Here is a 72,089-nt window from a genome sequence, read left to right as displayed (position 1 = left end):
ACTTTTTAAAGGCATACACAGAAATTTCTGAGAGCATTACCACATACACAATGGCCCAGGAGACAATACTTAAATTATAGTCCTTCATCACTTGCTTTGGATTGGGAATTAAAATTCCAATTTTGGTCAAAAAGAAAATGAACTCCTGAAAATGATGTAGAAATGGGTGTGGAGGATTATGGTCTTTCATTTTTGGTGGCTACAGCCTTCTACCACTCAAAAGAAGAGATCTGGGGTAAGGATATGCATTCCTCTGGAAATAGAGAATGAGCTAAGGAAGAATTGGTGGTTCAGGTGAGAGGGAATACCAACATTTAGCAGTAGTGTCTGGTTTTAATGATATACCTGGATATATATATAGAGGACAGAAAGTCTTTTGTACCTTACATATAAAAATTTCCCCCAATAAATGAAATAAGGTTTCAGAAGAGTTTAGAGGACCACACTCTCTCTGATTTGAGTTGGATCATAGTGTCTCAGGCCTCTCTAGCCACTGAATTACTTGCACAATGGAAAGGTGGTTAGAAGAACCAAGGAAAATATTGAAAACACTCAGAAATATGTACTCAATTATTTAGTCACAAAATCTATAATGTTATAAAGAAGCTTGTATTTAATAGTTCTGATGGTTGAAAACCTGTAAATGCAATATAAATGAGAATGATGATGATTGTTATTATAGAAAAATAGCGCTGATAATTCAGAAGTTATCTGAAATCATCAATAGGCAATATTTTTTCTATTATTTAATTAGAGAATTTCTAGATTGTACTAGTTGGCAAGACTGCTAGCACCAAACAGAACAAAGTATATTTTTTTCTCCAAATACCAGCAATATTATGTCTTAAATCCAAGGCCCTTTATACTTGTCTTATACTTCATGTTCAGATTATTAGATTTTCATTTTTCCTCAGAACAGTGGTTGCCTAATTATGTTTTCTTCATCTTAGTTCATTAAATTTAGATTTTTAACCCAAAAGTCAAGCCCAAAAGTAATGCCTGTTTTCTTTTTCTTTTAATTTTTTTCAAAATATATTTATTTATCTAATATTTTCCTCTATTTACATTCAAAACTTTAAAAATTTATTTTAAAGGAAAGGAAGAAAAGAAAATTGGAAGGCAAATAAAATGAATGTTTATTTATTTTTTTTTAATTATATATATATATATATTTTATAATATTATCCCTTGTATTCATTTTTCCAAATTACCCCCCCTCCCTTATTCCCTCCCCCCGACGACAGGCAATACCATACATTTTACATGTGTTACAATATAGTCTAAGTACAATACATGTGTGTGAATATCATTTTCTTGTTGCACAATAAACATTAGAATCCGAAGGTACATGCAACCTGGGCAGACAGATATTAGTGCTAACAATTTACATTCCCCTCCCAGTGTTTCTTCTCTGGGTGCAGCTACCTCTGTCCATCATTGATCAACTGGAAGTGAGTTGGATCTTCTTTATGTTGAAGATTTCCACTTCCATCAGAATACATCCTCATACAGTATCGTTGTTAAAGTATACAGTGATCTTCTGGTTCTGCTCATTTCACTCAGCATCAGTTGATTTAAGTCTCTCCAACCCTCTCTTTATTCCTCCTGCTGGTCATTTCTTACTGAGCAATAATATTCCATAACTTTCATATACCACAATTTACCCAACCATTCTCCAACTGATGGACATCCATTCATCTTCCAGTTTCTAGCTACAACAAAAAGAGCTGCCACAAACATTTTGGCACATATATGTCTCTTTCCGCTCTTTAGTATTTCTTTGGGATATAATCCCAGTAGTAGCGCTGCTGGGTCAAAGGGTATGCACAGTTTGATAACTTTTTGGGCATAATTCCAGATTGCTCTCCAGAATGGCTGGATTCTTTCACAACTCCACCAGCAATGTATTAGTGTCCCAATTTCCCCACATCCCCTCCAACATTTGTCATTATTTGTTCCTGTCATCTTAGCCAATCTGACAGGTGTGTAGTGGTATCTCAGAGTGGTCTTAATTTGCATTTCTCTGATCAGTAGTGATTTGGAACACTCTTTCATGTGAGTGGATATAGTTTCAATTTCTTCCTCTGAGAATTGTCTGTTCATATCCTTTGCCCATTTATCAATTGGAGAATGGTTTGGTTTCTTATAAATTATGGTCAGTTCTCTATATATTTTGGAAATGAGACCTTTGTCAGAACCTTTGTTTTTAAAAATATTTTCCCAATTTGTTACTTCCCTTCTAATCTTGTTTGCATTAGTATTATTTGTACAGAAACTTTTTAGTTTGATGTAATCAAAATCTTCTATTTTGTGATCAATAATGATCTCTAGTTCTCCTCTGGTCATAAATTCCTTCCTCCTCCACAAGTCTGAGAGGTAGATTATCCTCTGTTCCTCTAATCTATTTATTATCTCCCTCTTTATGCCTAAATCATGGACCCATTTTGATCTTATCTTGGTATATGGTGTTAAGTGTGGATCCATATCTAATTTCTGCCATACTAATTTCCAGTTTTCCCAACAGTTTTTTCCGAATAATGAATTTTTATCCCTAATGTTGGAATCTTTGGGTTTGTCAAAGATTAGATTGCTATAGATGTACCCTTTTTTGTCCTTTGTATCTAATCTGTTCCACTGATCTACCGGTCTATTTCGTAGCCAATACCAAATGGTTTTGGTGACTGCTGCTATATAATATAGCTTTAGATCAGGTACACTTAGACCACCTTCCTCTGAGTTTTTTTTCATTAGTTCCCTTGCAATTCTTGACCTTTTATTCTTCCATATGAATTTTGTTGTTATTTTTTCTAGGTCATTAAAATAGTTGCTTGGGAGTCTGATTGGTATAGCACTAAATAAATAGATTAGTTTGGGGAGTATTGTCATCTTTATTATATTCGCTCGGCCTATCCAAGAGCACTGAATGTCTTTCCAATTATTTAAATCTGATTTTATTTTTGTGGCAAGTGTTTTGTAATTTTTCTCATATAATTCCTGACTTTTCTTTGGTAGATGGATTCCCAAATATTTTATACTCTCAACATTTGTTTGGAATGGAATTTCTCTTTGTATCTCTTGCTGTTGCATTTTGTTAGTGATATATAAAAATGCCGAGGATTTATGTGGATTTATTTTGTATCCTGCCACTTTGCTGAAATTTTGAATTATTTCTAGTAGCTTTTTAGCAGAGTCTTTGGGGTTCTCTAAGTATACCATCATGTCATCTGCAAAAAGTGATAGTTTAATTTCCTCATTTCCTACTCTAATTCCTTGAATCTCTTTCTCGGCTCTTATTGCCGAGGCTAGCGTTTCTAGTACTATATTGAATAGTAATGGTGATAGTGGGCAACCTTGTTTCACTCCTGATCTTACTGGGAAAGGTTGCAGTTTATTTCTATTGCATATTATGCTTACTGACGGTCTTAAATATATACTCCTGATTATTCTAAGGAATAATCCATTTATTCCTATACTCTCAAGAGTTTTTAGTAGGAATGGATGTTGGATTTTGTCAAATGCTTTTTCTGCATCTATTGAGATGATCATATGGTTCTTATTAATTTGATTATTAATATGGTCAATTATATTAATAGTTTTCCTAATATTAAACCAGCCCTGCATTCCTGGAATAAATCCTACTTGATCATAGTGTATTATCTTGGAGATGATTTTCTGAAGTCTTTTTGCTAATATCTTATTTAAGATTTTAGCATCAATATTCATTAAGGAGATTGGTCTATAATTTTCTTTCTCAGTTTTCGATCTACCAGGTTTAGGTATCAGTACCATGTCTGTGTCATAAAAGGAATTTGGTAGGACTCCTTCATCCCCTATTTTTTCAAATAATTTATATAACATTGGGGATAATTGTTCTTTAAATGTTTGGTAGAATTCACATGTGAATCCATCTGGCCCTGGGGATTTTTTCCTGGGGAGTTGATTAATAGCTTGTTCTATTTCTTTTTCTGAAATGGGACTATTTAAGCAATTTATCTCCTCCTCTGTTAATCTAGGGAGCCTATATTTTTGGAGGAAGTCATCCATTTCACTTAAGTTATCAAATTTATTGGCATAAAGTTGGGCAAAGTAACTCCTTATTATTTCTCTAATTTCCTCTTCATTGGTGGAAAGATCCCCCTTTTCATTTGTAAGACTATCAATTTGATTTTCCTCTTTCTTTTTTTTGATCAAATTTACCAAAGGTTTATCTATTTTATTGGCTTTTTCATAAAACCAACTCTTGGTTTTATTTATTAATTCAATAGTTTTTTTACTTTCAATTTTATTGATTTCTCCTTTTAATTTTTGTATTTCGAGTTTAATTTTTGGTTGGGGGTTTATAATTTGGTCTTTTTCTAGCCTTTTAAGTTGTAAGCCCAATTCGTTAATCTTCTCTTTCTCAATTTTCTTCAAATAAGCCTCTAAAGATATAAAATTTCCCCTTATTACCGCTTTAGCTGCATCCCAAAGATTTTGATATGATGTCTCATCATTATCATTATCTTGGGTGAAATTGTTAATTGTTTCTATAATTTGCTGTTTCACCCAGTCATTCTTTAAGATGAGATTATTCAGTTTCCAATTACTTTTTGGTCTATTTACCCCTAACTTTTTACTGAATGTAGCTTTTATTGCATTGTGATCTGAGAAGAAGGCATTTATTATTTCTGCCTTCCTACATTTAATTTTGAGATCTTTATGTCCTAGTATATGGTCAATTTTTGTATAGGATCCATGAACTGCTGAGAAGAAAGTATATTCCTTCCTATTGCCATTCAGTTTTCTCCAAAGGTCTATCATACCTAGTTTTTCTAATGTTCTATTTACTTTTTTAATTTCTTTCTTGTTTGTTTTGTGGTTTGATTTGTCTAAATCTGAGAGTTCAAGGTTGAGATCTCCCACTATTATAGTTTTACTGTCTATTTCTTCTTGCAGTTCTCTTAACTTTTCCTTTAGAAAGTTAGATGCTATACCACTTGGTGCATATATGTTTAGTATTGATATGGCTTCATTATTTATGCTAACTTTCAGCAGGATATAGTTTCCTTCCTTGTCTTTTTTAACGAGATCTACTTCTGCTTTTGCTTGATCTGAGATAAGGATAGCTACCCCTGCTTTTTTGGCTTTACCTGAAGCATAATAGGCTCTGTTCCAACCTTTTACCTTTACTCTGTATGTATCTCCCTGCTTTAAGTGTGTTTCCTGTAGGCAACATATTGTAGGGTTCTGCTTTTTGATCCAATCTACTATCCGTCTCCGTTTGATGGGATCGTTCATCCCATTTACATTTACAGTTAAAATTACTAATTCTGTATTTCCTGCCATCGTATTATCCCCAGATTATGCTTTTTTCCCTTGACCCCCCTGATCCCCCTCCCCGATATTTAATTTACAGACCCCCCCTTGTGACGCGCAACCCTCCCTCTTTTTTTTTTTTTTTTTTTTTTTTTTTTTTAGGATCCCTCCCCCCTCCCTCCAAGTCCCTTCACTTATTCCCCTTTTCCTTTTCCCTTTTCCTCTCCCCCCTTTTAATGAGGTGAGAGAAAATTCTCTGAAAAACAAATATGTTAATTATTTACTCTTTGAGCCTCTTCTGATGAGAGTAAGATTCACACAATGATTCTCCCCCTCACTAAGTTCCCTCAGATATGGTGTATTTTCTATGTCTCTTCCTGGGATGTAGTTTCCCTCTTTTTATCACTTCTTCCCCTTTTTCTGAACCGACCTCCTTCCCTTTACTACACCCCCCTTTTTTTCTTTTATATCAGTAAAATCAAATTATCCTTGAGTATTTTTTATATACCCACAACAGAGTTACTGTTCTCAAGGGTTCTGTGTACCTTTTTCTGTTTCTCTTCAGTCTTGTGGATGTAGATCAAATTTTTTGTTTAAGTCTGGTTTTTTTCTTAGAAACATATAGAATTCCTCTGTTTCATTGAATGACCATCTTCTTCCGTGGAAAAAGATGCTAAACTTAGCTGGGTAGTTCATTCTTGGTTGCAGTCCTTGATCTTTTGCCTTACGGAATATCAGGTTCCAGGCCCTTCTATCTTTTAATGTGGAGGCAGCCAGATCTTGGGTGACCCTTATTGTGGCACCTTGGTATTTAAATTGTTTTTTTCTAGCTGCTTGCAGGATTTTCTCCTTTGTGTGGTAATTCTGCAGCTTAGCCACAATATTCCGTGGTGTTCTTTTTTTAGGGTCTATTTCAGAAGGAGTTCGATGAATTCTTTCCACATCTACTTTCCCTTCTGTTTCTATTATTTCTGGACAGTTCTCTTTGATAATTTCCTGTAAAATAGAATCTAGGCTCTTTTTTTGGTCATAGTTTTCTGGAAGTCCAATAATCCGCAGATTATCTCTCCTAGATCTATTTTCCAGGTCTATAGATTTTCCCAGTAAGTATTTGACGTTGTTCTCCAGCTTCTCATTTTTTTTGTTTTGTTTGACTGATTCTTGGGTTCTCTGTGAATCATTCATTTCTATTTGTTCCATCCTGACTTTTAAGGAGTTATTTTCTTCTTTCACAGTTTTTAGTTCTTTTTGTAAATGCCCAATTTCGTTTTTAAATGAATTATTTTGCTCTATTGAATTTTTTTCCATTTCCCTAATTTTTTTTTTTGAGAATTATTTTCTTTTTCCAATTCAGAAATTCTATTTTCTTGAGACTTTTTTATCTTTTCCAATTCAGAAATCCTACTTTCCTGTGTTTTTTTAACCTTTTCTAATTCACTAATTTTGTTTCCCTGCATCTCCTGTGAATTCTTTATTTTTTCCAACTCCAATTTCAGGACGTTGTTATTCTCTATCATAACTTCCCTTTCTTTTCCCCATTTTTCTTCGATCTCCCTCAATTTCTTAAGAGCTTCTTCTAGGAGAGAGTTATGTGATGGGGGGCAGGAATCGTTCCCCTTTAGGTTGTTATCTGATTCTCTGCTGTCAACTTCCTCGGGGTTGGACACCCGCTCTTTCTCTGTATAGAAGGAATCTATAGTTTTTCTAGCTTTTTTGCTCATACTTAAAAAATGTTTTGGGGTCTGTCCCTGGGGTAGGAAATTATTTACTTCTTTACCAGCTTCCTCCCAGACCGGATGGATGCAGCGGCCCCTGCGCCCGCGCTAAGAGAGAGCTCTGGGAGAGAGTTCCCCACCCCCTTCCTGGCAGTGTCTCAGAGGTAATTAGCACTACTGTGCTTCGAGGGTGTAGAATAGTGAAGACAGCAAGAAGCCCAGGCTATGTGTCCGGGTGGGGAGTGAATGTTTGCAGCAGGTGACGTGAGAAGCCCCTGCGCTCAAACTGGAAGTGTCTGCCAGAAACCGCGGTCCCTAGTTCAAAGGTTCCGCTTCTCTGGGACTTCCTGGAGCTGAGTTCCACTCCCTCCAGCTAAGCTAGGCAGTGTGTGTTGCCTTGGGCCGTATCCACCCACTTGTCAGTCTCTTAACTATTCTCAGGAGGTAGCTGAGGCCACACCCCCTGGTGCCTTCTGCCGAGTCACCCCCAGGGTGGGGGGGGGGGGAAATCTAATCTGAGTTTTAAAATATTTTGGCTTTCTCTTCTGAACTGCTAAATAATTAGCAGAGAAGAGCTAACAGCCTGTGCCAGATTCCTTTACCTCAGTGGCTTCTCTGATCCCAGAGCCCCTCCCAGCGCAATGGGCGCAGTGTGCCCCTACCCCACCGTCTGTGCTGGTCTTTCTTATTCCTCCCCTGAGAACTGACCTTTCCTGTTGAAACTCCAGATTCTCTTCAGCTGGTAAGTCATGCTTCCAGTCCTTGTGGTATCTATCAGTCCTGAGCTAATTTTGAGACTTAATTTATCTAATTGGTTGTGAGGGAGTGAGGACGTTCACTGAGTCATGTGTTTCTTCTCCGCCATCTTGGCCATGAATGTTTATTTAAAAAGTTGAAAATACAAAAAAATTTAAGCCAGTAAAAAATTTCAAATAAATGTATAGTGGGTTCACAACATTTATAATAAGAGCAATATATTGCTAAATAAACACCAAAATAAGTATAATTTCCCAACTTTTTCATAAATGGAACAATGCCCAAAATGTTTATAAATTTGTATTTTACTTTTTAATGCATATTTTATTCATTTTCTTTCATTATTAAACTTCAAATCTTGCTTAAGTCTTCAAATTGGATCATAAAGAGGAATTATATAAAAATGAGTAAAGTGATATATCTGATTGTAAAATCTGAGAAAATTCTTTCCCTGCTATTGTATATTAATGATATACAAACCACCATTCCTTTTCTGTGCTATCTCCAAAATTAAAATGTTTCAACAAACAGTAGATTTTTAAAAAGAATCATGAGTTAAACTACTCATTCAAAGGAGACTTCAAAAAGAAGACTGAATGTTTATTTAGGGTATAGTAATAGGGAATGAGGCAACCCAGTCAGTGTTGAATTATATCATCAAATTAATATGTACGATGGGAGTGAAAGATTCTAGTTATTCCAAGTGCTATTGTGAAAAATAAATTGGCCATCCAAATATAATTTCTTTTCATAATAAAATACAAGCCCAATGCAATAAGCAAACTGGAGTTAATATACAAATCATCTTTGACCAACTAGAAGGTAAAGGTCAATATGCAGACACATTAGCACAGATTCATTACCCTTTGATAGCATATGAACAAATTGCTGCTGCTGCTATAAAAAGCTTGGGTCACCCTCCCAGGGAAATATTGAGAGGAAACCTTCACAAAAATAGAGCAAGGTCCCAATGAACCCTTTGCGGATTTTATGGGATGTTTGCAAACAACAGTCACACAAGAACCATTGGAGAAAATGCAGCTCCAAGAATTATTATCAGAGAACTGGCTAAGGAAAATGCTAATGGGGTTTACAGAATTATATGGAGACTACACAAAGATCCTCCTTTAGAGGAGATCATAAGATGCTGTGCTACTATGGGCACAAGTGCTTATTATACCAGATTATGCTCAAAATACAGGAAGAGAGGGTCCCTCCTGGCAAGAGGCTTCTAGAGAGACTCGTCAATGCTTTCAGTTTGGAAAAAGAGGGCATTTGAAAACCCAATATAGTCTTAGAGATAGAGTGAGAAGACAAGGTGAGAAAAGACCTAAAGCCCTATGTCCAAAATGCAACTGAGATTTCCACTGGGCCTCAGAATGTAGATGGATTCAGGGAAAGAAAGAAGAGAAGACTTCAAACAAAAAACAGGTGGGGCATGATGGCAGCTGAGGTTACACCCAGAGAGTAGTTAGAAGTTCAGGACTCTGATATGATAAATCAGCAGAAAAGCAATCTGATAGAAGAAAGGGATTACATGATCAATCAAACAAAAAGCAATCAGATGGGAAAAATGGATTACAATTGGAGAGTATACAGGCGTTTTAACCCAACAGAAGGGCAGTGTTCAATGCAAGCAGCTCTAATGTAATTGTCAGGTGATATGGAGACATCTAGAAAGTGGTGAATGGAAGGGACCAGATAGGTTAACTGCCTGGGAGAGAGGATTTGCTTGTATCTCTACAAATGGAGAAGGAATCAGATGGGTGCCAATGAGCTGCATTCACCTTGTCCATCAAAGAAATTCAGAAAAAAGAGAAAAACCTCAAAACAAAGGAGAAGACATAAAAAACATGATACTGAAAGAACATGGCTGATAATAAGACTGTTACAGAACTTCAAAGCCAGCAAGAATCATTGGATTTCCTAAGATGAAAAATTATTGATAAGACTGTTACAGAACTTCAAAATCTGCAGGAATCATTGTATTCTCTGACACATGATGAGACTATTGCAGGACTTCAAAACTTGCAGGAATCATTGGATTCCCCACACACATGAAGTAATGGACAATAGATTCCTTTTAGACTATTTCCAGGACTTATGGACATGTATAATTCCTCATGTTGATTCATGTTATTTGTCACTTCACTACTAGCCTGTATTATATTGCTATGTGTATGTAATTTATGTAATTATGTGTAATACCTCCCATGTTGATGGATTTATGTATACCTTTTCAAATAAGACCCTTCAGAAATCTGCTAATCTAATTTGATTCTCCATTTCCTTTGGTATTTTCATCTCCCTTCCTGAGATGTCAGGGAGGGCATTATCACTTCCTTTTATGGTGTTTTCACTTATTTTTTGAGAGTCGGGGAAGGTGTAATCAACTCCTTTTGGGGGTTCTCACCTCCTTGAGAAGTCAGGGAGGGCATGACCACCTATGTTCTAAAACAAAAGAAAGTGGGAGATGTTATGGGCCATATTCTTACAATGTAGTAACTAAGTGGAATCGATGAGATGATGGTTATCTAGTTTAGCATGCTGCTTAGTAATTATCTAAATTCTAAGTAATTGTACAACAAATAATGGTTTCCTAGTAATATAATGATTGGTTTATACTCAGTGTGGAGCATGTAAGCAGGGACTGAGAGCCACAGAAGCAAGCACACTAGAAGCTCTTGGAGCCAAGGAGATAGAAATTTATTTCATCTTCTGTCAGGAAGTAGCTGGCCTGGACTCCTGCACTTTTTCCACTGAAATCAAGACTCCTGAAGGCCTTTAAGAAAGCTGCCCAACCCCAGGCAAGGAGAATAAAGGATCTGGACTTTTAACACCTGGATGTTCTATTGGTGATTACTGAACCAAAAGGAAGGCTGCTCCCAGAAACCCACCAAGAACATTACATGATTCTAAAAAAAAAATTTAAAAAAAAAACTATCATACTAGTGCTTATATTTTTATTTTTAATACTTTATTTTAAAATAGTACGACCCTGCTATTATATTCCTTCTTCTATTTTGTTATTATTAAATATTTTCTCATTCTCTTCTTATTAAGGTTCTTTTTGCATTATTCAATTTTCACAAAGTTTATCAGTGGAAATCTCATTACCAAGTCCAATGCGCCTTAAGGTTCTCATCCTCTTTTATTCCTTGTAGCTCCTGTTTCCCACTTACCACCACCTTGAATTCCTTTTTGTAGAGGGCCACAGATAGTGGGGGAGCTCTGAGTGAGGTATAAGACCCTTCATCCCAAAGAAAACCTGCTAACAATGTCTGGTTGGCTCCCCATCTCCCCTAAGGGCTTTCAGGCTTCCTGAGAAGTCAGGAGATGTGACAACCTGTGTTGTAATTGAAGCAGAGTGATATCAAATGACAAAGATTAATTTACATACAATAGCAAGTTGTTTATGTGGTCCAGCATGCACAGTATCTACTTAGTCTATGTGCAGTGTTGCTTTGATTATATAAGGGTATTAGGGTATATAAGGGTGAGAGAATATGGAATAAAATGAAAAATGACTCTATCTTTGACCATCCTTTGTGGGCCTCTGCCTCATTACTGCTCCATTAAGACCAAGGACTCAGGCTGGTTCCAAAATCCTCCAGAAAACTAGTCCAGACAGTATATTTTAGCAACCCAGCATGGAGGCCCTAGAAAGCACAGTAAATTTTGGCATCCCAAATTGGGGGCTCTAGAAAGTACACAACACCTTTTATAATTTAATTCTGCACACACACCTTATTCCTGACTTTTTGGAGTTTTTTGGAACTTCCTGGGAAGTCATGCCTTTCAGCTTCCCAATCCTGAAATTTCCCTCAAGTCCTGAGAATTCCTTTCTCTATAACATCCAACTGACCCTATTACTGATTCACTTTGGATTAAGCATTACCATGGTCTCTCTTATACTTTGATTGGGGAAATTCTATATAGGCCTCAATTTTGAGGAGGGATCCAGGCTGACCAGCTGTTCATGGCAATCCTGAAACCATTCCTGATACTGGGAACTTCCAATCACAAAAATCCCTTAAATTTTGAGGTAGTGACCCTTGATCCCTGGAACAGATCCCAACTCTAACATTAAATTAGAAGTCAAGACAAAAAATTGGAAAAGGAGCAAACATTAAGAAAGAACCTGACAATAGAAAGCAACCTCCTTTAACAAGATAATGATTGCCACAATCACTGCTTTCTTTTTTATTTTTTGATAATTTAAGTGCAAACAATGAATATTTACAAAAAATATAAATTATCCTGATTAAATACAATACTTAATTAACCCTATCTTAGGAAAAAAATTAATAAGACATCAATGAGCCCCATTAAGTCTACCAATATTAAAAAAATTTATTTCAATACTATAGGAAGTATTTGGAAAATTAAATTAAAAGAGACCTTTCAAAATTTTTATGACACAAATATCATTCTGAGACCTAACCCAAGGAGAGCAAAAACAGAGAAAGTGAGTTATTTAATGAATATTAAGTTATAGAGTGAGTTATTTAATGAATATTAATTCAAAATTTTAACTAAAATACTAACAAGAAGATCACATAAATATATTTTATACTATGACCAGGTAGGCTTTATACTGGGAATGCAGGGAATTTACTAATTTTCTATATTAATAAAAATACCAGCACAATTGATGATATTAATAAAAAAAACTTGCAAAAATTATCTTACTAGATGCAGAAAAGGTTTTTTTGACAATAATGATACACTTGTTCATGTTAAAAACAAAATATAGGAATAAATGAAGTTTTTAAAAATCATAAGTAGTATCTATCTAAAAATGATCAAAATTATTTGTAATGGAGATAACTTTGAAGCTTTCCAATAAGATCAGGGGTGAAACAAGAATGCCCCTTATCACTACTATTCTTCAGTTGTTAGGATCACAAGGTGAGAACTCAGGTTGTCTGGACAGTGACAAGGTGAGAACTTCAGGTTGTCTGGACAATTACAAGATGAGAACTCAGGTTGACTTGACAGTTCTCTGGCTCAGACCTTTTGTTTGGGCCTTTAAAGGGAGTTTACACCTTAGGAATTCTAAGAGGAGCAAGTTCATTGGTGGAAGTATTTCCCCATGCCCCACTGAGTTCTCACATGCCTATTCTCTGGGAGGATAAAAGAGGGGCAGCATTGGGTCTGAGAGAATCTACGCTGGGATAGAGTTGTGATGCCAGGCAGGCTGAAAGAGACCAGTCTGATTTGGGCAAGGACAAGACCTGGAGGAAATTCAGAGCTCCCAAGAAACCTGTGCACAGAGGAAAAGATTTTACAAATCTCCCAGAGAAGGATTATAATTGAGCAGACGACTAGACCCTCACGATTCAAGAACATTACATATTGGTGTCCACAACATGGGGCAAGGACTTTTGCTTATCCTGACAAGGACTTATTCTGAGCCCTTCAGAGGATCTAGACCAGACCTTTGCATTCAGTATTCTACTAGAAATGCTTACTGTAGTAATAAGAGAATAAAAATAATTTTGGAACTCAAAATTTTAAAAAGAGTTATGTTAAATTTGTTTTAATATGTAATTGAAAAATATTATTCAAAAACTGAAAGGATGATATAATTTTGCATAGCCCATAAAACTTTAGTTTCTTTCATTTATCATTACTCCATAATATTTTCTGAAGTATTTAATATATGCATGAGTGTGGGTATGTGTATGTGTAAGACAGTGCAAGTATATATATAGTATATGTGTAACACAGAGAGAGAGAGAGAGAGAGAGAGAGAGAGAGAGAGAGAGAGAGAGAGAGAGAGAGAGAGAGAGAATTGATTCAAGAAGTTTAGAAAGTCATCTTTGTATTCTCAGTTTCTTTCCCCCATCCCTGAAATATTTATCCTCCTCATCTCTACTTCCTGGTCCCCTGGCTTCTTTCAAGTCTCAGTTAAAATTTTACTTTATCCAAGAATATATAAAATTTTACTATATATATACACATATAAATATCTTTATACAAGATATATTCTGATCCCCTTAATGATGATTCCTTCCCTCTATTTATTATAGCCATTTTATCTTTGATATAACCTTTCCATACATAATTGTCTCCATATAGTTTTTCTCATTAGACTGTGAGCACTTTGAAAACAAGGATCAACTTTTGCTTTTGTTTGTATACCCAGAGCTCAGTACTGTAATTGGCCTACATGGTACTTACTTAATAAATGCTAGTTGAATGACTGTCTGACAGATGTTGACACATAAGCTGAAAATGTATTTAAAGTGAATTTAATTTAAAATTTTTAATATCTAGTGAAATGAGGGTTATTGTTGCTTTGGAATAGGTGACAAAACAAGCTCTTCTAACTCCTATATTTGCCATTCACACTGAAATTTATCACTCTTTAATGAGCTATACATATTTTATGTATTTTTATTTCCCTTACAGAATGTAAATATTTGTAGGATTTATTTTTATTTTTTTTTTTTTGAGAAATAGAGAAGTTGGCATGATCTTTAGAAAGCTGAACTCAGGAAGGCTCAAGTTCAGATCCTAATTCTTTCATTTACTAGCCATGTAACTATAGGTAACTCATTTAATCTCTCTGACCCTCAGGCAACTCTGACACTACATATTCTGAATGGACCACAATCTACATTAAGTAAGACAATTCCCAGGACTGGAATTTCCCCATTGATAAAATGACATGTCCTCAACCTAACAAATGTAATTCCTCTAGAAAGATATTGATTTATTATTCCTTGACTAAAGCTCTTGTATTTAAAGGACAGATTTCATGCTTAGATATAAAAGTTTATCAGTTTAAGATTAATATTTATATACTGCATAAAAAACTGTGATTCTTAGCATGCTTTGCCTTACCATTGTCACTATTAAGGAGATTCTTCCAAAAGATCAAGAGTCATTTTGTCATGGTATTTTATTCATAGCTTGGCATAAGCAAAACCTTTTCACTTTATGGCCTTTAAGTACTCATTTTGTAATTACTAAGGCTTGCCTCCAAAGGATCACACTTTCAGGTAGCAAGTGAGAAAAAGTTTTCTGTTTGCTGAATTGAATTAAATATTAAATCAGACAATTTGGGTTCAAACCCTGTCTCAGCCATCTTCCTGGACCACAATTTTCTCATCTATAAAATACAATGGTGAGGGATTTGGCTTCATGGTAAATGCTTGCACCTTGGTAATCAACAAAGGCTACAAAAGGGGCAGAGAAAGTATTGATTGTCTAGACACAAGATATTAATGGAGAAAATAAATAAGGCAGATTAAACTTAACAGTATGTCTCGCACATGTATATATTTACATATACATGTGTATATGCACACATATTTCTCTTTATATATGTATATATGCATATATGTGTATTTACATATATGCATATATACCTACATGTGTATGCATGTGAATTTATCTATTCTGAGAAATAGTTTTAACATTTACCAATATAGCACTGGAAAGGATAGAACTAAATGATATGTATATTCCCTTTAAGTTCTAACTCATTAACATCATTATCCTAACATAGGTATTAGAAATATCAACCACCAATGAAAGTATCTATTCAGATCTAAAGGAAAAACTGAGATCCATGGATTTCCTTCAACTGGCTTCTAATCTTAACTGTACTCTTAAGTGCCTTTATAATTATGTACATTTGAGTCTAAGTTTTCTTACTTACAAATTTCTTACTTACAAATAGTTGGAAAAGATAATGTAAAAGAATTCTTCCACTTCTAATATGTAATATAATACCTTTTTACTCCTAAAGCTGATATTTTCTCTCTCTCTCTCTCTCTCTCTCTCTCTCTCTCTCTCTCTCTCTCTCTCTTTCTCTCTCTCATACTCATACACTATTCTGAATATATATATATATATGTATATGAAAGTTAAGCCCTTTTACATGGTCTTGAAACATAAAATCTTCCTATTAAAAAAAGAAAAAAGAGCGAGCTACTAAATATGTTTGGAGTTGTTTATAAGTAATCTTGCTTAAAGGAAAATGATTAACGATAGAAGGTTCCAGAATGTTTTGCTGAAATTTAAAATAAAACATAAATAAGTTTTAATTGGAAAAAAACTGTGATGTATATTCTGACCCTTTGTATCAGCAAAATTTTTTTGTGTCTTATTTTTCTCACAATAAGTTGAACATTTTAAGTGAAACTGCAGTCAACTGATCCTTAGGCTATAAATATGAATGATGTTACAAAAAATTTCATGTTAGGCACTTCTTATCTAGACTTTCTTTACTACTATTGAAACCAAATATGATTCTGGAAAAGAATGATTAATCAATGCTTACCATTTCATTAATGTGAACTCTTCTTTTTTTTCCCAGGAACAGCACAGATGTGCTAATGGATAATTGCTTTGATAGATTTCATTATGAAAGGATCTATAAATGTTGGATACCACTATGTAATTCTTACAGTTGAGTTCCTCCCACTCAATGAGGTGACAAAGTTTTCTACTACTATAAGATAGATAGATATTAGCTGTTCCAAATAACACCATTCTAAATTTGATGCTTCCTGGATCTCAGAGAAGAGTATCCTAAAATATTCAGGAGATATTGCTTGTGGATCTTATAAGGTAGTAGCCAGTATTTGGGCCAGTTCTACACAATATGTAAATAAAGGAAGCACCTAGGGAAAAGACAGAGCCAATAAAACTGAGTAAAGATAGGTATTTATCTGAGCTCTGCCCCAAATCCCTCTAAATCCCTTTAAATGATGACAATAAAGAAATGTCAGAGCAGCAGAATTCACAAGAAGATGTAGTAAAACAATTTTCTGGACCAAGAAAACTTAGAAGGTTGTCAGGAAAGATCAGTTGCACCAAGATGCGAATAGAACACAGTTTAACACAGGATTGCTAAGTTCAGACCTGGAACCAGGAAAACAGGAATGAATCTTCTGAACCAGTACTGATGAGAGTTAGGTAAAGGGGGAGCCCCTTTTGATTCGGCGCAAGGATACATAGTTAAATGAAGTCTAGTGATGGCACAGAACCCCCTGTAAAGGAATTTACAGGACCAAAAACCTAGATTGATAAAAAGGTTTATTTGGGGTTTGGAAGTAAGGGTAAAAGGTAGAAAGACGCCAGGTCCAGAGGTGGTCACCAGGCGGACAGGAACCTTTACATGGCTGGAAGGATACCATGTTTGGGGGGCTCCTGAAAAGGGCGGCCTTGAAGGGTTTCCCTTTTTATAATCTTGAAGGTGGGTGGAGTCCCAGGCTCCTGTCTGGTTTTCAGCCAGGGTCAGCATTGTATAGAATTCAATGGGTTTTCAGATAAGGAAGAAACTGTTTGTGGGAGTTGGGAAACCTGAGCAGATAGTGGGAGGCTGGGAAAACACAAGTTAGTTCAGATCCATTGGGGGCTGGGGAAAACCTGGATATCATTGGAATTCAAAGAGGGTGTTTTTTGACCAGAATTTGTGAATCAAAAGATCCTAGCTTCTTCAGCCATGGTGGGGGGGGTTGGACATCAGAAAGGAATCTTGAAGGGACCTCAACCCCCATCATTTCCCCCTCAAACAGTTAAGATTTAAATTCATTTAAAAAAAATATTTGGGGCAGTGTCCCTCATTTGAGGCAAGGTTGAAGATTTTCTCCAGAGATCTTCAGAGTAGTGGGGTCGTGGGGTCCCCTCTTCTTGTTCCCCCCTCAAACAGTCACCTCCAGATGCATATGGGAAAAGTGGCAATGATTTCCTCTTACCTGCTTTGAGCTGACAAGGGTTGTAGAGATTTGTGATTTCATGCTAGGAGGTGAGGCATAAGGTGTGGGGGATGGCAGCAGGGCATCTAGGGGGTATCCCAGTAAGTTGTCCCTAGTCAGTTGTCCAGTCAATATTCTCCAGGCTGAAGGGCTGCTGAGAATCCAAAGTTTGAAGCCTAGAGAAAACAGATCTTGGGAACAGATTAAAAGTGGGGTATCATCCAGGGTGGAGATGATGACATTCAGGAATGGGGAAATGTATCGGGTCCCCTTTATGAGCTGCTTGTAAAATGCTGATGGCCCATCTATTTATCAAAGAGAAATAGGAGAAAATACTGAGAGAAGATTATTTGTAGCCTAGCCCTTTCACTGCTAATTTAAAGGGTGTGGACTCAGAAGTCAGGAAAGGAAAGAGGCCTTAATATCTAGTAGATTTAATCTGCTCTGAGTGTTTCTTTCAGGAGGCAGCAGTTAAACAGTTTCATACAGAAATAGTTAAACAGTTTCTCTCATACAGCAATAGTTAAACTGTTTCTCACACAGCTATAGTTAAACAGTTTTAGCAAATTCCAGTTTTAAAAAGTCTTAAAAATAGATCAATTAACTTAAAGGTGGGCCTGTTTTGAAATCTTTTGCCAAAGCCAAGCCTCTGCAACTGGCGACTGGAACCCACTAGTGAGTGTGGGAGAATTCCACATGGCTCCCTTCTCCCCACTCCATTTTCCAAGAGGCAAGGAGGAAGGGAAGGCAGCTAACCTTTGCCCCAGTATAACTAGGTGCTAGCAGAGAGCAATGGGTAAGTTGAAGACAAAAGATCCTACCCTACCCATCCTTTAGTGGGTTGGGTATGGGGGCATTGGAGCATTTAGAAAAGTCAGACCCTAATTGGAGATATATGACTCCTGAAAAGAAAGTTGGGGGTTGGGTGAGAGAGAGAGAGAGATTGGAATTCTACCCAGAGTTCAGGTGTTAATTAAGCTATAGTCCCTGGGATCCTTGGACTTAAATGCCAGAGAAGCTGAGGCAAGATAGAGATCAGTTTAGGGCAACTGAGGCAATAAAGGAGAACTGTAGCGCAACAGAACAGAGAAAGAGTCTAGAGAGATGCCAAATTGAAAGTAGTTAAGGAGTTTTCAAATAGTCTCTGTCTCTCCCTTTTAACTCATCTCCCACCTTCAGTGAGGGAATGAGAAAAAAAAAGAGGAAAAAAAAACACAAAAGAAACTATCCTCACTCTCTTAACAATTAATTTAATTTGCCTTGATCTCAGAATTTTGCTCCCCAGCCAACATTACAAAGGACTTTTTAAAGCTAAAACATGGCCAAGGCTGACGCATAGAAAAAGAATCTTTAATTGTTGACAGGGGGCATAGAATGCCAATCAAGAAAAATAGGCACTAGTGGGTGCCCACTACGTTTTAGAGATAGAGACGAGGGTAGGAACACAGATATTCTTTCCAGAAGCTGCGTGAACAGCTGAGAACCCAGATTGGTTCTGAGAGACCTGAAAAGGTTAAGGTTAGTTTTGGGGGTACCAATTTTTGGGGTTCCCGGTCAGGGAAGCAAAATGATGAGAGTTAGGAAAAGGGAGAAACCCTTTTGGTTTGGCACAAGTATACATAGTTAAATGAAGTCTAGTTACAGAGTCCCCTGTAAAGGAATTTACAGGACCGAAAACCTAGATTGATAAAAAGGTTTATTTGGGGTTTGGAAGTAAGGGTAAAAGGTAGAAAGACACCAGGGCTAGAGGTGGACACCAGGGCTAGAGGTAGTCGCCAGGCAGACAGAAACCTTTACATAGCTGGAAGGATACCATGTTTGGGGAGCTCCTGAAAAGAGTGAACTCAAAGGGTTTCCCTTTTTATAATCTTGAAGGTGAGTGGAGTCCCAGGCTCCTGGCTGGTTTTCATCCAGGGTCAGTATTGAATAGGATTCAATGGGTTTTCAGATAAGGAAGAAACTGTGAGGGTTGGGAAACCTGAACAGATAGTGGGGGGCTGGGAAAACCCAAGTTAGCTTAGATCCTGTGGGGGGTGGGGAAAGCCTGGATATCATTAAAATCCAAAAAGGGTGCTTTTTGACCAGAATTTGTGAATCAAAAGATCCTAGCTTCTTCAGCCATGGTGGGGGGAGTTGAAAATCAGAAAGGAATCTAAAAGGGAACTCAATCCCCATCAGTAACTCAGCAGTATCAGCAGTTGCTTCCAGAGGTCTCAGCCCATAAATAATAAGGGATGTCAAACTACCGTGTTTCCCCGATAATAAGACCTATCCTGAAAATAAGACACCCACATACTCTTTAATATTCCGTTAAAATAAGCCCTCCCCCGAAAATAAGCCCTATCGAACTTACTATGAAAACGGTCATCATGGTGATCCCCTGCGCTATATGCTGCGTAGCGGTACCTTCAGTAAGCAGCGCCGCCCTCCCCTCCCGGGTGAAACGCACGTCGCGCTCCGAGCTGCATCCAATCAGAGCTGCAGCAGTGAGCGCGTCATCCTCTTCTTCCCTGGTGATTTGCTTGCTGGCGCTACTGAGAGCAGCGCCGCGGAGTAGAGCTGAGACAGGACCATCTAAAAACTCGGTAAGTTCAGTAAGCGATGGAGAATAAAATAAGCACTCAGGGGGCATGATGGAGGCTAAAAGGGGCATGATGGAGGCTAAAATGGGCATGATGGAGGATAAAAGGGGCATGATGGAGGATAAAATAAGCCCTCCCCTGAAAATAAGCCCTCTGGTGTTTTTTAGTCCCAAAAAAATAATAAGACAGTGTCTTATTATCGGGGAAACACGGTATTAAACAGGAAGATATTACAAATACTACTCTTTACTACTACTTTTTAATTGTGCTGAGACGCTAATCTGTTGATTTCTCCATAATCATAGCTAGGCTATAGTTCTGGGTGGCAATCTCAGGGTAAGGAAGGAGTAGTAACAAATCAGAGATTATGATGTCAATGGAGAGGGCATTCTCTTAAGAATTCCAAGGCAGAAAAGAATGCTTCTGGTTACTCACAGACCAGATCACAGTCCCAAAGAGTAATAAACATACCTCTCCTTAGATCATCCACCTTGAAAGAAAACTTACAGATCCCCAAAAGTATCTCTGAAAACAGATGCCAAAAGCCCTGAAGCTTGGGACAGTGAACCCTCCAACCTGGAAGAAAAGCCCTACTTTAACAGAGTTAAAAGTCAAGTAATAGGATGGAAGAATGAACAAACATAGAAAATATTCTGATCATAGGATGGTATGTAGATGACAAGGAAGATGAGAACACTCAGAAGGAGATAACAAAGTCAAAGCTCCTATTTCCAAATCCTCCAAGAAAATCTTCAAAAATAGAGAAATGAATCAAATTTATAAAAACCAAGAACCATTTCCCAATTGACAAATTATCAAAATATATGACCACCTTTCTGATAAAAAAAATTAGCCAGCTATAGCCTTATTAAAAAAACTCTAATTTAGTATTGATTGGAGAAATGCAAATTAAAACAATTCTTAATACTATTTCATACTTATTAGATTGGTTAATAGGACAAAAAGGAAAATTACAGATGATAGAAGGAATATTAGAATAATAGAAATTAAAGCATTGTTGATGGAGTTGTAAACTGATTCCACCACTACCATTTGGAACTATAACCAAAGGGCTAAAAAAAACAAAAGCTTGTACATACCCTTTGACCTAGCAATACAAATACAAAGTTTGTATCCCAATAGAAAAAAAAATTAAAAGGAACTATATGTACAAAAATAGTTCTAGCAGCCTCTTAAATCTAGAACACTATATTCATCTACTATGTTAGAATAATTGTGTTAAAATTTTAATGGATTATCAAAAGAGTTTACTTCAATTTTGGCCCAGGGGGGTACCATGAAAGAGGCAAAGGCTAGAACAAATGATGATTATTAAATGTATTCCAAGAATCATAAAATTATTTATTCAGAGTTGGAAAGGACTCTTTTAGAGATCTTTAGGAACAACGTCTATATTTTACAGATGAAGAAACTGAGGCTGAAACGTATAGTGACTTATGCAGGCCCACAAAATTAATAAGTGCCTGAGATAGGCTTTGATTTCATCTCTCTCTGACTCTATGATCAGTACTTTATTCACTGCTACTTCCATAATAATTGCTAATGCTGATGTTGTGTCAGAAGTAGGAATAAGTATTAAATGTGTTGTAAGACTCTAATTTGGGTGGAGAGGATGCTGACTTGTATGTAACTGAAAGTCAGGAAGAGTACGAATTTATAGCTTCATCCCCCACCTTTTTTCCAAAAGAGAGTTTCATTCCTTTTATCCAAATTGAGAACAGACACAAGCACTTAATCTCCTCTGAGAGATAATACTGGTCAAGAAGTATATCTATCTGCTCCTCTAAATATTGTTCTTTTAGGGGTTCTGATTAGGTTTCATTTAATTTTTTTAAACATCTACTCCTGTCGTTTTGTGGGGAAACCCCAAGCTCTCTAACCCAGGCTTGAACCCATTTCCCCCCTTAATACCAGTTGCAAAATGAACATTCAAGGAGAATCTCAAAAAAAGACTTTTGATCCAAATTAGAGCAAAACAGAAGTCAGAGATGACATACATAGAAGAATATAGACTAAATAATATTGAATAAAGTTTTCCCACTGGTAACAAAGTAACTCAGTTTAACTAAGAATGTTCTGCATTGCAACCAAGGGAAAACTCCCTGAAATCCCAAATGTAGCAATAAGTAATAGCAGCATGATAGGATTACTTTCTCCTCTCATGCCTTCTCAGTCTTTTTCTTCAACAACATACAGTGGATTTACCTCTTCCATCTTCAGTCTTGAAACCAGAAGCCAGGAACACCTAAACAATGAGTTCCCAAAAGGGTAATTGGTGAAAGCTGCAGCAACCTTGCCAATTCTGCCTAGTCCCTCACTCTCACACAGACAGTCATATATTTCTATCAATAGTCTCATACCAATGGCATTGGGACAGGCTTTATATTTGTACAGCACTTTTATTTATATGTATGTGTGCGTGTGTGTGTGTGTATATGTGTATGTGTGTGTGTGTATATATATATATATATATATATATATATATATATATATATATATATATATTACAATAAAATATATAATAATTTGTATCACATGTAATTTTATTATTTATATTTATATGTGATTCACATGTAAATAACACATAATTGAAAATAATATCTGTGTATATAATCTCATTCAAGATTAGCATTACTTAACAATAATTATAATAGTGAAAATATCTGTGTATATAATCTCATTCAAGATTAGCATTACTTAACAATAATTATAATAGTGAAAATATTATTATTCTCATTTTGTAAATGAAGAAATTGAAGCAGAGAGGCTAGGTACCCAAGGTCTAATACCCAGTAAGTTTCTTTGGAAGTTTTTAAATTCAAGTCTTCACAACTCCAGGTGCAACTCTGCCATACTTCCTAGTTTCCCAAAAATTGAGAAAAAGATGAATGGGACTTAAAATTAATGACCCACTGTTCTAACAGTTTTGTTGTGAAACCAGTCCTCTAAGGTGATCTCAGACATGTGACAGTTTTGTAAATGAAACTGAAGATAAAGTTTTTAAGTTCATATACCAAGTGTAATCCTTATTACTGAGGGGAAGTTGGATAAGGAATATATTCCAAAAGGGTCTTGATTTTATCTGCCTTGTCTCTGATGTCCTTTTCCATGAAAGATCTATATTCCTGTTAGATAATTAGAAAATGATGAAAGGTGTTAACCTAATTTCAGCAAGTTTGCTCTTGTTGACATTTCTGTCATTTTTTATATTTTTATTTTGTTATTGTTCATTTTATTTTATTATTAATTTTTAATTTATTATAAGGAAACAAAATGTGTCTACTTAATCTTGATGCCTAGCTCTTTTATGTCCCTACTTTCCTAGAGTTTAAAGATTGAGCAGTTATAGAATTTTTCATCAGAATTTGTTTAGGATAGTATGTTAACGGTCATCTAACCATCCCTGCTTTAGAGATTAAAAAACTTAGATCCATATAACTTTAAAAATTGCTTAATAATGTTGTAAAACTAATAGAGATAAGACTAAACCAATCCTAACTTTCAATCTAGTATCACTCCTACTCTAATGCAGAATATCATGAAAAACTATTTAAATTTAAAATATAAGTATAATATTCACATTATAATGTGTATTCATTTATAATTTTCCTGAGGTATACAGAGCATTACTCTAAGCATTAGACGAGAAATAAATTTGAAGATACCATTATCCTTTTCTTCAAAACATTTGTTCTAAAGGTTAAAAATGAACAATTAACAATTAAATTGCACTTTTGCACTTTGATACACCTTATAAAATTCCACATGTAAATAATTGTTTGATTTTTTTGGTTTTTTTTGTCTTTTTTTTTTATTGTGAACATGAAAAAAATAGTGCTAAGTAAGATTAACAAGAATACCAAAATAAAGGAAGCATATTCAAATTCCTTTAGACAGAAAAGATGAATTTTCGTAACTTGTTTTTGCCCCAGCCAAGCCTTTGTTTATTTTTTCCATTCCTCAAATGACTGAAAATTTTAATTTCATAAATAATAGAGCACAATGGACCCAAACAAAACTAGCAAAACTATTGTTCAGTGACATCCTCATTTACTTTGCTAGAAAAATGTTTCATAAAGAATATTGCACTACTAAATATAGACATTGAACTTAGAAATATGCAGTTAATAAGCTAGGTTAGGAATATAGATAACAGCAATATCTGAAATGCTTCCCTAATTTAAATTCCTACAGCCAGTATTAAGGCCAAGCTAGTCAATGGGTTTGCCTTGCTATCAAGCTCAGCCAAAATGAGCAAGATTCAATATACCTTACAATGATGTGTACTGCTATATAAGCTAGTAATTCCAACTCCTACTTTGGAGGGTTTTAAGTTTCTGTTTTTTTCCAGATGTTGACCAGCTATTTTTATGTCTATTCATATGAATTCATTTTTTGTTAGCAATTTTGACATTCTGTCAAGCAATAAAGCATAATAGGTGGGCTTGAGTTTAAGACATCAGTTTCAAGTGTTGTACAATTCTGGGAAGTAATTTCTCTGCACATTGAATATATCTATTCCTGTAATGTTTTCTGGTTCAGTTTTTCTTGGGGTCTCTGGATGCAGCTTTCTTTTCAATTCAGTAATCACCACAATAATAGCCAGGGGTTAAAGTCCAAAATCCTTTATTATCTCTTTCAAAGTCTTGTCTCCTTTCCTGGGTCTGGGTTAGCTTTCTTAGAGGCCTTCTGGAGTCTTGATTTCCCTGGAGAAAGTAAGGAGGAGAGCCTACCACCAAGATGGTGTGAGATAGGATGAATGAATCTGAGTCCAAGGGCTTGTGTTTCAGCCTCTAGTCCACTTCTCTTCCCTGGCTCTGAATCTCTGAATCTACCTAGCTGAGGCTTCTAGCTTATATGCTTTACACTGAGTATAAACCAATCATTATATCACTAGGAAACCATTATTTGTTGTAAGATTACTTAGAACTTAGAGAACTATTAAGCACCATACTAAACCAGATAACCATTGTCTCATCAATTCCACTTAGTTAGTACCTTGTAATAATTCTTGTTTCAAATTCAGAGTTATGGACCATAACATATTCCTATTAATGTATAGCTAATATTCATTTTTCTAAAAATTATTTATTAATTTTGATGCACATTGCTTTATGAATCATATTGGGAGAGAAAAATCAGAACAAAAGGGAAAAATCATGGGAGAAAAAAATAAAAAAACAGAAAAAAAGTGAATATAGCACGTGTTAATTTACATTCAGTCTCCATAGTTCTTTTTCTGGATGTAGATGGTATTTTTTATCCATAGTCTTTAGGGATTGCTTTGGATCACTGAACCACTGAAAAGAATCAAGTCTTTCATAGTTGATCATCACATATCCTTTTTTTTTTTTAACAAAAGCTTTTTATTTTCAAAACATATGCAAGGATAATTTTTTTTTTTAACTTTGACCCTCGCATTGTCTTGTGTTTCAGAGTTTCAGATTTTCCCTTCTTCCCCCTACCCCTTCCCCTAAATGGGCAAGCAATCCAATATATGTTACATATATTAAAATACGTTAAATCCAATTTGTGTAAACATATTGATACAATTCTCTTATTGCACTGTTAGGGACTTTCCTTCTGAGAATTGCCATGTATGCTATGTCAGCTAGTTGGGTGGAACCAGGAGGGAAAAGGGGCGTGGCCTCTGAGGCAGGAGGTTTCATCCTACAGGTGTTTCCTTGAGATGGAGAGGAGTGTGTCCTCTTGGGAGATCTTTTCTTGGGATGCAGTACTCACTCCAATTAGCAGATCCTCCTATGCAATGCTAGGCACAGGATAATCTCAGAGTAGAGTAAATATAAATGGCCAGCTTTGCCATAGGCGAAAGAGAAGGATGTGAAGAGAAGTAGAGAGAGGCAGAGATGTAGAGAGATTCAGGGATGCAGAGAGAGAGAGACACAGAGACATACATACATTTGCTCTTGCTTCCTGCTAAATCCTGTTGATATTACCAATAAAGAAAGGCTGTTTGTCACCTTAACATCATCTCATTTTATGTATATCTGGAGAAAATTGATATGAATAGCCCTGGCAATTAGTTGTCTTGGTGGGATGTTACATTGCACAAGAAAAATCAGATCAAAAAGGAAAGAAAATGAGTAAGAAAACAAAATGCAAGCAAACAACATCAAAAAGAATGAAAATATTATGTGGTGACCCACATTCAGTTCCCACAGTCCTCTCTCTGGGTGTAGATGGCTCTCTTCATCACGATCATTGGAACTGGCATCAGTCTTTGTTGCACAGAGTCAAGGGCTGTCATAAACATTTTTGCACATACAGGTCCCTTTCCCTTCTTTAAGATCTCTTTGGGATATAAGCCCAGTAGAAACACTGCTGGATCAAAGGGTATGCACAGTTTGATAACCTTTTGGTGATAGTTTCAAATTATTCTCCAGAACTAACAATGTATCAAGTGTCCCAGTTTTCCCACATCCCCTCCAACATTCTTCATTATCTTTTCCTGTCATCTTAGCCAATCTCAGAATTGTGTAATGTGTCTCACCATGATCATCACATATTCTTGCTGTTATTGTATAAAATATTCCTGGTTCTGCTTGTTTTGCTCAGCATCAGTTCATGTAAATCTTTTCAGACCTTTCTAAAATCATCTTGTTCTTCAGCTTTTTATAAAACAATATTACATTATCTTTATATACTATAGCTTATTCAGCTATTCTATAATTAATGGGCATCTACTCATTTTCCAATTCTTTGTTACTTCAAAAGGGCTGCTACAAACATTTTTGCACGTGTGGGTCCTTTTCCCTCCTTTATGATTTTTTAGGATACAGTAATATTCACTTTTTTAAAAAATAGCCAAACATTCCTTAAATCTAAAGTTCTCCTTAGAGAACCATCCATTAGGATTTTCTTCTTTGAATATAGAGGAATATGCCCTTTCTTTCTAATTAAAAACAATCATTCAAAGTTTGAAATTACTAACTTCATTCTAATGCTCTTTATAGATATCTTTCTCCTCAAAATCTACTTGAAATAGCTAGCAGTTAATTAGTGTTGCTTTCTAATGTTAAACTTTAACCAAGTTATTCCTTAAAAGTTACTTAAAAACCAGCGACATTAAATGGAGAGAAGATTGTTGAATAAAGGCAGTGACTTATCTAATCTGTTCCCCAAATCTCTCCAAATAACTTTGAATAATAACTCTCAACAAATTCTAGAGCATCAAAAACCACAAAAAATAATGAAATAAGATGATTTTACAGCCCAAGAAAACTTAGAAGTTCTGCAGGATAGGTCCCTTACACTACAGTAAGAGTGGAGCCCAGTCCGTGCAGGCCACACCAGCATACTTTCTGATACTTTACCCATGCTCATATCTTGGTCACAGTCCTGGCTGGCAGTTCAAGGGTAAGGAAGAACACTAGCACATCAGAACTTTTAGTCACAGTGAAGCAAGAACTCTCCTTAAATTCCCAGGGAAGAAAAGAGTGCTTCACATGACTCACAAACCAGAGCACAGGCCAAGAGAATAGTTTACACAGCTCTCCTTTATAGTCAAGTCAAGTTCTATCTTGGAAGAATTGAGAATTTACAGATCTTTATAAGTACCTTTGAAAACTTCTGCATAAATCATGATTCTTGGGACAATGCACCCTCCACAATGGAATCAAAGTCCTATTTTAACAAAGTTAAAAAGTAGAAAAAATGAGCAAACAACAGGGAAAAAAAAAGATTCTGAACATAGAAAACTACTATGCTGATAAGGCAGCTTAAAAAACATACTCAGGAAAAGATAACAAAATGAAAGGACCTACATCTAAAGCCTCTGCAAAAAAATCAGAATTTGGCTCAGATCATGGAAGGGTTCAGAAAGAATTTGGAAAATCAAGGAAAAGAAGTAGAGGAAAATTTGAAAATAGAAATGATAGTGATGCAAGAAAATGATGAAAAAAAGTAATTAACAGCTTGGTAAAATCACAGAAATATGATGAAGAAAATAACAATTTAACAAAGAGACTAAGCCAAATAGTAAAGAAAATACAAAAAGCCAGTGAGGAGAAGGACGCCTTACAAAGCAGAATTGACCAAATGGAAAGTGAAGTACAAAAATTCACTGAAGGAAATAAAAATATCCATAAAGAGTAGAATTGGCCAAGTTGAGGGAAAACTGAAGAAAACAATGTCTTTAAATATAAAGTTGGAAGAAGAGGGGAAAAGGTCACTGAATAAAATAATTTCTTAAAAACTAGAATTGAGTTATGAATGTATGAAAAGGTAAGGTAATGAATGTATGAAATCAAGAAACAATAAAACAATAAAACAAACCCAAAAGAATGGAAAAAATAACTTTCTCTTATCCTACAGGAGAGTAGCAAGGGAAAGATATAAGAGAATGTGTGTGAAGTATAATAAAAGTAAGGGCAGATTCAGGGAAGTGTACTCAGAAGAAATCACTTTTGAGGAGGGACAGGGTCAAAGGACAGAGAGAGAATAGAATAAATAGAGGGGAAATAGAGTTAGCAAAAGTAATTTTGGGGAAAAAATGAAGCAAATTTCTCTAATAAAGGCCTCATTTTTCAAACATATAGTCCTTCCCCAATTGATAAATGACTAAAAAATATGAACAGTTTTCAGATGAAGTAATAGCTCATAATTGATTAGATAAAACATTAGATTAAAATATTTTGGAAGTATTACCACATATTTATTTAATTAGCTAATAAGGAAGAAAAGAAAAAAATGTAGGTGTATTATGATTTTAAAGAAAAGTTCAGATTCACTCCTATAAATGACGCTCTCAAGCTCAATTAAAAAGTAAAAGTAAAAAAGTTTTAATCAAACAATTCAAGGTACAGACAATTTAGATTTACACAAACAAACAAATAGAAATAAGAACAATTAACAACATGACAATTATAGCAGATAGAGGAAGAGAATACATCACCAATTCAAGGGAACCTCAAAAACTCAAATGGCTGGGAGCCCCATTTCAGCCTCAATGAACTTGAATTGTGTAAAGATTTTTCCGGGGGGAGCGTCCTCCCCACGGATGAGACTCAGTGGAAATATAGGACACTTAAACTTATATACCCTCTTTAGACAAAGAGGGCTTTCAGCCAAGAAGTCTGGCACGTATACATGTGCAGAGTACGTGACAATTCTGCATGTTGACTCATTCCATATTGTCTATACCTTGATGTATTTCCTTATCAATTGTATATGCTTGGGGAGGAAGCCACCCAGCCCTAAGCATAGACATTCCCAGGGATGGCTAGTTCCTGGTAACTATTGTCAAGGACATATAGAGTTCATGGAACGGTCAAATTCCCATAATTTAGAAGCTCAGGCCTGTTATATTTGAGTGAGCTTACAATTCTAATATGAAATTTTAATTTCTTATTCAGTAGAAGATGGGGGAATAATAAGAAATTAAACCTTTAATGGTACAGTTGTTTCAATCATCCAGTACAGAAATTTGAAATTATGCTTAAAGAGATATATAACCATGCATATATACTAGTTGACCCAGTAGTAACATCAGCAAGTCTGTTTCCCAACACAGATTTATTTTAAAAGGAAAAAATCTATATACTTATATGTACACAAATATTTATAATAGCTCTTTTCTGGGTGCAAAGAATTAGAAACTGAGAAGATGCCAATCAACTATGGAATGGTTGAATAAATTTTGCTATGTGATTATGATGGAATACTATTGTGTTATAAAAAAGAATGAATAGGATGCTCTCAGAAAAAAAAAAAAAAAAAAAAAAAACTTGGAAAGACTTCCATGGGATGAATCAAAATTAAATGCACTATCTACAAAGTAAAAGCAATATTTTGAGATGATTAGTTGTATATGACATAACTATTAACAGCAATGCTCTGATCTAAGACAAGTCTGAAGGACTTATGGTTAAAAAGTTATACAGCCACAAAGAAAGAACTGATGGTTTCTGAATATAGCCTGAAGCATACTTTTTCCTCTTTTATTTATTTTTATTGAAAGTTTTCTGTTTTGGTCTATGATTTCTTTTACATTTTTATTATGGAAATATTTTGCATGACCGTACATGTATAACATATCAAATTGCTTGCATTTTCAATAGGAGGTTAGAAAGGAAAGAAGGAGATTCTTGCACTTGTAGAAAATTGTTTTTAAATATAATTTGGGAAAAATGAAATACTAAAAAAGAGGCTTTACCTATTCATAAACAATAAACAATAACAATTGTTATTTAATAAACAATTAATAGACATTGTCTATGATGTTTTAACTGCATATAAAGGCCAAATTTAAAGTATAGATTTGAATACTATGACACAGTAGCCCTTTGAGGAGCAGGGAAATCCTGCTTCCCTTGGTTTCTGTGGAATTTTCTAGCTATGTGACCTTGGGAGACCTCACTCTTTTTGTTACCTAGGCTGAGACTTAGAAGTACCAAATATATAAATGTTTGCAAACATTTTCCAAAGTAGTGGAAGAACTCAGAGAAATTTCACAAATGTTTGTACCATTGCACTTGCCTTAATTACTTGATTTCATATTTCCTGTATCCTGCAATAAAACTAGTATTATGTTGAAGTTCTGTTTAAGCAGTCAGCTAATTCGTACAATAGATAGAGAACTGGAGCTGGAGTCAGGAAGATCTGAATCAAAATTCAGTCTTACTCATTTAATTGGTATGTGAGTTTGGGAAAATCACTTAACTGTTGTACCAATTTGGTCAACTATAAAATAGAATTAACAATAGCATCTGTCTCTTAAATTTGTTTGCAAAACTCAAATAATATATTTATAAAAGATTTAGCACAATGCCTGACATATAGATGAAATTGTTCTTATTGAAGAAGCATGAAAGAAATCCAGAAATGTTCTTATATTCTATTGCATGCAAATGGCTATGCTAGACACAGATTATCCAAAGAAATACTCTCTGCCTTTATGAAGTTTACATTATACAGGGGAAAGTCGTTATAAATAGTTAGCAAGATCTTTTATTTGTCCACAAAAGTTCCCAATATAATACAGACTCATAGCTGACTCATTAGAATTTCATATTTAAATAGAGACAGAACCTATGTGAGAATGTCTATTGTTTTCTTTCCTAGACAGAAAAGCTTTTATCACAGTACTGTAGAAACTAGTTGCATAGGAACTGTATGAGAATGGCCTTAACTAAATCTACAAATGCATTAAGTGAAGATGGTCATAGGGAATGCTGAGAAACCAAACTCAAATGGCAGATAAAAAATAGTTCATACTAAGGAAATAAGACAAAATTCATCCCAGAAGACAAGGATGAAAATTTAAATGCCTTTTGCTTAGAATTTTAAGTTTTGCTTGAAGCAATCAAGCAGGGAAACTTACATAGGGAGAGCAAAATTAACTGAACAGATGTTAAATTTTCAACATTCTTGTCCCACTGAGAATAAATGAGTTATAGCCTCACTTTCAGCCCCTCAAATTAAGCTAAGAAGATGTTTGCTTAATGATGACCTGAGCAGGCTGAATTTTCCTATTAGCAAATTTCATATTTTCTTAGAATTAAATAAATAATTTGCTCACAGTCTCAATAAAGAATTGAATGTTGAATTAAATATCTCCTTTTTTTTGAATATTTTGGACAGAAGAGCTGGTATCATTTTGACATAATGAGCAATATAAACTTTTGAATATTTTCTAACATTGATAAATAGCTTCAGGAAATAAGCAGAACATTTTTTTCTATTATATTTTTTCCTTATTTTCTACTAGATTAGATTTACTCTATTCATTGGAGGCCAACATTTATGAGACTTTCTAATTTCCACTTTATTACATGGGGGCTATTTTATAGTCTTAATTACTTTCTTAAATTCATCACTCATACTAGCCATAAGATTGATCAGTATCATAAAAAGAATTAATTGATGAAAAAAGTGAGAGGAACATCCAAATGACCAGAGACTAAGTAGGCTAAAAATCAGAGAAAGGTAATTTAGCATCTGTGAGTCTCTGTTTTCTTATTTGTAAAATGAGGGGATTCAGGCTAGACCACTTTTAATGTCCCTTCCAGTTCTAATATAATTCTACAATCCTATAAACTATCACTTCAAATCAAGAAAGAGAAGGAAAAGAACAAAGCAGGAGTAGAGATTAAAAAAAAAAAAAAGAAAAAAGAAAATGAAAAGACAGAACCAAATTGGCAGAGAAGCCAGGAAGTTGCATGAGCTTTCCCCAGTTCCCTCAGAAACAACATGAAATCAAGCTTCTAAATAGATTATGAAGTAACTGAAGCTTCAAAATGATGGAATGAAACAATTTTCCAGATTAATAATTTAGAAAGACTTAAGGAAGGTCTGTCTTATTTGGGTTAAAAGGAAGGAGACAGTGTCTAGGCAAGGAAGCAAGAGGTTCTTAACCAAAGCACAACTCAACACTGCAGGGGCCTTGGACCTGAATTAGTTGGTTAGTATCACACCAAATCAACTGAAGTCTGCAATGGCAGTCTAGAAGGCAAATTGTGAGTCCCAGAATCCAAAGCAGAACAGGAATGACTAGACAGAACCTCCCCATGCCAGTAGGCAAACTGTAAATACCTGAGGCCTTACTGTGCAAAGGCCCTGTTGATCTGCAAAAGAAGCTGATGAAATCTCCTCTGTGCCCTGGGAACACAGCTCAACTTTATAAAGTGAGCAAAACAGCATAAAGAGTCCTGCCATAAAAAGCTCATGTGACAACAGAGATTATCAGAACACAAACTCAGAAGAGAATACCAATAGCAAAATTTCTACATGTAAAGCCTTAGAGGGGAATATGAATTTGTTTCATGTTCCAGAAGTTCTTTTGGAAGAGGTAAAAAATGCTTTAAAAATTATTTATACAAACAAATGCTGAGTGAAATAAGCAGAACCAGGAATACATTGTACACAATAACAGCAAGAATGTGTGATGATTAACTATGAAAGATGTAGTTCTTCTCAATGGTTCAGTGATCCAAGGCAGTCCCAATAAATTTTGGAAAGTAAATGCCATTGTATTCAGAAAAAGAACTATGGAGATTCAATGTGAATCAACACATGCTGTGTTCATGTATTTTTTTTTTCTGTTTTTATTCTCTCCCATGGTTTTTTCCTTGTTATTTTTTCTCCTCAACATGATTCACAAAGCAATGCATATTAGAAATAAATAAATTTAAATTTAAAAAAGAGAGGTAGAAGAAAAATTAGAAAAAGAAATGAGAACTATTCAGGAGAATTGTGGGTGGGGAAGCCAACAGCTAGAAAAAGGAATTTTAAAAAATAACTAAAGAAAATAGCATCTGAAGAAATAGCAATGACAAAATGGAACATACCATTTTGTCATTGCTATTTCTTGTATATTATCTCTATGTGTGTGTGTGTAGGTGTATTCTATAACCTACATGTACATGTATATATATAGATATATACAGAGAGAGAGAGAGATGAATAGAGATAATTAGATAGATGGATATAGATAAATATGCTGAAAAAAACTACTTAAAAAGTAAAATTGGTAACGTAATATATATATCGCATTTTACCAATTTTACTTTTTAAGTAGTTTTTTCAGCATATCTATCTATATTTATCTATACATAATTACATATATATATATGTATATATGCATATACACACACACACATATATATATATATATATATATATATGGTAGACTTAACTTGGACAAGTGTAGAAAATGATTCAATGAGACATCAAGAATCGTCCAAACAAAAAATTTAAAAAGGAAAAAAAAATAGAAGAAAATGTAAATATCTTATTGGAAAAACAACTAACTGCCTTGGAAAATAGATCCAGGAGAAATAACTTAAGAATTATTGGATTACCTGAAAACCATGATAAAAACAAAAAAAAACCCAAATAAACAAAAAATTTGACAGTGTCTTTCAAGAAATCAAGAAAACTGTCCTTATATCCTAGAACCAAAGAGTAAAATATTCAAAGAGAGAATCAACCTATAACTTCTTGAAAGACTGAAAGAGACTCCAAAATGAAAACTCAGGAATACTGTATTTAAGTTTCACAATCCTCAGGACAAGCAGAATTACCTGCAAGGAGCCAGAAACAAATAATTCAAATATTGAGGAAACATGATCAGGATTGTGCATTTAAAAAATGACTATATTAAAGGACTGAAGGGCCTAGAAAATGATATTCTAGATGGCAAAGCAGCTAGTAATAAAACTAAGATTGAGCATAACCTTTCAGGGGAAAAGTTGTCCATTCAATGAAAATAGGGAACTTTCAATCATTTCTGATGAAAAGATCAAAACTAAAGGGAAAATTGAATTTTCAAATACAAGATTCAACAGAATCATTAAAAAGGTAAACTAGAAAGAAAAAAAGGTCAAACTGTTTACATCCCTGCATGGGAAGATGATATGTGTAACTCTTGAAAACTTCATTTTTATTAGGACAGTTAAAAGGGGTACATAAGACAAAGAGTGTGTATATAAATTAACTTTGATGTGGTGATATAAGAATAAAAATTCAAAGGATGGGAAGAGGATTGTACTGGGAGAAGAGGGAAAGGGAGTTAAAATAGGGCAAATTACATCATTATTTGAACTTTAATCTCTTCAGATTCAGCTTAAAGAGGGAAAATCTCTCTCTCTCTCTCTCTCTCTCTCTCTCTCTCTCTCTCTCTCTCACATACACACACACACACACACACACACACACATACACACACACATATGTATATACTTAGTTTGGTAGAGAAATTTCTCTTATCCTACAGGAAAATAGGAGAGAAAAAGGGGGAAAAAAGGGGAGAGGGGAGTCAGGTCAAAGTAAGGCAGATTAAGGGAAGTAGGGAGCAAAAGCAAAACACTAGTGAGGAAGGAAAGAGTAAAGCAAGAGAAAAGTATAAATTATAAACAAATAAAATGGAAGAAAATACACAGATAGTAATCCATAATTGTGAATATAAATGGGATGAACTCTCCATAAAATAGGACTGGATAGTTGAGTGGAATAAAAGTCAGATCTTATAATATTTAATTACATGAAGCACAACTGAAACAGTAAAATAGTAAAATATAAAAGGTTGGAGAAAAATAAATTATGTTCCAGCTGAAGTAAAAAAAAAAAAAGAAAATGGAGATAGCATCTTGATCATAGCAAAGCAAAAGCAAAAAAGATCTTATTAAAGGAGATAAGGAATGAAACTACATCTTGCTAAAATGTACCATAGATAATAAAATAATATCAGTAATATACATTTTTGTACCAAGAGGTATAGATCCAAATTTGTAGAGAAGTTAAGTAAGTTAGTGGAAGAAATAGACAACAAAACTATACTGGATAAACTTAATAACAAAATAAATAAGAAATAATTTCAGGAGGTGAATAAAATTTTAGAAATGTTAAATATGATAAACCTCTGAAGAAAATAGAATGGGAATAGAAAGAAATATACCTTTTTGCTCAATGGTACATGGCACATACATAAATATTTGGCAACAAATTAAGGCATAAAAACCTCACAATCAAATACAGGAAGGCAGAAATATTAAAGGCATGTTTTCCAGATCATGATGTAATATAAATTAGCATAGCAAAGACATAAAAAATGATCAAAATAAGTGAAACTAAATAATCAAATAGAAAAAAATTAGGGAATTAAACAATAATTTAATTCAAGAAAATCATAATAATGTGATAATGTATCATAACTTATGGGATGTGGCCAAAGCAGTTCTTGGGAATTTTGTCTATCTCCAAATGTTTATATGAATAAAATGGAGAAAGAGGGGATCAATGAATTTTAATAAGCTTTAAAAAGAACAAGTTAAAAATCCCCAATTAAATATCAAATTAGGAATTCTGAAAATCAGGGAGAGATTGAAAGTTGAGAGTAAAGATAAATGTTGAACTAATAAATAAAACTAAGAGATAGTTTTATGGAAAATAAATAATAAAATAGATAAACCCTTGATCAATTTGATTTTGAAAAAGAAAGAAGAAAACCAAATTACCAGTACTAAAAATAAAAAGATGAATTCACTATCATTGAAGAAGAAATTAAAGGAATAATTAAGAGCTATTTTCCCCAAAAAAATTGACAAAGTAAGTAAAAGAAATGAATGTTTACAAAAACATAAATTCACAGATTAACAGAGGGCAAAAAGAATTCATATTCTTTTTGGGGTATTCATGCCCCCATTTTGAAAAAGAAATTGAGTGAGTCACCAATGAACTCCCTATCAAAAAATCTCCAGGGGCAAATGGATTTACAAGTGAAATCTACTAAATGTTTAAAAAAAACCAATTACAATAATATATAAAGCATTTTGGAAAATAGGTAAAGAAGGAGCTTTACAGTATTCTTTTTTAGAACACAAATATTGTGCTGATACCCAAGATACCCAAATCAAGACAATCTAAAACATTAAAAAAAATTATGGATCAATTTCCCTAATGAAAATTGAAGCAAAAATTTTGAACAAAATAAAAGCAACAGAATTATAATAATATGTCACAAGAATTATACACTATGACAAAGTGGAATTTGTACCAAGAATGCAGACTTATTTCAATATTAGGAAAACCATCAATATAATTGGCCATCTCAATAACAAAACCAACAGAAATCTTATGATTATCTTAGTAAAGGCTGAAAAGTTTTTGACAAAATACAGCACCCATTTCTATTTAAAAAAATAGAAAGCATAGGAACAAAGTAGTATTTCTTAAAATATCAAGCAGTATCTATCTTAAAAAAATAATCCTTATCTATACTGGGGATACACTAGAAGCATTCCCAATAAGACCATGAGTGAAGTAAGGATTTATATTATTGCCATTATTATTTAACATTTTATAGAAATATTAGCTATAAAAATGAAGAGAAAATATAATTGAAACCATTACAGTAGGTAATAAAGAAACAAAAAATGTCCCTATTTGCAGATGAAATGATGATATATTTAGACACTCTAGAGCTTCAACTAAAAATACTACTTGAGATAATTAAAAATTGAAAAGAATTCTGGGAAGATGTTGGAGTAGGTCAGCAAATTTCAAGCTCTCCAGATCTCCTTCACAAAGAGAAAATTTTTTCACCTCAGCAAGAACATAAAGTATAGAAACACAAAGAAGACTTGGGGCACAATTGTGTTCCTTCTGGAACCACCCAAAAAGCACCCGGAACAGATTAACCAGTGCAAACACCATTAGTTTCCATGAATGAAACAGTTACTATGAATGGAAGTTTAATGGTGATATTATAATTAATGAATGAGTCTAATAACACATCAGAGAAAAAATTAAAAATAACTATTAATAAATATAGCTAAAGGATCATAAAAATGGGATAGTATAACTAAAATATATGGAATGCAACTAAAGCTTTCTGAAAAGAAATGGATCTCTCAAAATTTATATTAGCATCATAGAAAAAAGGATTAGAGAGCTTAATATGGAACAAAGAAAAATATTTATCAATGAATAAAAACTTCAAAAGAAACATAAAAGAATAAATCATAAAAATTATCTAAGTTCCCAGGGTGGAGCCAAGATGGCAGAGTAGTCAGGAAGCTTCTAGATCTCTTCAAGTTTCCCTTGAAAACCACATGAAAACAAGCCTCTCTGATGGCATAAAACTACTTTCCAATTAAAAATAGATTGAAAAATCTCCAAAAAAGGTCAGTCTCATTGAAATGAAAAGGGTGTTCAGGTTAGATAGACTCTGGGAAAACCATTGAGAGGTCTTAACCACAGACAAACAGCAGCTAAGACCCTCAGTTCTGGCTAAGTAAAAGGAGCAAACTTTGGGAAACCAGGCTATTTCCTGTAAATAGTGCCACGTTTACCCCAGCAGCAGAGCTCCATCTTAAAAGTTAAAAAAAAAAAAAAGGAAATAACAAAAGAACAAGGAAAGAAAATAAGCAAGGAATAGAAAAGAATCTTAATCACAGAAAGCTATTATGGTAAGAGGGCAGATCAAAACACAAACTCAAAGGAGGACAGAATGCCCACAGAGGAAATTGCAAAGAAAGAGTGAGATAAATTGGTCTCCTGACCAAAGATGCTTCTTGGTAATTTTCATAAAAAGAATTCAAAAGGCAAATAAGAGAAGTAGAAGAAAAAAAATGAGAGGTATGTAGGAGAGAGTAAACTGGTAAAGGAAGAAAAAAAAGTCTGAAGAAAACAATTACTTAATCAGAAGAATAAACCAAATGGAAAAAGAGATACAAAAGATAACTGAAGAATATCACACAATAAAAACTAGAATAGGGCAAATGGAAGCTAATGACTTTGTGAGAGTAAGAATCACAAAACCAAACTAAAAAGACAAAAAATGGAAGGAAATGTGAAACACCTCATTGGCAAAACAGCCAACCTGGAAAATAGAACCAGAAGAGACTTTTGAAAAATAATTGGCCTACCTTAAGGCCATTAGCAAAAAAAAAAAACAAAAAAAACCTGGATAGCATTCTACCAGAGGTCATTAAGGAAATAATAAATATAGAAACAGAAAGGGAAATTCTCATTTAAATAATCCATTGATCAACTCTGGAAAGAGATCCCACAAGAAAAACCCCAAGGAGCATTGTTGCAAAACTCCAAAACTATAATCTCAAGATAAAAATACTGTGAGCTGCCAGACAAAAACAATTCAAATATTATGGAGCAACACTAAGGATTACCTGGGATATGGTATCTTCTATAATAAAGAATTAAAAAGGCCTGGAATACCATATTCTTGAAGGCAAAGGATCTGGGGTTACAACCAAGCATTAACTACTCAGCAAGATTCAGCATCATCAGGGGAGGAGATAAAGCTTCAATGAAGTAAGAGACTTTCAATCATTTCTATTGAAAAAAAAAATAAAACTAAATAGAACATTTAAATTACAAACAGAGGACTCAAGAGAACCCTAGAAAACTAAAAAGGAAGAAATGTGTATATTTAAAGCTTAAAAAGGTTACATCCCTCAATGGAAAAATAATTTCTGTAAGTCTTGAAAACCATATCTGACACTGAGGCACACAAAGAAGGGCATCACATGGACTGAGGGTGTGGTTTTGAATGAATTCTGATATGATAGCATCAAAGAAAAAGACATTAAAGAGTGAGAAAAGCTCTGTACTAAAAAAAGAGGAAAGGAAAGGTATAATGGAATAATTAATTCACAACAAGAGACTCAAAAGACCACCTATTACAATCCAGGGAGGAAAAATTGAGGGGGTGAACATTGTCTGAAGCTTGTTCTCATTAGTTTGCACTTTAAGAGGGAATAATTTAATCATTTAGTTGGATATAGAAATTTATTTAATCCTATAAAGAAATAGAAGGAAAAAGAGGAAAAGAAGAGGGAGGGACAGGATAGAAGCAAGGGGAAGCAACATTGGGAAAAAAAAGGTGAAAGAAGGGGGAAAGGAAGATAGAAGATAAGATAGTGTGTAGAAAAAGCTTAAAACACTAGTAAGAGAAGTGAGAGGGGTGATAGAAGATAAGACAGTGGTGGAGTGGGTAAAAAATTACACAACTAAACACAGGATGGAAAGAGAAAACAAAAGTATATTCAGGGGAGAAAATAGGATGGAGGAAAATATAGAGCCAGTAAACACAACTATTAATGTGAATGGGATGAACTCTTCTTAGATAAAGCAAAAGTAAAAATAGATTTATTTAAAGTGACAAGGAGAGAAAGTACTCTTGATGAGAGGTACTGTAAAAAAGAAGTAGTAACAATACTAAATGTGTATGTACCAAGTGATAAAGCAAGTAAACTTCTGAAGAAGATTTTAAGCTAGTTACTGGAAGAAATAGATAGCAAAACTATTCTAGTGGGGAACCCCATTCTTCCCCCCAATCTAACCACAAAATAAACAAAAAAAAAATCGGGGATGCTAATAGAATCCTATAAAGCCTTGATATGATAGACCTCTGAAGAAAAAGCAAATAGGGACAGAAAGGAATACACATTCTCCTCAACAGTATTTGGCACCTACACAAAAAGTGACCATGTATTAAGGCATAAAAAAGCCTCACAATCAAATGCAAAAAGGCATATATCAAATGCTTGCTTTTCAGACCACAATGCAATAAAAATAATATTCAATAATAAAAGGGGAAGGGAAAGATAGAGTAAAAACCAGTTGGATATTAAATATAAATCCATTGCCAACTTTATGGCAGCAAGTCTGACAGCTTAACCAAAATGGATGAATATTTATAAAAATATAAATTGCCCAGGGTAACTGCAGAGAAAATAAAATACTTAATAAATACTTAATACTTCCCCCCCCCCAGGCTGGGGTTAAGTGACTTGCCCAGGGTCACACAGCTAGGAATTGTTAAGTGTCTGAAACCATATTTGAATTCAGGGCTGGGGCTCTATCCACTGCGCCACCTAGCTGCCCCTATACTTAATAAAATATTTAAATAGTCACATTTCAGAAAAAAAGAAATGGAACAAGTCATTAATGAGCTCCCTAACAAAAAATCTCCAGAGTTAGATGGATTCACAGATGAATTCTATCTAACATATAAGGAACATATAATTCCAATACTATGTAAACCATTTGAAAAAACAGGTAAAGAAGGAGCATTGCCAAATTCTTTCTATTGCACTGAAATCTAGGCCAGGAAGAGCCAAAACACAGAGAGAAAATTACAAACTAATCTGCCTAATGAATATTGATGCAAATTTTTTAAATAGGATATTACCAAAGAGATTACTACTTATACACTATGACTAAGTATAATTTATACCAGGAATTCAGGGCTGGTTCAATATCTGGAAAACTATTACCATAATAGACAATATAAATAACCAACCCAACATAAATCACGTGATAATCTCAATAGATGCAAAAAATGATTTTGACAAGATACAACACCCATTCCTATTGAAAATACTAGAGAGCATAAGGATAATAAAATAATAAGCAGGATCTATCTAAAATCTATAGCAAGCATTATTTCTAATAGAGAGAAGCTGGATGCATCCCCAATAACATTAGGGGTGAAACAAGGATATCCATTATCACCATTATTCAACATTATACTAGAAATGTTGACTTTAGCAATAATAAAAAAAAGAAATTAATGAAATTAGAATAGGCAATGAGGAAATAAAACTATCATTCTTTTCAGATGATATGATGATATACTTATAGAATCCTAGAAAATCATCCAAAAACCTACTGGAAACAATTCATAGCTTTAGTAAAGTTGTAGGATATAAAATAAACCCACACAAATCATCAACATGTCTATATATTACTGACAAAGCCCATCAACAAGAGATAGAGAAATTCTATTAAAAATTAATGCAAACAAAATAAAAATACTTGAGGGCCTACCTGGTAAGACACTATATGAACGTAATTACAGAATACTCACACAAATAAAGTCAGCTATAAACAACTGCAGAAGTATCAATTGTTTATGATTAAGCTGAGCTAATATAATAAAAACAATAATTCTGCCTTAATTAGTCTACTTGTTCAGTGCCATATCAAAGTGCCAAAATCTTATTTTATAGGACTAGAAAAAATAATAACAAAATCCATTTGGAAGAATAAAAGGTCAAGAATATCAAGGGAATTAATGAAAAAAAAATGCAAATGATAGTTACTTAGCTGTACCAAATCTAAAATTGCATTATAAAGCAACAGTCATTAAAATCATTTGGTATGGGCTAAGAAATAGAATGGTAGATCAGTGGAACAGATTAGATACACATGGTACAATGATTGAGCCCTATAGCAATCTAGTATTTGATAAATCCCCAAACTCTAGCTTCTGGAATACGAACTCTCTTTTTGAAAAAAATTGCTGAAAAAACTGGAAAATATTATATGAGAAAATTGGCATAGATCTAGATCTAACACCCAAAACCAAAATAAGTTCAAATTGGCTGCATGATTTGGGCATAAAGGATGATACTATAATCAAATTAGGAGAACAAGGAACAATTTGCTTATGACATCTTTGGAAAAAGGGGTAATTTATGACCAACATATAACTAGAGAACATTATGGATTAATATAGATTAATGGGCAAGGGATAAAGAATAAGGTGGGGTACAGAAGGACTATAGAAATATGGTTGGGGGATAAGGTATGTTGCTTAATGGGAAAGGGATGGGGGGAAAGGATATATAAGGTGGAAGTACAAATAGATGTTTAGATTAATAGGAATAGGATAAGGAGTATAGATTGATAGGAATGGGATAAAGAAGGAAGGAAAGGGTGGGAGGGAAGATAATAGACTTATCCATGAGTGGGAGGAGGTTAAATAACAGCAACTCAAGTTAAGGAACAAAATTAAAGTGGAATAATTATTAGGTATAGAAAATAAGACATATACAGAAATATTACCACAAGGATTACGAGTAGAATTTAATAGAAAAATAAAAAGTAATTATATTAATCATTGATCTTATATAAAGTTAACTTAAAAATTCAATCAAAAAGGAAATCTACATTATGTCAGCCATATTACTATTGTTTTAGATTCATATTTCCATACAAGTTAATGCATATGCATATATGAGTATATGGGGGCATGCATACATGTAGGACTGAGTATGTGTTTATATAGATATATGTATATGTGTATAGATTTTTGGGTGTGTGTGAATGTGTGTGTGTCTTTGTATATATAGATAACATAACACACATACATACACATACTAACATTTATCTGTGGTTAATTGTAGCCCGCTTGGGGGAGCTGTGTGTGAGGTGATCAATGGGAAAAAGGAATAAAGTAAAATGCACTCAGCAGAGAACAAAAGAATAACCTACAAGGAAGCAAAAAAAAAAAAAAAAAAAAAAAAAGATGGACCCATGAATATTATTTCTTCTACTACTATATATGCTTTTTTGAAATGGAAATATATTATTATATATTTTGAATCCTCTCTGATATTCTGCAGGCACATGACAATGTTTTGTTTTGCTTTATTTTTCAAATAAATCAATTTTAAGCAAAAAAAATAAATAATTAAAAATCTTAGCAATGTTACAGGATGTAAGATAAATCCACATAAATCATAAATAGTTCTATATATTACCAATAAAGCCCACCAGTAAGAGATAGAAAGAAGTATTCCATTTAAAATAATTGAAGACATAAACTATTTGGGATTATATTTACCAAGACAAACTCATATAATCTGAACTATATGAACACAATTATAAAACACTTTTCATGGAACATTAGATTAAAGAATTAAAAAAAAAAATAAAGATGGAGAACAAAATGGTGAAGTAAAGACAGGAATGCACTCAAACAATTCTAAATTTCTTTAAATAATGACTAAACAAATTTTAGTGCATCAGAACACCCAAAACAAAGGAGAGAAACATTTTCAACTAAAGGCAACTTAGAAGCTGCACAGAAAAGGTCTGTGACACTAGAGTGAGTCCAGTGTGCAGTCCCACTGCAGGCTGCACTAACAAAACCCCAGACCCAGATCAGCCCCAGTCAGATCTCTGAATTAAAATGAAGTATTGCTGGCTTCCAGAAACATCAAAGAGGATTTGGAAGGTTAGCAGAAAAGGTCTGTGGAACCAGAATGGAAGCCCAGTGGACAATCCCAGAGCAGGATGCTCCAATGAAGCCCCACTCCCAGACCCAGTCCACAGAGCACAGCATCAGCAAGGCAAGACCTCTGAATCAGCTGCTAGAGGCTTCTGGACTTTTTGGCCCAGGAATACTAGGGAGGACACAGAAGATTAGTGGAAAAGGTCTGGAATAACCAGGTGGGTGTTCCAGTGTGCCAGTCCAGTGTAGGCCACACCAACACAGCCCCAGCACCAACCCTGATGGCCCCAATATCTGCAAAACAGGGATCTATTACTTTGTGCACTTTAGATCTTCTAGCTACAGTGAGGTGGGGACTCCTGACTGCCCCAGGGTAAAAAAGATGGATTGTGTCCAGGTTGCTAGAAGGATCTTTGAAAATAGCTGCAAAAATTCCTTCACCATGGAAACACAGCCCTATTTTAACAAAGAGTTTAAAGCCAAGTAATAGGCTAGAAAAAATGAGTAGAGTGCAGGAAAAGTTTCTAACCATTGAGAGTTATTATGATAATAAGGAAGATGGAAACACACACTCAAAAGATGGTAACATCAAAACCCCTATATCCAGAGTTTCCAAGAAAATTGGGATTTGGGGTCAGGCCATTGAAAGAGCTCAAAAGAAATTTTGAAAATCAATTGAAATAAAGGAAAAATTAGGAAAAAAATTGAGAGAGTAGTGAAAATAGAAACACATAAAGCTAATGAAGAAAAAAAGACTAGAAGGAAAGCAGAAAACTGAGAAAAAATTTGTACAACTAATGTTCCTGATAATCTTTTTTTTTCTAAAAGAACCAAATCAAACTAATAAGAATACAAGTCATTCCCAAATTCAAAGAATATGAACAATTTTCAAATGAAGAAATTAAAGATATATAAATATATATGCATATATATGTGTGTGTGTATATATATATGTATATATATACATATATATATGCACACACATACATATTCATATGAAAAAATACTCTAAATCATTATTGATTAGAGAAATGTCAAAACAATGCTAAGCCTGTACTTCATGGCTAATATGACAGAAATGAGATATAATAAATGTTGGCAAAGATCTAGAAAATTGGAACACTAAGCATTATGGGTAGTGTTGTGAACTGATCCAATTATTTTAGGGAGCAACAAGATTCCTACTAGGTCAGTATCCTCAAGAGAACATAAAAAAGAGAAAAGGACCGATATATACATATATATATATATATATATATATATATATATATATATATATATATATATATATATATATATATATATATATGAAACACATTTATTGCAGCATTTATGGTGGCAAAAAATTGGAAATTTTCGGATTGTCCAGCAATTGGGCAATGGCTAAACAAATTGTAGTTTATGAATGGCATGGAATAATATTACACTAAAAGAAATGCTGAACATGCAGATTTCAAAATAATCTGAAATTACATGAACTGATGCTGAAAAGTGAACAGAACCAGAATATTGTATACAATAAGAACAAACCTGTGCAATAATAAATACAATTAACCAAAGCATTTCCAAAAGACTTCTGAAGGAAAATACTATCTGCATCCTGAGAAAGAAGTGTGGATTCTAAATGAATATCAAAGCATGTTATTTTTACTTTTTTGTTTCTTAGTTCTCCCATTTTTTCCTTTTTGTTCTGATTTTTATTTTACAACATGTTCATTTGCAAATATGTCTGACATAATTGTACATGTATAGTCTATATCATATTTCTTGTTGCTGTGGGCAGGGAGGAGGAAATAGAAGAAGGGATGAAAATTTGGAACTCAAAACCTTACAAAACATGAATGTTGAAAACTATATTTACATGTGATTAGAAAAGATAAACCACTATTACATGCAAAAAAGAAAAGGAAAAGAAAATCAAAGGAAACAGAAACTAGAGGGATGCTAAATTAGGTCTAAGAAGAAATGGAAGTGATGGCAGAGAAGATACATGCAAATTTCTAAGGTCCCTTCTTCCCTCAATGCCAACTAGTTAAATCAGCCTCAAAAATAATGCTGGACTGATAAAACCAAAAGGATTAGAAGCACAACTTACCAGCTGAACAGATTCTGGAATTTCTACAGAAAAGGTCAGTTCGGAGGGGAGGAAAAAAAAGATCAGCACAGACAGGGTTGGACTGGGGGCTAGCATACTGTGCCAAATGGGCTAGGGAGAACTCTGGGATCAGAGAAGCCATTGAGATAGAAGAATCTGGCATAGGCTGATATCTCTACTCTGCTTATAACACAGCAGATAAGAAGAGAAATCAAAGCCACTTTAAAACAAAAGCCAGAAAATATAATCACCCCAAACCGGAAATGACCTAACACAGACTTTGGCATGGCTGTGCAACTGCCTGCTGCTGTCCAGGGCTTTTCCTTGGGGCAGTTAAGAACCTGAACAGCTGGGGACACAGTCTGGGGCAGCCTCTAATTGACATAGTGCGGGGCTCAGCCTGAGGCAGTGGAATTCTTGCAGTAGCAAAACTCCAGCAGCAGCAGAAACTTTGTAGCACGGACTGTGTTTTCAGGGCAGACACTACCGGTTTGAGTGCAGGGGCTTTTTGAGTCAGCTGCTAATATACATGGCCCCACGGGAGATTTTGTCTGGGGTTTGTGACGCTTTCACTGTTCAGCCTTAAACCTCAGGGCAGTTGCTAGGCCACACAGTGGGGTCCTTCACTGGGCACTCCTCCCAACGCAGCCCTGCAAACCACCTCTAAGTCATTTCTGGGGTGGGGAGTGGACCCAGAGCTCTCTCTTAGACCAGTCACAGGATTGTTGCATTATATCCTCGTCTGTGAGGAAGCTGATAAATTTCCTACCCAAGGGCAGACCCCCCAACAGAGGGTTAACAATGAGTAAGAAACTGAAGAGAACGATTGACACCTTCTATACAGAGAAAGAGCGGGTATCCAACCCCAAGGAGGCTTACAGCAGAAGGTCTCCAGATAACACTCTAAAGGGTAATGATACCTGCACCCCACCACATAACTCTCTCCTAGAAGAGACTACTAAAAAGTTAAGAGAGTTAGAAGAAAAATGGGGAAAGGAAAGAGAAGCTATGATAAAAAAATAACAACATCCTGAAATTTGAGTTGGAAAAAATAAAGAATTCACAGGAGGTACAGGGAAACAAAATTTGGAAATTAGAAAAGGTTAAAAAAATCACAGGAAAATAGGATTTCTGAATTGGAAAAGATAAAAAATTCCCAAGAAAGTAGGATTTGCGATTTGGAAAAAGAAAATAACTCACTAAAAAAAATAGTGAAATGGAAAAAAAATTCAACAGAGCAAAATAATTAATTTAAAAACTCAATTGGATATATAAAAAAAGAACTAAAAATGTGAATGAAGAAAGTAACTCATTAAAAATCAGGACTGAACAAATAAAAATGAATGATTCATTGAGAATCCAAGAATCAATCAAACAAAACAAAAAATATGAAAAGCTGGAGAATAACATCAAATATTTACTAGGAAAATCTATAGACCTATAAAATAGATATAGGAGAGATATTCTGAGGATTATTGTACTTCCCAAAAATTATGATGAAAAAGAGATCCTAGATTCTATTTTACAGGAAATCATCAAAGAGAACTGTCCAGAGATAATAGAAACAGAAGGGAAAATAGGCGTTGAAAGAATTCATCAAACACCTTCTAAAAAAGAACTCCACGGAACATTGTGGCTAAGCTGCAGAACTATCAAACAAAGGAAAAAATATTTCAAGCAGCTAGGAAAAAACAATTCAATTATCAAGGTGCCACAATAAGGGTCACTCAAGATCTGGCTGCCTTCACATAGAAGGATCGAAGGGACAGGAACCTAATATTCCAAAAGGCAAAAGAACAAGGATTGAAACCAAGAACAAACTACCCAGCTAATTTTAGCATTTTCTTCACTGGAAGAAGATAGACATTTAATGAAACAGAGAAATTCCATTTGTTTCTAAGAAAAAAAACAGACTTAAACAAAAATTTTTATCTACATGCACAAGACTGAAGAGAAGCAAAAAAAAGAAAGGTAAAAAGAACTCTTGAGAACTGTATCTCTGTTGTGGATATACAAAAAGTCCACATGGATAATTTGATTTTACTGATATAACATAAAAAAGGAACTTGTAAAGGGAAGGGGATAGTATCAGAAAAAGGGAAAGGAGAGATAAAAAGAGGGAAACTACATCCAAGGAAGAGGCATAGAAAATTTACCACATCTGAGGGAATTTAGAGAGGGGAAGAAACATTGTTTGAATCTTACTTTCATCAGAGTAGGCCCAAAGAGTATATAATTGATATATTTGTTTTTCAGAGAATTCTCTCTCACGTCATTATAAGGGGGGGGGGGAGGAAAAAGGAAAAGGAAAAGAGGAATAAGGGAAGGGTACAAGAAAGTGGAAGGGACTTAAAAGGAGGGGGGAGGAATACTAAAAAGGGAGGGCTGTGTGTCACAAGTGGGGTCCATAAATTCAATAATGGGGAAGGGATTCAGGGGACAAGGGAGAGAAAAAAGCATAATCAGGGGATACTATGATGGCAGGAAATACAGAATTAGTAATTTTAACTGTAAATGTGAATGGGATGAACTCTCCCATGAAACGGAGGCAGATAGCAGACTGGACCAAATGTCAGAACCCTACAATATGTTGTTTAAATGAAATACATTTAAAGCAGGGAGCTACATACAGAGTAAAGGTAAAAGGTTGGAGCAGAATCTATTATGCCTCAGGTGAAGCCAAAAAAGCAGGGGTTGCCATCCTTATCCCAGATCAAGCAAAAGCAGAAATTGATCTAATTAAAAGAGATAAGGAAGGAAACTATATCCTGCTAAAAGGTAGAATAGACAATAAAGCCATATCAATACTAAACATATATGCACCAAGTGATATAGCATCTAACTTTCTAAAAGAGAAGTTAAGAGAGTTACAAGAAGAAATAGACAGCAAAACTATAATAGTGGGAGATCTCAACCTTGCACTCTCAGAATTAGATAAATCAACCACAAAACAAATAAGAAAGAAATTAAAGAGGTAAATAGAACATTAGAAAAACTAGGTATGATAGCTCTTTGGAGAAAACTAAATGGTAATAGAAAGGAGTATACATTTTTCTCAGCAGTTCATGGAACCTATACAAAAATTGACCATATATTGGGACATAAAGATGTCAAAATAAAATGCAGGAAGGCAGAAATAGTAAATTCCTTCTTCTCAGATCACAATGCAATAAAAACTACATTCAACAAGAAATTAGGGAATAAATAGACCAAAAAGTAACTGGAAACTAAATAATCTCATCTTAAAGAATGATTGGGTGAAACAGCAAATTATAAAAACAATTAATAATTTCACCCAAGATAATGACAATGATGAGACATCATACCAAAATTTGTGGAATGCAGCTAAAGCAGTAATTAGGGGAAATTTTATATCTTTATAGGATTACTTGAATAAAATAGAGAAAGAGAAGATCAATGAATTGGGCCTGCAACTTAAAAAGCGAGAAAAAGACCAAATTAAAAACCTCCAACCAAAAACTAAACTTGAAATTCTAAAATTAAAAGGAGAAATCAATAATATTGAAAGTAAAACAAAAAACTATTGAATTAATAAAGAAAACTAAGAATTGGTTTTATGAAAAAGCCAATAAAATAGATATACCTTTGGTAAATCTGATCAGAAAAAGGAAACAGGAAAATCAAATTGTTAGTCTTAAAAATGAAAAGGGGGATCTTTCCAACAATGAAGAGGAAATTAGAGAAATAATGAGTTACTTTGCCCAAATTTAGGCCAAGAAATTCGATAACTTAAGTGAAATAGATGACTTCCTCCAAAAATATAGGCTTCCTAGATTAACAGAGGAGGAGGTAAACTGCTTAAATAGTCCCATTTCAGAAAAAGAAATAGAACAAGCTATTAATCAACTCCCCAGGAAAAAATACCCAGGACCAGATGGATTTACACGTGAATTCTACCAAATATTTAAAGAACAATTAGCCTCAATATTATGTAAACTATTTGAAAAAAAATAGGGGATGAAGGAGTCCTACCAAACTCCTTTTATGACGCAGACATGGTACTGATACCTAAACCAGACAGGTTGAAAACGGAGAAAGAAAACTATAGACCAATCTCCTTAATGAAAATTGATGCTAAAATCTTAACTAAGATATTAGCAAAAAGACTTCAGAAAATCATCCCCAGGGTAATACACTATGATCAAGTAGGATTTATACCAGGAATAATGCAGAGGTGGTTCAATATTAGGAAAACTATTAGTATAATTGACCATATCAATAATCAAATTTTTAAAAATATATGATCATCTCAATAGATGCAGAAAAAGCATTTGATAAAATACAACATCTATTCCTACTAAAAAAACACTTGAGAGTATAGGAATAAATGGACTATTCCTTAAAATAGTCAGGAGCACATATTTAAGACCATAAGTAAGCATAATATATAATGGAGATAAACTGGAACCTTTCCCAGCAAGATCAGGAGTGAGACAAGGTTGCCCACTCTCACCTTTACTATTCAATATTGTATTAGAAATGCTAGCCTTGGCAATAAGAGTTGAGAAAGAGATTAAAGGAATAAGAGTAAGTAATGAGGAAATCAAACTATCATTCTTTGCAGATGATATAATGATATACTTAGAGAACCCCAGAGATTCTAATAAAAAGTTATTAGAAATAATTCACAACTTTAGCAAAGTTGCTGGATACAACATAAATCCACATAAATTCTCAGCATTTTTATACATCACCAACAAAATGTAACAGCAAGAGACATAAAGAGAAATTCCATTCAAAACAACTGTCGAGAGTATAAAATATTTGGGAATATATCTACCAAAGAAAAGTCAGGAATTATATGAGCAAAATTACAAAATACTTGCCACAAAAATAAAGTCAAATTTAAATAATTGGAAATACATTCAGTGTTCGTGGATAGGCTGAGCGAATATAATAAAGATGACAATACTTCCCAAACTAAGCTATTTATTTAGTACTATACCAATCAGACTCCCAAGAAACTATTTTAATGACCTAGAAAAAATAACAACACAATTCATATGTAAGAATAAGAGGTCGAGAATTTCAGGGTCGATCAGTGGAACAGATTGGGTACACAGGAAAAAATAGGGTACAATCTAGTATTTGACAAACCCAAAGATACCAACATTTGGGATAAGAATTCATTATTTGATAAAAAGGATGTTGGGAAAACTGGAAATTAGTATGGCAGAAATTAAATATGGGCCCACACTTAACACCATATGCAAAGAGATCAAAATGGGTCCATGATTTAGGCATAAAGAATGAGATCATAAATAGATTAGAGGAACATAGGAGAGTTTACCTCTCAGACTTGTAGAGGAGGAAGGAATTTGTGACCAAAGGAGAACTAGAGATCATTATTGATCACAAAATTGAAGATTTTGATTATATCAAATTAAAAAGCTTCTGTACAAACAAAACTAATGCAAACAAGATTAGAAGGGAAGTAACAAATTGGGAAAACATTTTTACAGTTAAAGGTTCTGATAAAGGCCTCATCTCCAAAATATACAGAGAATTGACTCTAATTTATAAGAAATCAAGCCATTTTCCAATTTATAAATGGTCAAAGGATATTAACAGACAATTTTCAGATGATGAAATTGAAACTATTTCCACTCATATGAAAGTGTTCCAAATCACTATTGATCAGCGAAATGCAAATTAAGACAACTCTGAGATACCACTACAAACCTGTCAAATTTTCTAAGATGACAGGAATAAATACTGATGAATGTTGGAGGGGATATGAGAAAACTGGGACACTGATGCATAGTTGGTGGAGTTGTGAAAAAATCCTACCATTCTGGAGAGCAATCTGGAATTATGCCCCAAAAAGCTATCAAACTGTGCATACCCTTTGATCCAGAAGTGTTACTACTGCACTTATATCCCAAGGAAATACTAAAGAAGGGAAAGGGACCTGTATGTGCCAATATGTTTGTGGCAGCTCTTTTTGTAGTGGCTAAAAACTGGAAAATGAACAGATGCCCATCAATTGGAGAATGGTTGGGTAAATTATGGGATATGAATGTTATGGAATATTATTACTCTGTAAGAAATGAATAGCAGGATGAATACAGAGAGGTTTGGAGAGACTTGCATGAACTGATGCTGAGTGAAATGAGCAGAACCAGGAGATCACTATACACTTCCACAACAATACTGTATGACGACATATTCTGATTGAAGTGGATATCTTCAACGTAAAGAAGATCCAATTCACTTCCAGTTGATCAATGATGGACAGAGACAACTTTACCCAGAGAAGGAACACTGGGAATTGAATGTAATCTGTTTGCACTACTGTCTTTCTACCCAGGTTACTTATACCTTTGGAATCCAATTCTTACCGTGCAACAAGAAAATTGGATTTACACACATATTTTGTATCTAGGTTATACTGCAACACATTTAATATGTATGAGATCGCCTGTCATCTAGGAGAGGGAGTGGAGGGAGGGAGGAGAAAATTTGGAAATTTGGAAATTTGGAAAAATTAATACAAGGGATAATGTTGTAAAAAAAATTACTCATGCATATGTAGTGTCAAAAATTATGATTATAAAATTAATAAAAAAAGAAGAAATTCAAGTAGTGTAAATAGTTGTTGTTGTTTTAAAGGAGGTCTTTCCTAAATTGCTAAAGGCATACCAAATTCTTCACATCTATAATATATATTCTAAAGTGCTTTGGAAGGATTAGTTCAATTCAGAATTGTCAATATTATAAATTCTAGTTTAGTTGTCTAAAGTAATTACTATTTATATTGCATATATTCATAAAAATCTGAGTAACTGAGTTAGAGATTTTCTTTCCGATCCTATTGGATATCTCAGTAGTTCTTGGTTATACATAAAGTGAGTCTATACATGATTCTTTCTAGAGAATTTTTTCCTAACCCCAAGAAAATTCTTCATAAGAAAGACTTACTTTAGCAGATAGTTATATCCCTATTGATAAAATGAGATGTTACTTTTCATTGAATTGAGTATATGCAAGTTCTATTGCAATGAAATCATTTAATATCATATATAATAATTAGTGAGGCAACTAAATTCATTATTCCTCCTCATATCTAGCCACAACTAGGGGTTTTTTAATATCACTTAGGAAATTAAATGCTGTAGCGTTTTTCTTTTCTATTTTGTTCAAGCCAGTGGTTCTCAAACTTTTTTTCACCTCTTTATCTTTAAGACTCTTATTAAAATTGTGGAATAATTTATTTTCCTTTTCTCCATATCTCTGGGCATGCCCTGTCACTAGCACTATGGGAATAATTCTTGCTAAATAAATCATTTTTGAATAATTGTATTACCTTTTTGGCAAACTCTGTGTCCAATTATGTAATAGGGGAGAACTCCTGTCTTCCTAAAGCACTGACAGACTTTTCACAAAACTTTTGCTTTGTGAGATGCTAACAGGAAGAAAACAAAAGATTGAGAACTGAGGCTTCACTATGGCACAGGATTTCTTTAGCACAAGGTGAAAACTAAATTATGAAAGTTGTATAGCACCATATAGATGATATCAAAGTAATGTTTTACTCCTCCCAACCTTTAAGATCAGAGCAATGTAATAAGAAATAGGTCGACTAACATTAAAAAAAAAAGCAATACCAGCTTTGAAACCAATTTTGAAGCTTCAAAATTTTATCAGTTCCTTCCAACTTTACTATTACTTGAAACTTCTTGCCTTATTCTGGTTTCCAATGTATTTATGATGTTTTCCTTTTCCTCTATCAGAACTATCTCTTAAGAAAAAATGTGATCTTAATTCTAACACTTCATAAAAATTTAAATTGCATCCCTCTCCAGCTGGAAGTTGCATTTTAAACATTCTGTCAAATTACAGAAGAAAGGCTTTAACAACAGTGAGCAAATATAGAAGATGTGCTGTTTTGTCATAATTTTGTTCGGGGGGGAAAGGACTGTACATCAGTTTTCATGCCCCCTTTGGAATTAACATGTTTTCACTTATTCTTCCTCTACAGAAGGCAAAATAATAATGTATAATATTATTTTATTATACAAAATAAATATTGCCACACTTATGTGTCAATAATATTTTTTACCAGAACTTTTAGTTGTACTGAACTCTTTCTAACAATACAGAAGGGCATTTATCTGCAACTTCTATTCTTAGCTGGTTGGGGAATTTAGACTTTAGACTTATCCACAATTATACTACCAGTATATCTCAAATATAGGATTTGAACACAAGTCTTTGTGATTTCAGGCCAGCTTCTGTCTACTGCATTAGGAATCCTTAGAGTAGTATAGATAGGTCACATTATACTATATTGAGCTTTGTGTTTTACAAAGCATTTTCCAAGCAATATTGTAAGGTGAGTAGTATAAATGTTTATCTCCATTTTATAGATGATGAAAATGGCAATGAGGGGCCAAAAACCTAAATGACTTGAACCAGATTAAGTATAGAAATAGAAGTCAAAATTATATCTTTTGACCAAGAATCATATGCTTTCCAAATCACCATATTAATAAAGAATGCTTGAGTGTTTTTGAGTTCTTGTTGAGTCAGAACTACAACATAATGGAATAAGAATTAATTCATTTATACCTTTAGGGTACCATGTAGATAATTAGTTCTCTGCAGTTATATCTTTTCTAAGCCCTTGATATCATATGAATTCTACACTTTTTTGATGCAGAGCTGTTTACATTCTTATTAGACATTCATAATACATTTTGTTATACAGATGTAATGGTAATGGCTTCTGATGTATTCCCCTGACTTATGAGTAAACCTCAATTACATTTCACCTGAACATCAGGTGCTGAGATGAGTCCCAATGAACCATACTATTTTCCTACTTTTCTTAATGGGACTCTTTCCATCCTCTATACTGCAACATTTGGAGAGACCAGCATATGAAGACATTTTATACACAATCTCATGTGCCATGCAACCATAATCAAGCTATCCAGGTTCATCTCTGAACAAAACTATTGTCAAAGAAGTTTCCCTGACTGAACTAATACTCCCTGTTTTATGTTCCCCTTCCCACCATCCAGTAGCTATCTTTCTCCATAAACCTCCTGCATTCAAGTTTGGTAACATCTTTGATAGTTTATTCATCTTCTTCCTTCTATCAAAATTTGATGTCAGGAAGGTATATGAAAGTTATAAATAGTTGCTGATAGTTTAGTATTCAAGAGTAACGAATGTTAAGAGCAATCAGTGAATTAATCTACAGGCTTGAAGCTCAATTATCAGCCCACAGCTGGAGGAGTCCTGCTGAGGTTGGTGTTTTTCTTGACTGTTAACAGTCCTTCTGTCAAGATGTTGTGTGGCTGCCTTACAAAGGGATAGAAATCACTAAAAACTCTGGAAGGTATCTCTTACAAGTATGGGAAGAGAAGAAATTACTTTAAAAAGCCTTTAATTTTCAAAACATATGCATAGATGATTTTCAGCATTCACCCTTCTGAAACCTTGTATTTCAAATTTTCTTCTCTCTCCTTTTTCTCACTCCCTCCCCTAGACAGTAAATAATCCAATATATGCTAAACATGTATAATTCTTCTATACATATTGCCACAATTATCATGAGGCACACGAAAAATCAGATCAAAAAAGAAAAAAAGAAAGAAAAAATGCAAGCAAACAGCAACAAAAAAATGAAAATACTATGTCATGATCCACACTCAGTCCTCACAGACCTCTCTTTGGGTTCAAATGGCTTTCTTCATCACAAGACCATTGGAACTGGCCTGAATTACTTAGTTGTGAAAAGAGCCACATCCCTTAGAATTAATCACCATACTATCTTGCTCTTCCTGTGTACAATTAATTTATTCTTGGTTCTACTTCACTTTGTATCAGTTCGTATAAATCTCTCAGCCTCTCTGAAATCATCTCATCTTATGAAACAATAATATTTCATACATTAATAAACTATAACTCATTCATCCATTCTCCAACTGAGAGTTCCACTCAGTTTTCAGTTTCTTGCCAATACAAAAAGGGCTGCTACAAACATTTTTGCACATGTATGTCCTTTCCTTTTTTATGATCTCTTTGGTATATGGGCCCAGTAGAGACACTCATGGATCAAAGAATATTCAGTTTAATAATCCTTTGGGCATAGTTCCAGATTACTCTCCAGAATGGTTGGATCAGTTCACAACTCCATCAACAATGTATCAATGTCCCAGTTTTCCCACATTTCAACATTCACCATTATCTTTTCCTGTCATTTTAGCCAATCTAAGTGTTACCTCAGAGTAGTCTTAATTTGGATTTCTTTGATCAATAGTTATTTATAGCATTTTTTTCAGATGATTAGAAATTTCTTTGGCTGAAAATTTTCTGTTCATATCCTCTGACCATTTATCAGCTGGAGAATAACTTGTATTCTTATAAATTTGAGTTAATTTGCTATATATTTTAGAAATGAGGCCTTTACCAGAATACTTGAATGTAAAATTTTTTCCCAGTTTATTGCTTCCCTTCTAATCTTATTGTTTTGTTTTTGTTTGTTCAAAACTTTATTAAATTTAATATAATAATTTTTATACCATTTTGTATTCCATAATATATTCTAGTTCTTTTTTTTTTTTTTAACACAAATCCCTTCCTTTCCATAGATCTGAGAGGGAGGCTATCCTTTGTTCTCCTAATTTATAGTATCACTTTACATCATGAACCTACTTCAACCTTAACTAGACATAGGGTGTTAGATTTTTGTGAAAGCCCACTTTCTGTCACACTAAATTCCAATTTTTTCAGAAATTTTTGTCAAATGGTAATTTTCCCAGAAATTGAGATATCTGGGTTGCTCAAACACTAGATTACTATAGTCATTGACTAATGTGTTTTGTGAACCTAATCTACCCCACTGATCAACTACACTATTTCTTAGCCAGTACTAGGTGGTTTTGATGACTGCTGCTTTATAATATAGTTTTAGGCCTGGTGCAGCTAAGCCACCTTTATTTCCATTTTTTATTAATTCCCTTGAAATTCTTGACCTTTTGTTCTTCCAGAAGAATTTTTTTTAATCTCTCTAAAATAATTTTTGAGAGTTTGATTGGCATGGCACTGAATAAGTATATTTAGACAGATTTTGTTTATATTAGCTCTACCTAACCATGAGCAATTGAAATTCATCCAATTGATTAGATCTGATTTTATTTATGTGGTAAGTGTTTTGTATTTCCAGACTTTGTCTTCACAGGTAAACTCACAAATATTTTATATTATCTAGTTACTTTAAATGGAATATTTCTTTGTATCTCTTGCTGCTGGCATTTACTGGTAACATATAGAAAAGCTAATAATTTATGCGGATCTGTTCTGTATGTGTCAATTTTGCTAAAGTTGTGATTGTTTCTAGTACTTTTTTTAGTTTATTCTGTAGGATTCTCTAACTTTGCCATTTTATCATCTGCAAGGAGTGATAATTTGACTTCTTCATTATCTACTCTAATTCCTTTAATTTCTCTTTGAGAAGAAATTATGGTGAGAGCAATACTACAGGGTAGAGACTTCTCACTACAGCAGGAGTTTTAAGGATATGTGGAGAAGGAGGAGAAAAACATGTGAAGAGGAGGGACAAACTTCAAAAACAGAAAATCATTCTTTAGTCTTGTTTTGCCTTAACCTCCTCTCTTTCTATACTAGAAAAGAATAACTTCTTAAAAACTTAAGACTGCTTGCAAAGTAGTCAGAGTAAGGCTTTCCAGAAAACATATTGCAATTACATAGATGGATATTCTATATCTATTTAAGGCCATATTTTGTCTCCTGAATTGATTATATAGTGTCTCCATTTTTTCCTTTTTTACATAGAATTAATTTATTTCACAAAGAAAAATTCAAATGAGTTATAGTCTAAAGAATTAAATAATGAAGTCCTCTATGGAGAAGAATGAGTCTCTCTTTTTCCTTCTCCTTCTAAACTTGCCTTCCTAAAGATTCTAGACATGACAAATGATCTCATTCCACACCAGCTCTGTGAAGCAATGACTAAGCAGGGAATATAGTATATTCCATAGAGATGGTGGAACTGTGGCCTAAAAATGTAGTAGCTTTTTCAAATCCAAATCCTAAAGCAACTCTGAATAGAACCTGAGTATCATTTGAATATCCAAGATATTTCTAAAAGACATGCTCTATACTTAAAACCACCCTACTAAATATCTTATTCTGAATCTGTCTTCTTCTCCTTTTCCTTCATAAACTCATTATTTCTTTTTTTCTCCCTGTCTTCTCCTTCTCTCCTATGCCTCTGTTTGAAAAGCAAGAAATTGAATGTAGAGAAGTCAACAAGTGTACAGACAAGTAAATAAATAAGTTTCACAGAGCAAAGCAGATAGGATGCAAAGACCAGGAGGTCTGAGAGAATAACAAAAGTTTTACCACAAAATCAGAGAAAAGAACAGATCCTAAGTCATAAGCTTAGACTGATTGCTGAAAAGCATTAACAGTAACTAAAAAGTTCAGGATTCTATGGAAAGAAGAGGAAAGACTACCAATAAATCCTGATAAATGCATGTATTTGTGTACTTGTGAATATTTTTAAAATAATCTGAATAATTATAAAAATTAAGATATAAATGCTAGCTACATCTCATAAATACAATGTTATTTGAAACTATTTGTATATAAAGAAAGAAAAAAGAAAAGAAAAGAAAAGAGGTTTTAATGATGAAATACAATGCTTTACTCAACATGATATGTCAGGGACAGAGAATGGCAATAATGTTATACAGTAAGTTGAACCAAGATTAGTTGTTGTTGGTGGTGGTGGGGTTTCTTCTTTTCTTCCTGCCAGGCATTAATATAATTTGACAATATATGTAATCAAAATCATGTCATTTAATTGCCTTTTATGTATTTATGATTGCATTTACTAGGATTTAAATACAACCCATAACATGCATTCACCTTTGTACATAACACAGAATCCACCTACACATGAAGAGCTAGAAAAGATTTTACAGAAAAGTTGATTAAATGAAAAATGATGTAATTTTATCACTTTCATATTACATCTTGGGAAAGTATGATATTTTCAATTTCTTTGATATATTATATGTTTAGTAATTAATAACATCCAAATGTTATAAAGAAATATAACTAGTAAGAATTGTTTGTTCCTTCAAAATGTGCAAATGGAGTGAAGCTGTCTCATAAAAGAACAGTTAAATCATTCATCTGGGTTATTAGAAGAAACAGATATTCCTTTATTACTGTAAAGTCAAGAGATTATATTTTTATGCAGTCATTCAGTCATGCATGACTCTTCGTGACCTCATAGACTTTAGTATACCTGGCTTTTCTATCCTCCATTATCGTTGTTTCCAGGACACTTTCTATCCATCTCATCCTCTGCCATCCCCTTTTCCCCTTGCCTTCAATATTTCCCCAACAGGGTCTTTTCCAATGTATTCCATGTTATCATTATTCAACAAAAGTACTGAAATTTCAGATTCAGTATTTGACTTTCCAATGATTAGTATGAATTAATTTATTTAAGTCTTAACTGATTTAACCTCCTTGCTGCCCAAAGATTTTTCAAAAGAAGTATTCTTCAGGACAACAATTCAAGAGAGTCAGTGTGCAGCATTCAGCTTTCTTATAATACATCTCTCATAACAATGCATTGCTCATGAAAGAAAAACAAAAAATAATTAATAATAATAATGCCATTATCTTATTTTTTTTGTTTTGTTTTGTTTGTTTATATAAGCTTCAAGCCAGTTTTTCCATTCTCCTTTTACACCCTTATCAAAAGGATTCTTACTTCTTTATTTTCTGCCATCAGAGAAGTATCATTTGCATATTTGAGATTGGTGATATTTTTCCTGGCAACCTTAATTCTAGTCTCTGAATCATCTAACTTGGTATTTCACATGAGGTAATGTACATGTAAGTTAAATTAATAAAGTCACAGCATATAGCAAGGAAGCTATATTATTATTTAGCATCAGTCACAATTAAGAACCATAAAGGTCCTGAAAAATTTATATTGACAATGAAAAACTTGGCCTATGACAAAAAAAATACTTAATACTTAATTATAACCTGTTTGGGAAAGGTGAGGTTTGGATGAAGGAGGGAAAAGAATAAAGGTAAAAAATACACAGCAGAAAACAAAGGATTAGCCTACAAGCAAGCCAAGAAAGGTGGATAGTCATGAATATAAAATCTTTATTATCATTATATATACTTTCATGAAATGGAAATTTATTCTTACATATTTTGAATCTTCCCTGATGCTCTTCTGGGCACATGACAATGCTTTTTTGTTTGTTTGTTTGTTTGTTTTTTTATTTTGTTTTGGGTTTTTTTTCCCTCTTCTGTCTTATATTTCTATTTTTTCTTATTTTGCATTTACTTTCAAATAAGTAAAAAAAAAAATCAAAGATCAATTTTTTTTCTCAGAACATATTATTTTAAATCACAATGAAATATACCTAATGGCATTTCTTTATAAAATTACCTCATCAGAGGAAATTACATAGAATTGGAAAAGGTCAGGTGGACTTAGAAAATTTCTTGTTTCATAAGTGAAAGATAATTCTAAGGTCTAAATAAATAAATAATTTATTTAAATTTAAATCTGAATAAATCCTAAAAGTCCCTTGTCATCTCAAGATTTTGTAGTTTTAATAATAATATAGCAAATATATAGACCAATTAGCTTTAAGCACTTTTAAATTATTTTGGATTACATCAAACAAATTATATAATTATTAAGAGAAAAAGGATTTTTCTAAAATATCAAAAATATTAATATTTTACTGCTATAAACTGATGACCATACAACAAAAGCTTTTTGATCAGTGGAATACAAATAATCAAATTCCTCAAATTATGTTCTCTAATATCAGGTATGGTTGATATGAAAATAGAAATGGAAAATTTGAAATAAACAATATTTCTAAATGATTTAAATGATAATTAAAATATTGTACACAGTATCAAAATCATGCAAATTACTAATATGCATATATATTTCTTCCCTTTTTGAAAATTAATAATGTAATGCTAAAAATATGTATTGTGAAGAAAAACACTTTATCTGCACCTAAAATGTTCCTTATTTCCCATTTATTTAATTGCAATATTATCTTTTTACTACTTCTAACTAAATAAACTAAGAAGTTTCCTATTTTAGAAACCAGAAGGATTTGTTTGACCTGGTTCTTTTTTGAATTTTAAAAAGACATCTATTGGGTAGTGCAAACTTTAAAAATAAATTAGGCAGAATTTTTTTCTCAGACATCCAAAGACAATGCCTATCCAAGTTCTGAAGATCCTCTTAGCTAGAAATAAATAAATGACACCTCCTCACACACACACACACACACACACACACACACACACACACACACACTCATTTGACCACCTAAAATCTTTTGGTGTCTTCATCTTATCTGTATTACAAAATCTTATTCCAAACACCAATTGGTAGATTGTAAATCATGATGAAAGCTACTCATCAGGACATGCTCCTGATTTCACAGCAACTTATTTACTTCTTATCTTTAATCAACACCCTTTATGTCTGCAGTTGTTGAAATATGCAATTATAAAAATATTACTTTCAGGTACATTGTTCTGAAATAAGGAATCTTCTTGATAATCAGTCTATGATCTTTGAGCTGCTACAAAATATGTAAATATTTCAGTTTTTAGGAGTTCTTTAATGATTTTCTCAGTTCTACATTTTCTTGTTTATCTTTTTGTTAGATTTTTATCAAGGCTGCAATTACTGTCAATATTTCTGTCTTACTTTGTTTCAATGCTACTCTGTTCTTTCAAATTCTCCTTTCTTTCTTTCTCCTGCTTGCATTTGTTTGTACTATCCCAAGTTTTAAAAATTTGCTTAATTATTTTTTCTCTTTTGTTTTACTCTCTTCCTCCTCTTATATACCTTTTACTTAACTTCTTAAGTTTAGGTTTTCAAAAATCTCTCCTCCCATTTTTCATTCCAAGCTTTTATTCCAGGTAGTTTTTACTACATCCTTTCTAAAAAAATTATCCTTTGTTTTATCTTTCTAAAGATTTTTCCTTTCTTTTCATATTATTCTAAATTTTAGTCTTTGATTCTTGAAATATATCCTCATTCTTTCTTTTGTATTCTCTTTGTATCTTATGAACTGAAAGTTTTTGAAGTAACAAATATGAATTCCTTATGGTGTTTATATATACATATATATATATATTTTTTTTGGTGGATCCTAGCTTATACACCTATTTTTTCTATTTTGTCTTGCCCTTAGAAATACCAGTCCATTGTGGGAACTATTTTTTTTTTTGTAGTAGAAGTTACTCTGAATCTCAAATTTTGAAGCTTACTCCAAAAACCTCTTTTTGCCATGATAAAAAGTCCATGTTATCTTTTATAGCATCGTCCATCCATCTTCCATACTCTTGTTACAGAATGATCTGCATAGAACTCATAATCCGATATCTTGGGGGTGGAATGTTTTCTAGAAGGTATGACTTTTCCAAGAAACTGGTTTTCTTATCATTTAGTGACCAAAAGAACAACTTCATTAAAATATCTTTGAACTAATTATAAAAATTAATCTCTCTTAAGAAAATGGTTTTAATGAACCCTTTTTTATCTCCTGTTCAATCCCTCTTTTCCATGGATTACACCCTAATCCACTATAGTCACTCCTCCCTTTTGTGAGGCTAAAGAATTTATTGGATCTTCATTCTTTACTTGTGGATTTAGTAAGAGTATATTGATTAATGTCTCTTAACTTCTCTCCCCCTATCTTTAAAATTATCCAAATCTATTATTCCTTCACCTAAATGGTATCATTTCACTTAATAGGAGTCATAAAATTTGGCCCATCTCTTCCAAATTAATTTTTCTGATTCTTTACATGTACGTTAAAATATGAGTACATTATTTCTTTTTGTTTCCTGATGATTACTTTTTCTCTTTCTTCCTCTCTCTTTAAAACATTAACAGTAGTATTGGTGAATTTGAATTAACTAGATCAGTTCTTTGTTTTTATTTAATTCTATGGGCAATGAACTAGCACCAAATTGAATTTTCAGTACCTTTTCCCTAGCAGTCAATGTTCATTTCTCTCTAATCTTTGGCTTAGAATGTCCCAAATCTTTTTTATACTATCTGAATCATCTTTCACTACCCTCAATAAGTCAACATTTCATCCATATGGCTGGGAATTCTCTCACTATTTGTATTTTTGCCATTTGCAGAGAGAATTAGAAAGCAGGGGAGTACTTGAGAAAAACCACTTTCACAATAACTTAGCCATGGTAGTTGAGTCAAAAGACTTTTATTTCATTATGATCAATGTATGGAGTACATAGTTATCTAGGTCAAATAAGTTACAAGATGTTCATCAAGCATTTGCTAAACACCTGCAATTTCAAAAAACCCTGAACTGAACTGAAGAAATGCAAAGACAAAAAAGGCATGTTGAATTCAAGAAGTTTATAGTATACTAAGGAATAACAGACTATTAGAGCTGGTTAAAAGCAAAGATGATTTTTCTAACCTTATCTACCTAATGAATAAGACAGAGCTTAAAAAGTTGAAGTGATCTGATTACAGATAGTTAATTGTAGGACTAGGAACAGAAACCAAATTTGTACTCAAAATCCAATGTACTTTTCTTTAGAGTGAATCTGCTTTCTAGCTATTGACAAGATCTAGTATGGCAGCAAAAAAAATAAAATAAAAAAGTATGTGAACTGTTTTCTGGAGCCATTTGAGTGATGGATGTAGGTCTTTGGTTGACCCTGATCTGCCAGTGAGTGAAAAGGCATTGTCAGGAAGAAGAAAATAAAATTACCTTTTGAGTTAAATTTGTATAAATGTGACTGCCCTGAAATTCCTATAACTATTGTGTCCTTTCTTCAAAGACATTTCTACTAAACAAATAGAAACTGCACAACTGCCAGGGATTTGTTTACCTTTATCAGCTTCTCTTTTTTCTTAGAATATAACATTTCTAATGATGACATAGTGAACATAAGATATAAGAAGAAGGTTATTTGCTTGTAAACATACATTACTTATTTACTGAATAAAGAAGCTTTTTTTTTTGCTCATGCTACACAAATAACAGAATAAAGTAGGTATAAATATGCTTCAGGATCCATTCTAAATTCACCGCTAAACTACAAAAAATAGAATCTCGTTTATAAACTGTCTAGTATTTATCTTACCACCATTCCAGTTATATACTCTACAATAGGCCTAGTAGAAAACAAGGATCAGATAATCCTGAATTCAAAGCTGGAAAATGGTCTTAGAGGCCAGATGATACAGCTTTTTTATTTTATTTATTGATGGGGAATTTATGAAGCTGGGAGTGGCTGTGATTTGCCCAAAGTTACAGAGATAATGAGATAAAAGGCAAAGAACTTGTAAATTCAACCCAAAAAAAAAAAAAAAAGACCATCCTTTTCTTCAATCAAGCAACAAGTATTTATTCCATACCTACTGTATGCTTGCTTTTTTTACTTTATAATGTGTTGGATTACCTAAGGACACGGTCATGTGCTAAACAAATTTATATTCTTGTTTTAAACTTGGGACTAACACCAGATATCATTTAATGAGAAGGGCAATGTGATAAGTAACTACATGATAAGTGGGGTAGAGAATAAAAAGGTTGGAAAATTTTTCATTTGGCAGGCCATTTCATTCTTTGTCTTACATCTATCATTCTATCAGTTCACAGATACTTTGTGTACCTGAAATATTTATAACAGCCCTTGCAAATAGGAAATCAATGACATGTTTCATTGGAAGTAGCACAAAGTTTTATTATTGTTAGTCATTTTCCTGATTTCTGTAGGATATATAGCTATATCCTGATAATAGCTTTTAACTCTAGGTTTTAAAACACATTATAAAATTATAGAGACAGAATATATCTTTCATATAGACATTTAGACTGAATGCAAATATAATAAAATCTTTGAATTTGTGTTTTCATAAATGAAGTAAATTCTAGGTGAAAAAATAAGTACTATACATTTAAAAATTCAGTGTCCCTTAAGTGATAAAACCAGAGTTCATTTGAAAGGCTTAATTGCGTCACCTGGCCTACTGGCTTAACTTTTCTTACTTTAAATTAACTTTAAACTAGATGGCTTCTGAGGGCCTTTACAGCTTTATAACCATGTTTAATCCCTATGCCGTCATTATTGTCTGCAATGTAACTTGCAATCTTGGAGCTTTGCCTGGGATGTTGAGATATTAATTTGTCTTCTTGGGTCATATGCCCAAAATGTATCAAAAATAGGATTTGATGTTATGCTATAAAATTTGATTTGTATGTTTTTTTTTAAATGACCATAACAGCACATCTAGTTGCCTCAGTGGAGAAAGTTTTCATTCCAGTAGTTTTACACTTAGGAATTCCCATGCCTGAGATACCTAGCTACATACATACTTACATATTTGTGACTATGTAATAGATATGTGTATGTATATGTACACATACATATGATTGTAGATAATATATATATGATCATGTAATAGATGCATTTACTCATATATATTTATAAATGTGTATATATATATATATGTATATATATATGTATGTATGTATGTATATATATATATATATATATATAATTTCCTTCAAACTGTTTGCCTTAACATAACATAAACCTATTTTGTTGCCTGGGATGCCAATTCCTGCCTAAACCCCTTTGCTGTGTTTGTACCTTTCCACTCATACTGAAAGAGAAAAAACACACTAAATTATTCATTAGGACATTCTGATGATAACTCAGCAAATAAGAGGGTGGGTAATGGGATACACCACAGGAAAATTATTAAAACAATAAAATTTGTCAAGCATACTCTACTTCACTTCATACTTTACTTTTCCATGTAATTTATTTTTCTACTGAAGCATCTTTAAATAAAATTATCCCTCTTGCCCAATTTAGTATTTATGATATTAATCTACAGAAAGTATGTGTTTTGTACAATGCTCCTTCCCAAGTATGATATTGATTTTTGTAGTGGAAGTAAAGAGCTCCCAGTTGTTAGATGTTCCAATGGTTGACATTTCAGAGGTTTGTTTTTGTTTTTGTTTTTCCTTAAGTAGGAGAAAGTATGTCTGGGTATATATGAGTTTAATGATCAACATTTTCAATAATACTTAGAGAAGGTGAAGCACATTTATGTATGCCCATTATCTTATAATAACAACATACTAATTGTCAAAGTGATTCCTTGGCAATAACTCATGGATAAAACCCCACCTTGCACTAATGCTATCATTCTTTATGAAATAAATGTTCAAAGTGTGTATGCATATGGAGAAAATTAAAATAGATATTAATTATTCATTTGTTCATGTGAAAGATGGATGTGGTTATGAAAACCCACCCCCATGCCAGACTTACAGGAAGGCATAGGCTAGATCCCTAAAGGATTGTTAAGCATGGACAGGCTGCTATCTTATTACTGAAGAAAATATCCTCATTTCAATGAGATCACAAATTCCTTAGAATCATGGGCTATTATTGGCTTTGGAATAATGACTCTCTGAAACTGATAATCTCAATAGCTCTCAGGCACGCCTATGGAAAACACTGCTATTAATAAAATTGAATATGGTGCAGCATTATGGAGGGAGACTGACTTCTAAGCACAGACTATAAAAGACAGCATTGTCGACTTTGCTGCAATGAGAATCTCTTAACTATAGACTTTAAATGAAGCTTTTTGACTATTTGCCTTCTGAGGAGCTTTGCTAACATCCTACTGTTTTCCAAGCAATTAAAATGCAAATAAACATTTAAGGGCACTAGATTCGGAGCCCAGATTTGAAAAGGATATTACTCTATATTCACTGAAGCTGTTTGGTTTACTTTAATTGAGTGCTGCTTTGTAGACTCCTCTTCTGATTAATATTATTCACCCCAGACAGTCTTTTCATTGGCAGATAAAGCGTTGTTTCTGAGCTATTCATTTTGAAATCTGATTCTTCTTCCCTCTATAGTTGGCCTGAAGTATTCATCAAAAAAAGCAAGAAAGAAAGAAAAGAAAAGAAAAAGAGAGATAGGACTTTGCATCAATGTCTTCAAGTTGCAAATTTAAATTCTTAAGATTGGGCATAAGAATCTCTCCAGGATATGAGGGAAGAGGCACTGATGTTTGCTTGAAGATAAAGAGAGTAGCAGTAACTTACTCCTGCACTGCTTTCATCAACCAACTCCTCATCCATGAATAAATGTATAATGAAGTATATTAATTTGTGAAAAGGAACTCTTTAACAAAGAGGTATCCAGATGGTGCTATGGCACTCTAAATGCTCCTAATGGAATTATGTGATGCCTTTGCGACTGATGTCAAGGTATTTTATTTCATCTTGTCTGAAAATATGCTGGCTATTATCTCAGATGATAATTATAAAAACCATCATAATTGTTCCAGGAATTGGTTGAGATGAAATTCCTTTTCTCACTTTAAATATGACTAGGATAAAGAGGAAATTGAATTTCATGATATTTGTTGGAAAATTGTATTCCATATTGAAAGTGTTTCAGAAATCCTGGTTTCATTTTAACTTTATTTTCTATGTAGTAAGTTTGCCTAAACTACAATTCTATTCTGAGATATCCTTGTCTCACAGAGGTGACCTTGAGTTTTCAAGGTTATGCCAGTGGCATGCAGAGACAGGGAAGACATTCCTGAGATCAGAATACTGGATTACTTAAATTTGTAGAGGGTCTTCATTAAGAGGTTAGCCATCAAGTACAATTTTTTTTAAATCAATGGCAATTCATGATGACCTTCCAAAAAACTTCTGAATTAGTAAATATGAACTTCAATTCTTATCCATATTTCTATAAGAAATTCACCTTCTCCATAAAATCTTTCTAATCTTCCTAGTCTTATGTCTTCAACGAAAATTTAAGCCCTATTAAGGTAGGGATGGCCTTTTTCAAAACTCCATACCTAGCACAATGGCTTACATATAGTTGGTACATATTATTGCCTTTTCATTATGATGAAGATCAATTAGATGTGTTTAATTGAATTAATCCCATTATATAGAAAATGTAATGCAATTCTATAAAAGCATTGGATCTGCTGCTAATGAGAAGTTTCAGAATCTGACAAAATACACAGAATATAAGAATGACATTGTGCTATACAATAAGATGGTTCATAACAATGAATTGATATTTTGTTTTGCTTTGTTGTGTTTTATAAAAATTGAAACTCTCAATCTTATCTGATAAAATGGATTCTGATGTTAGCATAGAAGTGGACCTGCATTCTTTCACGTTAAAGAGATATTCCTTAAAATGAAGAAGAAATGGCACTATAATCAGAATTCAGTTAACCTGACATGGAAGGAGTCTTGGAGGCCAAATTAAACCTTTCATTTTACAGAGGAGGAAGCGGAGGTTTCAAAAGATCAAGTGACTTACAAAGGTTCTCCTCTAGTGAATGAATGTTTGAGTTAGGATCTGTACTCAGATCTTCCTGATTCTTGATTTCAGAATTTTATATAATCTGCCACCTAGATGTTTTATGTTGGTTTGCCAATCATTTTCTGTTTGAACATGAGTTCTTTCAGAAACTGGGGTAAGGTTGTTCTCTTAAATAGAGGGGTAAGTTGTAGCAACCTTGCTTTTGGAGATTAAAATGATCTGTCTAATGCAAAGTACTGTTTCAAAAAATTGTTGGAGTTCTCTGCCCCTAAGATATTAGGAAAAGTAGTTTAGAAACTGGTAAAGTGGGGATATTCAGTCATGGAGATAAGACCCATGGGGTTTACCAGATGGTTAAAAGTCTGTTAAGCAGTTATCATCAAAGCAATAATATAGCAGTTAGAAATGGAGTAAAGGAATGAGTGGAATAGATTACACATAAAAAAACACAATAGTGAATGACCATAGTAAGTTGTTGTTTGATAAATCTAAAGATTGAAGCATTAGGACAATAGGTGGAAACTGAGAGAATGCCCATCACTGGAGGAAAGGTTGAGAAAATTGTATAATATTATTGTGATGAAATATTGTTTAGTCATTTTCAGTTATTTATGACTGACTCTTCATAGCCACATTTTGGGTTTTCTTAGCAAATATGATGGAAATTTGCTATTTTTTTCCTTTTTCTAGCTCATTTTATAGATGATAAAACTGAGGAAAAAAGGGATGTCACTTTCCCAGTCATACAACTAGAAAGAGTCTGAGACCAGATTTTAATTCACAAAAATGAGTCTTCCTAATTCCAGGTCCAGCACTCTATCTATTGCACTGTTTAGAAACTTTGTGATAGAGTATGAGAGTATTGGGTTTTAATAAATGATGAGGATGATTCCAAAGAAACCTGGGAAAACTTACATGAACTGATGCAGAGTGAAGTGAGTAGAACTAGATCACTATATACAGTAAAAATCTGTATTGTAAATATTTTTCAGTGGTTCAAGGACTGCGGCTATTTATGGCAACATTGAGCATAAATCTTTCAGACCTTATTATAAATTTTCATGTGTTTTTGTGATTTTTTAAAAAGTCATCTCAATTGACCAAATTTATAAGAATTCAAGCCATTGTCCAATTGAAAAATGGCCAAGGAATATGAATAGACAATTTTCAGATGAGGAAATTTCTAATTTCTAATCATATTAAAAAGTCCTCTAAATCACTATTGATCAGAGAAATGCAACTTCTCAGATTGGGTAAGATGACAGGAAAAGATAATGAGGCATATTGGAGGGAATGTGGGAAAACTGGGACACTGATAAATTGTTGGTAGAATTTGTGAATTTGTGAACAGATCCAGCCATTCTGGAGAACAATTTGGAATTTTGCTCAAAAAATTATGGAACTGTGCATACCCTTTGATCCAGCAGTGTTTCTACTGGACTTGTATCCCAAAGAGATCTTAAAGGAGGGAAAGGAACCCACATGTGAAAAAATGTTTGTGGCAGCCCTTTTTGTAGTGGCAAGAAACCAGAAACAGATTGGATGTCCATCAACTGGAGAATGGTTGAATAAGTTATGGTACATGAATGTTATGGAATATTATTGCTCTGTAAGAAATGACCAGTAGGATGATTTCAGAGAGGCTTGGAGAGACTTACATGAAGTTAAGTGAAATGAGGAGAACCAAGAGATCATTGTAAAAGACAACAACAAGATTATATAATGATCAATTCTGATGTACATGACTCTTTCCAACAATGATATGACTGATGCCAGTTCCAATGATCTTGTGATGGAGAGAGCCCTCTATAACCAGAGAGAGGACTGTGGGAATGGAATGTGGACCACAACATAGCAATTTCATTCTTTTTGTTGTCGTTCACTTGCATTTTGCTTTCTTACTCATTTTCTTTCCTTTTTGATCCAATTTTTCGTGTGCAGCAAGAGGATTGCATAAATATGTTCGCACATGTTGGATTTAACATATATTTTAACATGTATATCATATATTGGATTGCTTGTCATCTAGGGAAGTGGATAGGGGGGAAAGAAGGGAAAATCTGAAACACAAGGCTATGCAAGAAAAATTATCTGTCCATATGTTTGGAAATGAAAAGCTTTTTTAAAAAAGTCATTTCTCAATACTCAAACTTTTGAATAAATTTAACTGGGCTGCTCCCTGGATGCTGATCATGAAATACATTAATTGCCAAGATGATCACAAATGACTTCCCACCTTAAAATGATGAGTATGTGTTCCATTGGCATAACTCCAGAAACATTCCCATATCATGATGTGACATCAGGGGATAGGATTTGAATTATACACTCTAATGTAATATTAATTATGTCAATTTTGACAAGGTTATATGAGATTTTTTCATCAAAATGAAGGGATCTATATAAAATAGCATAAAGTATTAAAGGAGATTGACCTACAAAATTAATGACTTCTAATAATACAACTAAAGCACATAATTTATCAGAGGTTTTCCTAAGTAGTTAACCAAATTTTCATGCATTCCACTATTTTATAATAATAGATAATAATTAGATAATAAATTAGAAATATGGTAAATTCAGAAAAATAAAAACTTCATTTTACTATCATGCTTTAAAATGGAGTATTTAAAATTACTTTAAAAACATATACATTACTTGAGAATTTTTTTTTATTTCATAGTATGCAATCTTATTAACACTTTTAAAGAAGGTTAAGAAATATTGGGATGAGTATAAATATATGACAGGTAGGAAAAAAAACTTTATCAACACTAGACTTTCCATCATATATCGCCAAATTAATTTAGATTTTTTTTTCACAGAAGCAGATCTTGCCAAAGACAAGGCATAAAAGGAAGTTATAGTGTGGACATGTCCATTTTTATGTATCATGTATTTCTGAGAAGTTGCATGTACAATTGTCTTTTTAAGAGAAAGCAGTAGATAAGGATAAATAAAATTATCTCAATGGATGAATGACTCAAACATTAATGAGAGTAGTAGGGGAAGTTGTTCCACCATTAGGGTTAAAATCCATCTAAAATCAATATGAGTATGAATGTAATAGGTAAGATTGTTATTTAAAATAATTCTCCAGTGATACTACATCCCCTCCAACATTCATCATTATCTTTTTCTGTCATCTTAGCCATTCTGAGAGGTGTGTAGTTTTACCCTGGAATTGTCTTAATTTGCGCTTCTCTGATCCACAGTGATTTAGAGTCTCTGTTCATATGACTAGAGATAGTTTCAATTTCTTTTCTGGACCTGCTCATTGGAGGATTTCCAGGATTTTTACCAGCCCAAATCCTGATCATAGGTGAGGAGTGAAGGGGCAGAACTCTTGAAAATGGTCAAACAGTTCATTTATTCAACTTATACACCTAATATACTTATGTAACAAAACTATATCTCATTACACATGCATTAACTATAAGATATTGTGCATGTGAGACCACATTAAACAACTTGCTACTGTGTGCAGATGTTTCCTTGACATTTTAGATAACTCTGCTTTAAATACATCACCAGTTGTCACATCCGCTAGCTTCTCAGGAAGGCCAAGATGCTCTTAGGGATGATGGGGAGCCAAACAAGATATGTCAGCAGAGTTCCTTTTACTGGATTTATAACTCGCTCAGGGTTCCCCACTATCTGTGATCCTCTAAATCTCCTGCTTTCTATACTTGATCTTAGCCAAAAGGCTAAAAAGCAATATTTCCTGTTTCCTTTTAATTGAAGCAGATATAGATATAGATATAGATCTCAGTGGTTAAATCCATAAAACAAGATACTATAAAAACTTCCATGAGTCCCAGAATAAATGTATAGAAAATAACTTATTAATTCACAACCAGAGATATACTTCTTTCAGCAGTCAAGAGATAGTCCAAAGCCAATCTATTAGCCATCACTTCATGTGTCAGGGAATCCAATGAATCCTGCAGGTTTTGAAGTCCT

Source organism: Sminthopsis crassicaudata, chromosome 2 (assembly GCF_048593235.1).
Source record: "Sminthopsis crassicaudata isolate SCR6 chromosome 2, ASM4859323v1, whole genome shotgun sequence".
Taxonomy (NCBI): domain Eukaryota; kingdom Metazoa; phylum Chordata; class Mammalia; order Dasyuromorphia; family Dasyuridae; genus Sminthopsis; species Sminthopsis crassicaudata.
The sequence above is the reverse complement of the archived record's forward strand: the minus strand, read 5'-3'. Positions refer to the sequence as shown.